Source organism: Numida meleagris, chromosome 12 (genome assembly GCF_002078875.1).
Source record: "Numida meleagris isolate 19003 breed g44 Domestic line chromosome 12, NumMel1.0, whole genome shotgun sequence".
Lineage (NCBI taxonomy): Eukaryota > Metazoa > Chordata > Aves > Galliformes > Numididae > Numida > Numida meleagris.
Window position 1 is genome coordinate 8594247 of NC_034420.1, and position 69485 is coordinate 8663731.

The window sequence follows — 69485 nt, forward strand, 5'->3', positions numbered from 1 at the left end:
GAAGAGCAGCAGGGGCTGCCCCTCGTACTGCCGGGTAGTGGAGCAGAATAGAGCAAGGTGCCCTGCCCGGACCCGGGGGTGCCGCACACAACGCCATAACTGCCCACAGCACGCACTGCTCGGGAGCAGTTCGCCACCGCGCCTTAAATACCCCCCCCGCGCGTCTCGCTGCTGTCACGTGACGGAGGAGGCCCGGCCGGCTGGCTTCCCATTGGCCAACGCAGAAGCGGGCAGCGATTGGTTGGCTTCGTCTCCCCCTCTCCTCCCTCCCGCCCTCCCCACGTGAGGGGGGCGAGTCACGCGATTTCCGGGAACCCGTCAGGAAGGGACATAAACAAAACAAACCCCAAAGCCGCATGGAGGGTCCGGGCCGGAGCGCGCGGGGCGGCGCCCCCTGCTGAGCCCCGGCCGCTCGGTGAGTGCGGGCCACGGGGGGCGGCGGGCGGCGGCTTCGCGGAACCTGGCCCCGGCCGGCAGCTGCGCGCCGAGGGGGGAGGGAGGGCAGCGCAAGAGGGCTCGGGGGAGCCCCGTGCCCGCCCGCCTGCCGCCCGGCCCGGCCCGGCCCGGCCCGGCCCGGCCCGGCCCTTTGCTGAAGGGAGCCGCGTTGTCTCGGCGGAGCGGAGGCGGTGTTTTGGGGGGTGTGCGCGCGGCGGGCAGGGGGCTCCGGCACACGGAAAAAGGGGTGTGTCTGCCCGGCGCCGGGAGCCGAGGAGCCGTGCCGGTGTCAAGCGGGCAGCCGCAGAGCCTGGCTCCCCATACCGGGGGGTGTGGCTGCGGGCCGGGGGTGCCCGTGTCCCTCTGGCCGGCTGCGGGAGGCGGCGCCCGCGGGGCTCCGAGCGGGGCTGCGCGGGGCGCGGGCTCGGTGCCGGCTGTCAGCGGCGGCGCGGGGCGGTGCGGTGAAAGGGAGCGCTGCCGCGAGTACCGGGGGGCGGCGGTGCATTCCTCGCTCCCCGGAGCGGCTCCGGCCGTGGGCTGCGGGACAGCTCGGCTTTCGCTGCCCGGCCTCGAGCAGCGGTTGCGGCAGAACCCGGCTGCCCCTCCGGGCTCGCGGCCGCCTCCCCTACGCCTTCACCTGTTGGAGCGCCCGGAGCGGGCCGCGGCTCTCCGCGCCTTCGGGACGGCGATGTCCGTCGGCGGGGGGAGGCGGGGCGGGACCCCCCTGCTCGGCCGCAGGCTTTATGTAACCGCCGAGAGTGTCACGGAGGTTCACCGCGGAGCGGCCCGACCCGGCTGCGGCCCCGGGACGGGGCTCTGCCTCTCGGGCTGAGGGCTGCGAGCCCCGGAGAGGGCAACCCCCAGCCCCTGCGAGGGCCGTAGGGCGGAGGCAGCCACCCGCGTTGGGCAAAGGGAGTGCTCCGCGCCCCGCCTGCCGCGCTGGGACCGAGGTGGGGAGGGGGTCGGCGGCGCCCCGCGGGGAGGCGGTGCGGGAGCGGCGCGGCCTGGAGGCGCGGGGCCGCAGCGGTCCCCTCGGAGCGGCGGAAGGGGGTTTGTTTACATGTTGCCTCAACCTAGCTTGAAAGGGCCGCTGGGCGGGTGAGCGGCGTGAGCGGCGGCCAATGGGAAAGTGAGTCCCGGAGGTGCTAGCCAATGAGTGGGCGGGGAGGGCGGGGCGGGACGGCGGCCGGGTTAGGCTGCGCTCGGCTCCGGGTGGTGGGGCGGCCATGTTGGCGGGGAGGTGTGTTAGTGGGTCAGGGGCGGGTGCGCGGCGGGGCCGGGGCCGTCCTGAGCGAGCAGCCGAACGCGGCGAGGTGCGCTGCGCTCCGCCTCCTGGAGTTCTTCGCTTCTGTGGGTTCCGCCGGTGCCCGGCGTTCTGTGTGGGCAGTGGCAGCCCGGAGCTCGGTGTCAGTCGGGCTGCGGATATGCACCCTCCTGCCCCATAAGCCGGTTCCTGCAGGCTCCTGTGGTCCGTTTATGAAACCCCCAGAGCCGTGGGTCCCCTTCTCCAGCGCTGCATTCCCCTACGCGAGCCTCGGGCCGGGCTCCATACCGACCCCGGACTTCATGCTCTTGTCCCCTGCCACTGTGCCTGGTGTCTCTCCATAGCCATGTCCGCAGCATTGCTCAGGGCAGCACCTTGTGGAGCTGCTCAGATATCAAAGATAGTTTAATGAGCCCAGTTCAATCTGTTGTGCTCCAATATAATCGCGTGTTCGTTTTCAGGCTTCCCTGCACGTCAGGCTGAACAGTGCCAATCTGTCAGTGACAGCAGCTGAAATATTGGTGGTTGAGAACAGCTTGTAGAAATCACTCAACAAAACAGAATCAGATTCTGGTAGAGTTAGCTTTCTAGCATCTTAAATTATTTTAAAGAAGGTGGGTTAATCTTTGACCTAGAGTCCCTTACCCAAGTAGCTTCTTAGTCACTGGCCTGTGGGGAGCATCAGTTATCATTCCGCATATGTTCTTGTAGGGACAATCACGGGCAGGCACTTAGAAACCGTGAGGTTTTACTGTTGGCACCACAAATGAGGAACTGGAGTTCTGTAGGGGAAATAGGTTAGAATCACTGAATGGAATTATAGAATCTTTAAGGCTGGAAAAGACCGTAGACTCATAGAATGTCCTGGATTGGAAGGGGCCCATAATGATCACCAAGTGCAACCCTTGGCTTCACACAGCACCACCCAAAATCCAAACCCTGTGTCTGAGGGCACTGTCCAAATGCTCCCTGAACTCCAGCAGCTCGGGGCAGTGCCTGCTGCCCTGGGCAGCCCATTCCATGCCCACCACCCTCTGGGGCAGAACCTTTCCCTCACCCCCACCTGCCCCGCCCCTGACACAGCTCCATGCTGTTCCCTTGGGCCCTGTTGCTGTCCCAGAGAGCAGAGCTCAGAGTTGCCATCCGCTCCCTGTGAGGAGCTGCAGCTGCCATGAGGCCTCCCCTCAGCCTGCTCTGCTCTGGGCTGAGCAAACCCAGGGACCTCAGCTGCCCCTCGTACGTCTAAGACCTCTAAGATCATAAAGTCGAACCATCAACCCAACACCACCATTGCTTTACCAGGAAAGATCTCTTGTAGAAATCAGTGCTCAGCAATAGTTCTTTTCAGAGCTCTCTCAGAGAGCTAATAAGCTGCTTTGTGGCCATTAGCTCACTTGAGCAAAAGAATTGCCCTGTGTTTGGTAGGAGTGTTACCTGCTGAGGAGAGGGATCTGTGGAGGCATCAAGCTGCTGAACATCTCACTGTGGTTTTCTAAATGCTGAGAGCTGCAGAAAAAAAAACCTTTCTGAAGCACAGAGGTTGGAAGTCCCTTCAGAATTAACAGGAATTAATTGGGAGTGACTTACGTGTCTGTGTTAAGTGGTTTGTGAAATCTAACTAAAGGATTATTTAAAATAAAAGTTTTTAAAATAAGTACTTGAAAGTTGGCATTGTCTTTAAAATTAAGCCAGAAAGTTTCTGGAAATCTTAGGTTTTAGGATTTAGCCCTGCAGTAATACATTCCCCCGTTATGTTATTATAAGAAAAGAATCCTCCTCCTGTTTTAGAACCTTTCTGCTGGTGTGTGACTGTTCTGGCTGATGGTGTTGCTGCCTGATTTCTGACTTGCCCTCGTGTGAGTTCAGCACTGAGGCAGTGGGCTCCTCTTGGCTGCCTTCCACGTGTGCTGTACTGACAACTCCTTTCCAACAGACGTGTAACAGTACCTAATTTTACGCTATCAAGAATGGACTGGATTATACCACTCTTTCCATCCTAAGATATTTTTTTTTTTGTCAGACTTTGTGAAGAAAAATAAACAACAACAGACTGTGGTATCAACCATCATGTAGGCATGTAGAATATTCCTGGAGACTGCAGGCTAAGTCATTGCCTGGCATTGCTTTTGTTTTCTGTTGTAGCTTTGACTCTACTCAGTTTCAGGGGAAATTTCTGGTTAAAAAAATATAGATAGAATGTTGGTTTTAATGAAGATTTTCTTGGGCAAGCAGCTCTCCTGATTCTACAGTGGAAATTTAATACAATGTAATGCATTTCATCTTTTAACTATGAAAGGTTTTTTAAATGAATTGAAGTACGTCTGTATAGTTCTGTCAAGTGTAACATGCTGCATTTCCCACTCTTGGCCCCAAGGTAATAATAAAATCTCAGTCTTTGTTCCAGAATGTACAGAAAAGCCACTGCTTCTAATAGAACATATTATTCTGGGCACAGCTGCTATAAAATATATAGATTCAACGCAGTTGCATGTGTGCTTTATTTTTAAATCACTTTTGCGCCTCTTGCATTGTGATCAGTTATTGGCGTTGCTTATTTGCTTATGCAGTCGTGCTGGTCTGGAATACCCCTCTGAAGCGAGGTGCCTGGGGTTGGCGTGGCAGGGTGCAGTAATCCGAGCAATGCAGTGCCATTCTTTTTGGTCGTTCAGCTCTGTGACCTGAGGTGCTGCATGTGTGATTGGAGCCCAGAGGGTCCATACTGCTTCGAGGTCCTGACGTCTGCTGTGGGAACGTAGAGCTGAAACATAACATGAAGGGACGATCAGTAGAGGAAGGGGAACGAAGACAGGGAAGCGGCAGTTTCCGGCCCTGAAGGGAAGAGGCTTTAACAGAAGTGAAACAATCTTTGTATCTTCAGTTCTTTTAGAAGGCAACACTTTATCAGACATGGGATCTGCGTGTCTTGGGCAGCTGTTGTTTGTCCTCTGGGATACAAGAGGCAAAAAACATAATGTCTGCGGTGCTAACGCTGTGTTTTAATGCAAAAATGTGACTGAGGAGGTGGCGGTGCTTTGCTGGGTGAGCAGGGAGTGATGCTGGGGCGGGCAGAAGCTGAGGACCTACAGACTGTCTTTAGTCAACTGCTACCAAAAAAAAAAAGCTCCAGAAAAAAAAAAAAACCCAAAAGCGACCCTGTGAGCAGCTTTGTGGTGGGCAGAAAAGGAAATGTGCTGGGTTCTGTGGCTTTTTTTTAAGTCTGGTTAACAATTGAAGATTAATGTAGAAATAAGGGGGAAAAAAACCCCAAGAATGTTAGACGGAAACAAAACTCAGAAAAATATGTTCTGCACTTGAAGGCTGCACTGAGCAGAGTATGTTCTGTAATAGGAAACAGATTGGCACTAACTGTGGAAGGAAAAAAAGTTTGAAGAGAAGCGGAGAACCTAGTGCACCTCTTTATAAAGCATCCAGATACAGCAAAAGGGGCATGGTATGTAATCATTCCTTTAACTTACGTAGCAGAGGTTGTGTGCCTTCTCTGAGACTGAGTTTGGCTCTGAATGTTTTTAGCCCAGCACTGACAGACTCTCATGACGTTCTTTTTATTGTTATTATTACTTGCATGAAAAATCTGCAACAAACAGCGCTGTATGATGCACAGCCACTGCCATGGAAAGTGGAATTGTTGGCGTAACGTGCTTGCAACAAGCATTTAGCTGCTGTGATAATGGGCACTGTGCAGTCAATAAAATGGTATAGCTGCGCTCTGTGTGCTTTTCAGATTGTGCAAAGTACGCATCTGAATTGAGACAGAAATAGCAACTTTGGTTATAGCGGCGGTGCAGATGATTCATACAGGTGGCTGGGGAAGACTTTCAGACTCATCAAGCTGTAAGGTGGCAATTGGGGCTCTTCTCTTCTAGGGGCTTCTCTGGAGATAGTGTGTAGTTGCTGAGGGTGTTTTCCTCATCTGGGGAAATGGCACATGCATGGTAAGTGCCGTCTGTCTCCTTAATGCTGCATGTTTCGAGTTTAGGTCCTGCTGTCTGCCAGCTTAAAGACGCTGCTTCATCCGTAATGGCCTGTAATGAGCCTGGCGTTACAGCTTTGAAGTTGAGGCTTCCCAGGCATCGTGGGACTTCTGTTAGGCTGTTCTGACCATGCGTTTCCAAACACTAAATAAAAATACGGAGGATTTTTATTAGGATTTGGCCTTAGATTAATCAATTATTAACTCTATAGAGCAATTTTGGGTTACTTATTGACTGCTTCTGGAGGTTTTATCCAAGCATGAACATTATATATATGCGTGCCTCCATCACTACTTGCAGCGCTGAGTTCCGCCGCAGCTGTGGGGCGGCCATGGGATTTAACCTGTGTCGCCCTGTGTCTGGGGGAGGCCAACGGAAGGTGTTAATGAACGTTGTCCTAAAGTAGAAATTCCTGCTGCATTTGTCTTCGGTAGGATTGCTGTTGAGCTCTGCTGCAGATCTTGTACTTCATTCAAATCTGTGTTCCTCGTAGGTAGCGTCACAACCTGCAGAGTTTCCATCGCAGGTGGTTCAGAGTTTGCAGCGGTGTTCCCTATCTGATATGCTCCTTTGACCTGGGAGAACGTAGGCTGTCGTTCTTACACAGCGCTGTGAGCTTGTAGCCGGATAGTTCAGGGAGAGTAAAAAGTATTTTCAACACTTAATGTTTGGAAATGACCCCAGATCTCCCTTGCCCTGACTCCTGGGAGCGTTTGTTGGTTGCTGAGATCTGTGTCAGTAACAGTTAAGTTTAATTTCCCTTTTGCAGCTGTGTATTAAGGACAGTGGAATTTCTGGAGGGACGCATTCTGACTGAAGCGTAACAGTAAGTGGTAATGACGAAGCAAACTTCTCCTTTCGTTCCCCCGTGTATCATGCAGTGGCAGAATGGATGGATGGTCTGCCACACAAATGCAGATGTCATGGCTGTGACTTGGTGCTGGCACCAGAGAGCATCAATCTGACGTGCTATTGAAAAGACATCGATCTGCAGCTCTCTGGAAAGAAAGAAGGATGCTGCTCATGTATTAAATCTGATATCTTTCTCACTTCTTTCTTTGCATATGGGGAAATAGTTTATTCATTTTAAAAAGCAGCTCCTTTCTCTTGCATTAGGCCAGGCTGCAAAGTGCATCTGTCATTCATGCCACCTTTGCAGCAGAGGAAGGACTCGTTTTGTGGCTGCGTAGCCTTTGCTGTGCAGAGGAAGACAGGGGTTGTTTAGGCACATTGTTCTGGGATGCAAGCTTAGCTTTTAAATGTCACTTCAAGATACGTAAAAGGAGTTCCCTGGAAGCCTTAAGGCAAAAGGAAAATTTGGTCAGAAGGAGCTGGCTCTTAATGGACACGGGACCCTACGCAGGAGCAGCGTGGCTTGGCAGCGGGAGCTTGGTTTTATTGAGAGCTGTAATTTGTGCATGACTGGACTTGCAGCTTTTGTTTTCTTCTTTGTACTCTGATATTTGAAAAGCAATATGTTTTGATGAGTAAAGATGTTTTTTGCACAGTATCTGATATAGTATGTGCTGCATTTAACAAAATAGCTGAGATACTATCTGAGAGCAGGAATAACCTCAGCCATGTGCTGGTGGGAGGAGGCGGCTCAGCAGTGTAGAACACTTTTACTTTGCTGTTTGCTTTTGCAAGTAAGCAGATAAACATAGCTGGAGCAGATTGCACTGAACTGACTTAGGAGCAATGTCTGGCGAAGAATTCTATTCAGAGAAACAAATGTATTTTCTGTTATCACTGTTAATGCTGAAAATCTATGCAGGCGTGATGGTTCTGTTTTTGGATTATGGTCCTCTGACAGTTTTTTTCTTAAAGGCATTTTACATTGGAGTAGGGATATCACAGGAAAGTAAGGCAGTAGGAAAACAGCCTCCATGAAAGCAATGTAGTTACATTAGATACTAATTTGATACCAAGGATTCTCTCTTCCTTCCTGTCCTTCCTTTCCATTCTTCCTTCCTTAATGCATTTTTCTCTCTACTTCCTGTTACTTGCTTGTTCTGTTGGGCAGTTGTCTCTTCCTTTCCTGTACTTCAGGACAGTGAGCGTGCTTGCTGTAATCCCTCTGCCACTAGATGCTGCTGTGTGAGTGATTGATAGAATCTTATCTGAAGTTGAATGGATTAAACTTTTAAGAAAAGGAGGAGTCTTCTTACTGGAGCAGTATTACTGCCTGTTCTGAAACTAATATTTTGAGATGTCTGTCTGAGACAATTTTAGACTTTATTGGCTCGGTTGTATTAGTCATAAAGGTTGTTAATCTCTTTTGTGTCCCCAGCAGTATGCTAGTCATTATTCCCAATTAGGCAGGCTTTTCTTTTCATACGTCTATAGAGCTTGTGGTCTAGGTAGTGAGGAAAAAAGGCAACAGAATGTAATTCCGGCAAGAAGATTTTTTTGCAGAATCTCTGTTCTGTCACACCTGTGCCCTTTCATTTGGTGAAAAATGGCAGGGGAGAAAACCACTGCATATTCAAGCATAAGGAATAATCACTGTTCAGAGAGAATTCTTGTCTTTAGTTCACTTGGGCAGTTTTTTAGGCCCTGTCTTGCTGGTGACGGAACACTTACCTACTTGGGGGTTTGCTCTGTTTATTCTACACAGAAAACTACAAATAGAAGAGCTCCATAAGAGTGAACTGAAGTTACCATAAGGAAAAATTTCATTACATGGATTGTGTAAACTCACTGAGACTGAGGTAAAGCTGGAAAGAAATCTACAAGTGAATAAAACAAGAAGTTTGGAATTGGATTTGGGGAATCTGGGCTTGGAAATGCCTCAGGTAAGTCTGGAATGTTATGATTGTATTTGCTTCTGTAAATAACATTGCTTTCTTATTAAAAAAAAAAAAAAAAAAAAAAAAGAGGAAAAAGCATAAGAGCAAATTTGACTGGCAACAACGGGGAGGAATTAGGAGATATTAAACAGTATGTAATATTTTAGTGTCCTGGTGGTGGAAGCTGTGGGGCTGCTCTCGGTGCTGTATTTGTTCACTCAGCAAGAATCAGCCAAGCTGTCTTCCGGATGGGGGTGGCTGCCTGGAGAAGTGCCCTTTCTTACTGCAGTCATTCCCGCAGCAGCACACTGAAGGACTTTCAGCAGTACAGTGTTTCTCCCTTTCCAACTCGCCTCAGGGCGAGTTTGTCTAGAAGAGAAATAGAGATCTGGAATGGAACGTAGCAGAGGCTTTGCTTCGTATCACCTGCGTGTCTAGTCATCCTGCATAGTGTTTGTTTGCAAAGTTCTGCTTTGTTCTTAGGTCTTGATTTAGTTACAATAATTTTGCTATTGTTACAGTCTCAGGTAGAAGCTTTACAAGTTCTAGTGGTTCTAAAACCGGCCAACACTGCGTTAGTACGCAGCGATTCGTACTGTGGTGAAGGCCTTGCAAGCGTGTAGTGCCTAATGATACTTCGTGTCTTGCAAGTGCTCACTCTCCTCTTCTGCACATGCTAACATATCCCTAAACTTGGCAAACACCTAAGATTTTCAAACCAACAAAACAGAATGCTCATCTGTAGGTAAAAACCTTCCAGATGCAAGTAAAGCACAAGTCCAGACACTTGGATAAAATGGCAGTACTTATGTTTTATTGAAGTAAAGAACATGCTTTTTTTGTGGTCTGCTTCAACATTCGCTATCAATTTTGTTGTAGCCCAGTGTGAGTGGAATGGACCCTCCTTTTGGGGATGCCTTTCGGAGCCATGTGTTTTCAGAACAGACTCTGATGAGCACAGATCTCTTGGCAAGCAGTTCAGATCCAGACTTCATGTACGAACTGGTAGGTCCGCTTTGTGTGCACATACCTCCTTCTCCTTGACTAACACCCTGAGTTCATGTAGTAATAAAGGGGTATTTGTTCAAGAATGCTGGGTGCTTATTCATTACTGCTTACTATGACTGGGAAAGAGCCTAACTGCTTGTTAAACCTGGTCATCTGCTTGTTAAAGCTGGTCATCAGGAGGGGCTTGACACAAAAGCGTCAAAGAGAGCTGTGCTAATGTTACACTGTGGTGATGGAGACTGTTCTTACAAACCATCTTTTCTTCAAGAGCAGTTATGGGCTACTTCACTCAAGTTGTGAATGCAGGGGAAGCAAAATAAAAGTTGGCTCACGAGCTGTTCACAGTAGCACTCATTTTTTTCCTGCATGGAAGGTGAAAGGTAGCTCACTATTGTTTGTTGATGGGCTTAGAATGAGGTTTTCCAGGCACTGGTAAACTTAAGCGATTTCTGTTATTCACGTAGCAAAGTTTGACCTAGATTAATGGAAGCTAGAACGTGTTGCCTGTGATGTTTTTCATATTCTAAGTGCATAGATATTGGTCCTATTCTAGTTTCTAATGGCCTAATTAATAGCAGAAAAAGAATCCAGGGGTATTTGACTTGTATCTCTAGCAACTTTTTCCCAAGGATGTGCTGCTGAAGCAGGGCAACTAGGCTCCAATCTGACCCTCAAAATAATTTTTTCGTTGGAAGTTGAGATATCTTCATGTGTTATCACTCTATTACTCTTCACTTGAATTAAACTTACCATGTAAATTTAAGTAGGGGACAGAGATGATTTGATACTACTTTTCTATCTTAATTTTAACTTGTCTTTTGATGCACAGGACAGAGAAATGGATTACCAGCAAAGCTCCAGAGACAACTTACTTTCAATGGAGGACTGCAAAGACCTTGAGAACTTAGAGTCTTTTACGGACATCCTGGACAAGGAAGCTGCTCTCACCTCAAAGTGGGAGCAGTGGGACACGTACTGTGAAGACTTAACTAAATACACTAAACTAACCAGCTGTGACATCTGGGGAACAAAAGAGGTGGATTATCTGGGCCTTGATGATTTTTCAAGCCCATACCAAGACGAAGAAGTGATAAGCAAAACACCGACTCTGGCTCAGCTTAACAGTGAGGACTCCCAGCCTGTTTCAGATTCGCTCTATTATCCCGATTCACTCTTTAGTGTAAAACAAAACCCTTTAAATTCTCTGTTACCTGGAAAAAAAATTGCAAGTAGAGCAGCAGCCCCAGTCTGTTCCTCCAAGAACGTTCAGGCTGAGGCACCTTTGTCGGACTATGTTCAAAAGGCAAGCAAACCTGCAGCACAGCCTGCTTCCAGTACACAAATCATGGTGAAGACCAATGTGTACAATAATGAAAAGGTGAACATTCATGTTGAATGTAAAGACTATGTTAAAAAGGCAAAAGTAAAAATCAATCCTTTACCGCAGAGCAGACCAGTGCTGAGCCAGGCGCATGCAGACGCAGCAAAGGAAAACACCTGTTACTGTGGTGCTGTAGCAAAGAGACAAGAAATAAAGGAGTCCCCACACAGTCACTGTACACCTCCTATTTTGCCTTTTAAAGAGACTCAAGAACTGCTCCTCAGGCCACCCCAGGAAACTCCAGGACTTGTTGTGGGGGAGAGCAGTCTTTCTGCCAGCACATCAGCGTCAGATTCATCACAGAAAAAAGAAGAGCACAACTATTCTCTTTTTGTAACAGACAGTTTGGGGGAACAGTCAGCCAAAGGAGACCCTGAAGAGGATGAGGAGGATGAGGAAGATATTGAAGATGAAGATCATGATGAAGGATTTGGCAGCGAGCACGAGCTGTCTGAAAACGATGATGAGGAAGAAGATTATGAGGATGATAAAGATGATGACATCAGTGATACTTTCTCAGAACCAGGTACCAGCAGTGTTGGGGTTTGTTAATGTTGAGGTCAATGAATTTGTCTGCCAAGAGGGAAAGAATGCGTTTGAATGCTTTGTAATTAGAGATGAACAACGCTTAAATTCTGAACATTCATCACAGATTTTATAAGTGCTTTTCACAATGTAATTAATGAAAACTACACAAGGCCTTTGTTTTCCCTGTTTTGGAAAAAAAAAAAAGCAAAGCATGAATGGTGGTCATACAACAAAAGTTATGATAGACAATACAGGAGAATGAGCTCATAGCCAAGGGGCATAGAGCAACTACCTGCAATTGTTACCTTCCTTTTCATGGTTTGATGATAGGATGTGCAGAGATTTCTGGGGCTTCAGCGGGCTGTGCTAAAGTTGTATCTCTTGATAGCTGGCACAAAATTATAGCCCGAGTGAAAGTGTTTCCTAATTACTTAAGTGCTTCTGTGGTAATAGAGCCATTTCTTGGTGGTTTTCAACAGTGATATTTAGTGAGTCTTCGAAGAATGTGGAATTCTTCTCTTCTGCGAGTAGAAATGGAGCATTAACAACAAAAATGAAAGCTAACCTTCATCTAGAAGGTAGCAAAGCGGCAGCATTTTATGAAAAGAAAATCTGCAGGGACTGTAACCAAGTATTAGCTTAATTGTAGAAAGTATTATTATATTCACATTTTATAAATGCTTTTTAGTGGAGCATAAGAATTAAGGTGTTCAGACGTTTGGCGATGAGTAACGTTGGGGGAAAAGAAAAACAGCAGAAATTCTCCCTTTTGAAAAGCAGCAGCTTCCCTAAAGCATGCTGTTGTTTGTCAGAAAGAACTCTCCGATTAAATTATTTTCTAAGTAGATTTCCTGAGCTGGCGTTAAACTTGTTAAGCATTATGCCCTTTATGTTACTTTTTTATGTACGCAGCACATATATATTAGCATTTTAAAATCTCTTCCTCCCTTCTTCTGAATTGAACTCTCTCTACTTGCTGAGGTTTGAGTAGCTATTAAAGCTGCGTGCTGATTGCTGTGCCACGCAGCGCTTTGCAGCCCACGGAGCCTTGTTGCACAGAATAGCTGGTAATCTTGAAAAGGAGATGTATGAAAATGCTGGGATTTCAGCTGGTGGAATTACATGAACCACTTGCTGTTTGTTCCAATCTTGATGACAAGCTCTCACCTTCTAAATAAAGCCACGTGGTGCATTGCAGAAACCAGAGAGCTTAGTTCTCACAAGTCCATGGAGCCATTCCCCTCGAGTACAGTGGTATTATAAGAAAGCATCAGCAGATGTTTTTGGTACAGTAGGACGTAATGCCTCCGAGTATTTTAATGATGTCGCTCACGTTCTTATGTTTTATCTTTGCAATAAAGGTGAATAGTGTGGAATAAGCTTCTAAAAAAGGGCATGGCTCTGGAATTCTTAACCTTCCGTGCTTTCATTGAAAGCAAAATCAGCTACTAAATTTAGAGTGAAGATAGGACAAAACCTTTGTATTTAGTGACCTTCTGATACGCGTATTTTATCCACAGTTAGCTTTGGTTTATTTTTTTTTGTTTTGGGAATGCATGATACACTTTCTTAAAGCATTGGAGTTAGTATTTTCTGAGGAAATACTTAGGTATAGTGAACTTCAGGGACGTGGGAATCGTAACTAAGAATGTTACTGCCTGGTGAAAATGCTTTTGTTATTATTGGGATACAGATTTAGCAGTTTTGGTCCTGTTAGGGCTAATTTAGTATGGGAATGATAAGCCCAGGCCTGCTTTAGAATGTAAACTTTGCTGTTACTGGTATTTTCCTTATCTAATTTAATAGAAATATATGTAAATGACTGCTTCTGCTATCGAGTAGTCAAGAGATTCCAGAAATGAGAGATGCAACAGCTGATTCCATTTTCAGAAGCACTAGGGAAGAGAAAACTGAAGGGAAATGTGCCTGTAGAGACTCGGAGATGGCATGGGGAGAAGGAGTTGTGCTGCGTGTTGGAGCTCTGCGCTGCCAGCTGGGGCTCCGTGAGCGGTCTGGTGGAAGGCACAATGGTTAAATAGTAAAGGGAAGAGGTTGTATGGCTTTGTTTTGGTGCAGTTCTTTTTGCATTTAATCTGGTACAGTGCAGAACTGGCAGTCCCGTTCTCTGTCTTTCTTCATTCAACCCTGGCGAATTTTAATCTAAAACCTCAGTAAGGGTTGTGAGCAGAGATTTTTAGGAGTGACTTGCTAAGGGCTTCAAAAGTAAATACAAGAATTGGTTCAGATTTCAGAGTGGCTCACCCAAGAACGTGAGACTGCAGTATGATGTTTGCTGGGAGGAGAATTCAGGGAGGATGGTTGGAGGGCAGAAAAGCTAAACATATTTGTTGCACTGCTGTGTGTTACAGAGTAGGGCAGGACATTGTGCACTGGACTGTTCCATGTAACTGTAAAATGATAGAAGGTCAATGTTAGACTTGCAAGGCAGGATGCATTAAGTCAACATAATTTAAATAGCCAACTTAATTATGGTTTGAATAAGCAAACAGGAAGTCTTGATTTTAACCTCGTTTTACATTTATACACATCAGCTCTTAAAGAGATTTGTTTTCATTGGTTGGCTTAAGTCTGCGTTATCACAAAGTTGGGCTGAAGTTATACCTGTCTATTTAATGAGTTACATTGCTTGACATGTTTTGTAGGTGGAAGGTAAGGAAGAGTATTTGGATATTGATGTCAAGGAGCATTTCAGTCAAAGGAAAGTACAACTAAAATATCTGTCGTACTTGAAACTATATTTAATGTAAATTGCCATCACTTTGGCTACACAACAAAAAGAGAAGTGTTTTATAAAACATATTTTATTGTTTGATTTTTCCTTTAAAACACTGTCCTGTCAATAAACCAGAGAATCAAGTTTAGAACTGGTTTCATCCTCTGTGTGCCACTCATGGTTGGGTTATGAGCTGAGGGAGAGTCAGACCAAAGCAAGAAAGTTTGTTTTTCTTCTTTCAGCTGCTTTCTCAAGTGCAAGCAGACTAATTGCATGGACTGTTTTAAAATAAAGAAAGCTTTTAAAAGAAAGAATGCATTCTTTGTGCTGCTGCTCAAAGATGGTGCAGAGCTGAAGCATATGGGCCCATATTAGCCCATATGGGCTAATGACACATACAGTCCAAGCAGTGCTTGGGTTTTTCTGAAGTTTCATCAGCGTATGTGATATTTGAAATGTATTATTTTTTAATTAGATGTGAAGTGTGATATAGCATTTTAGTACACAAGGTGATGCTGTATGTTTTTTCTTACCTTAGTACAGGTTGTATTTGTTTTCTAAAGCATAGGTAGGATTTTGAAAACTATATTTTGAATTTACATAGTTATGGTCTAAACATTTATGCAGTGGTGATAGTGTCATTAGTGTTTCCATATACTTTAAGAACAGTTTGTCATATCAAGTGCATTAGAAAACATCCCTAAAATCATGTGTAGCTTTATTGTGGATCATTTGACTCCATCCCACTGAAGACGTGAAGAAGATTGAACAGGTTGTGTCTTAAATCCCTTCCGTTTGGATGTTCTTTTCTGGTGGAATTGGGTCCATTCCCCATTCCTTCCTTCTAATAGAGATGGATAGTGTGATTTATTTCCCAAGGGTATTTAAGCTCAGGGTAGAGCAACAATCTTGCTTTATTTATTAGCCATTTGCTAATCCATCTTTATTTTTTTAATCCACTGCTATTTCTATGCTTTTGATTGGAGATTAATTAAAATGTGGAGGAGAGTTCGGATTTCTGCAAATTAATGGAGAACACTGTAAGTGGAGGAGCACTCTCCAGCAGCTGTTTCCTGTACTCTACAACAGTGGGATTGTGGGGAGAACAGCAGCAGAGCTCAAGGGGTCAAAGAACCCAACGGGGCTTTCCATGCATGAGTCATTTGTCTCCATTCAGCTGATGAAGCACCATCACTGACTTTTAAAGCAAATACCCAGTGGTTTTCAGCTGAGGCTGAAAACCAAGTAGAAGAGATAATGTGATACAGGCCATTGTCTATCAATTTGTGTTTAACACTTGGTCCACGGTTAAAAAGCTAGGAACTGTCTTATAAACCTTACATAAACAATGCAATGCGTTCTTTTAGGATATGAAAATGATTCTGTGGAGGATTTAAAAGAAACGACTGCAATAACCTCTCGAAAAAGAGGCAAGCGAAGATACTTCTGGGAGTACAGCGAGCAGCTAACGCCATCCCAGCAAGAAAGGATGCTGCGGCCGTCGGAGTGGGACCGGGATACATTACCAAGTAACATGTATCAGAAGAACGGTCTCCACCATGGTAAGAGTGGAGTCCTAGTTACAGCCCTAAGTCACAGTCTGTCACGCTGGCGCCATCAATAGCCAAACTTCCCTACCTGAAATTGCAATTCCACTCACAAGTTTTGACCAAGGAAATAAATCACTAAAACACTGCAAGCCTGTTGCTCAGTTAGCTGAGATCCGCGCTGTGTCCAAGGAAGGCACAGTGAACGTACAGTAATAAATTTCAATGTGGTTTCTTCCAGAGGAGGTGGATGAATTGAGAATTGTAACTTCCAAGGGCCTTCAGTGGAAACCCCAGGAGTTCAGGATTTTCTCAGTGTGGTACTGTAAACATCAGGAATGGGTCCCATGACTGATACTTGCCCCTGGCTGTTACACAATTTCAGTCTTGCTTTTGTTAAAGTAAGCTGCAAGTGGCCTGAGGTGCAAAGTTCAGGTTAACTGCAGTGTGAACTGAAGGACAGGCAGGCAACAACGTGAAGCTCTCTCTTTTTGTTCTTCCCTCCTTGTTTCTCCCACCCATGTCAGTGTGATGCAGTGGAGCAGTTACTTCTCTGTGAATAACCTATTTATTTAAAATACCTTCACGGGAACTCAGCCCGGTTGGTCTAATAACTGTTTTATTCCCATGACTTTCTGATTACCAACTTGCTCTACTTTAAACACAGCTAACATTACTGAGAACAAGCCACTGTTAGGAATAATATTTGTTTTCTTGTCACAGGACCTCTTTGGTAGGCTTGTTCCATTTGTTTGTGGCTCTGAAAGGAACAAAATTAAGCCAGCTTCCCTGATTGTAAGGTTCACATTCCCTTGCAACTGAAAATTATCTTTAACATTGCAGTTTAACTTCACATAAGTGGACAGATTTTTGTGTTTATTTTATAGATTTCTTTTTTTCTGGAAAGGAAACTTTTTCATGTGCTTGATTTTTTACTTGCTTATCTTGTAGTCAAATAACAATGCCTAAAGCCTCCATCACTGCTCACTGTTACGAAGGCTTATAGCTGCGTTTGTTATAAAATAACAGATAAACAGGACTTAAGGTTTCAGTCTCACTAGACACATGTAGGTGCAAGTGCCCTTTAACGATGCTAAATTATCAGCTCTCTGATTAAATAATTCCGGAGCAGGTTTTGTCAGTTTTATTATCATTTGCATGCAAGTATCTGTAACCACTGGCATTTTTAATAGAAATCTAGAAAAGGACACGGCAGTGGCAAAAGATCTTAATAAGGATTTTGTCTTGGATGCTTATTTCCTCCATGAAACCAGCCCTTAAATAGCTTCATATACATCTAAAAAGGGTTGCCTAGCCTTTACGTGGGTCATCAGTACCGAATCTCTAGAATCTCTCTTAATGCAGAACTTTCAGAATAAGATTATTTAGGAATTTAATCAGGTTTACTCTCCAAGAAAATACATTGGCTGAACATGTGAATTAGCAGGTTACCGATGGGGCAAAATGACTGGCTTTGAACTTGTGACGTACGTTTTTCAGCGCAGTTGTTTGCATACTGTCCATCACATCGAGTACATTTCTAGCCCAGCCAGCAGGATTTGCTCTTATCTGATCTGGATATAATACGAATTGTACAAAGCAGTTTGTCTGGAAATGCTCTTTCTATTGTGAAAGGCCACAGAGATCACATTATGCCAGACCATTCTCTGGTGACAAACAATGGAACTTAAACTGCACCAAAAATAATACATATTTAGGAATGCTTTTTCATAGGTTTGCGTGCATATTGTGTCACTTGCCATCCAATTTTCTGCGTATTCAAAACAGGTAAATACGCAGCGAAGAAGTCACGGAGGACTGATGTGGAAGACCTGACTCCCAATCCCAAAAAACTTCTACAGATTGGTAACGAGCTGCGGAAGCTGAATAAAGTGATCAGTGACCTGACGCCAGTCAGCGAACTTCCCTTAACTGCCAGACCAAGGTCAAGAAAAGAAAAGAACAAGCTGGCTTCCAGGTAACATATTAGTTAACACTCATTGGATGAGTAAATTTGCGTTACTACAGCTGTACAAGTAAGAGTAATTTTGGTCTCGAGATCCTGCTTTACTGTGGCAGTCCCTGTTGATGGGTTTATTACCCGTTTATCGAAAAGCAGGGCAGCTGGCACTGTGGAGATGTAGTTTACCTGTTCCCTAGCAGGTAATAATGTACTTCCACTGGCTGCTGTCTTACTTAGCTGCAGGGCAAATTATTGTTACAGTCGTAAAATCCACAATTGTAAGCAAATACAGGTAGTAGCACGCTTGAAGTGAAGATGAGTGAGTAGATACATGTCTGGGAGCATTGGTTGCTAAGTCAGCGTGGCTAACTGAATCAGATGCTCTTAGTATTCTGGAACATTTGTGAAAATGTTCTAATTCTTCCACTCTTCTTGCTATAGGGCTTGTAGACTAAAGAAGAAAGCCCAGTATGAAGCCAATAAAGTAAAACTCTGGGGTCTCAACACAGAATATGGTAAATACAACTCTTCACATGTTAGTTTTTCTTATGTTCTTAAGGCAAGTCTGTGTTAACAGTGTGTGGATAACTAAGCGTCTCTTGTTCCTGGGCAAATGTGGTGAGTGTCTAACCCAGGTTTTTTCTTTGCAGATAATTTGCTGTTTGTGATCAACTCCATTAAACAAGAAATTGTTAATCGAGTGCAGATGCCTAAAGATGACAGAGGAGTCAACATGGAACAAAGGTTGAACATACTTATTAAAGATACTCTTGGTAAGCAGAATATCTAACGTATTCCTCTATATGTGGAGAGGCATCATCTGTGGTATGTTAGATCACAAACAATTTCTGGAATAGAGAAAGGAAGCGCTTCCTCATTACAGCTGTCACCAAACCTTTGTTTGGTTGCTGACCACAGTGTTCATTCGTTGGCTTTGTGTCATTTCTAGGAATGTAAAATACGTATAATTAATGGTAACTTTACAGTGCATTTTCTTACCCTCTGTTTTCAGGACTTCCTGTAGCTGGACAGACGTCAGAATTTGTGAATCAAGTTTTAGAGAAGACTGCAGAAGGAGACCCCACAGGTGGCCTTGTAGGATTACGAATACCAATGTCAAAAGTTTAAGACACAACTTCACCTGTTCTCATTGGTCAGATTCTTCCTGTGTTGTCAAGTACTTCATTGTAAATTGGATTCTGGTCTGCATGTCAGTTTAGCATTATGTAAACACTTACAATTAGGTTCCATTATTTTTAAACAACAGTGTAGAAAAAAAAAAATCAAAGCATGGAATAAAATGCCTAGTAGCATTTTTGGAGCATAAACTAGATAGTTCTAAAGCTGCTTTAAGATTGCATACAGAGATGAGGGTTCTTTTCAAAGTTAAGTTCTAGGACCAGACTTACCACTTTTGTTTTAGAAGCAAAACCATATTTTTGCTAGTAAAATTTTTTTAGCATATGCCACACATAGTGGCAGGTTTATGCTCCAAGCAAAATAAGAGGAAGCATTTTTTGATAAAGCTGTCAATTTAGGGTTTTTCTGTTGTTGTTTTCGTATTCGTTCTTGTTTGTTGTTTTGAAATAATTGGATTTTCTTTGTTCTTAAAAACAGTAAGCTTTCTTTGCAACCATTAACTTGTACATAGCACACGTGGCTTCAGAGCTAGTGTGCCATATAAACTTTAATTTTCTGAGCTTAATATAGTATTTAAATGTCTGTGCAAGCAAGAGAAAAAAAGTATATTCTTTGTGCCTTGTATTTTGAGGGGAGAGCTATCAGTATAAGCTGGTAAAGTTTTGTATGAAGAAAACCCCGAGGGGAAAAAACCAAGATGTACAGATGGTGAGATTATAGGTTTTAATGTATTTGTTCCAGCTCTTAAAATTTTTGAATGTATATAGGAATATGTTGAAAATGTAGATATATGCCACAGAGTCTATGTATTGTATAAAAGATGGCTCTAGAAAACTCAATTTCGGTACTTTGGCCGGAAGAAAACATATACTTGCACATTAATGCGATTGTTTATTTTTGTACCAAAGACAAATGCAACTGATATGGCGAACTGCCAGTCTAAGTAAAGTTTTGCACAGCTTATATGATACTGTACTGAATGTAAAAACAAATGAAAAAAAAAAAAAAGAAAAAAAAATTACAAGGTCAGGGTTAGGGATCTTACTGAACTGTGAATTTTTTTTGTTTGGGTCCAATTATCTACAGAAGGAGCATTCATACATAACAATATTATTTTGCTGTTCTTGTAGTTCGCTTCCATGGTAGATAAGTTGGTGGCCGTCTCGGAGTCTTTAAATCTTTTTTCTCTGCACTTACTGTAGGAGATTTTAATATATTTGGATTTTAGTAAGCTATTGGTAAAATAGTTTTCAACTTTGAGAATTTAAAGAAATATTTAGCTTGTTGTAGTATACTTCCAACAAACAACCAAAATAAAATTATTTTTATTGTAATGTGTATATATGTAAAGAGAAAAAAGAGCTACAAATATCTAATTCCTTAGTTGCCACTTTTCCAGTTGATGTATTATTATGCATGTGATGTTTCCAAGGATCAGCACAGGCTTCAAACAAAACAAGACAAAAAAAAAAGTTTATAGACTTTTATATTTTTGTACAGGTATTTCAAAACTAGCTTCTTCAAACTTATGTGTGACTTATTCTTGTTAATTCAGTAGTTTCTACGATTGGGAAATATTAACACAGAGTTCTTATTTGCTCTTCTGCTAATAAGAGTTGGCTTTGTAGTCAGTGTTAACGTACAGATTAAAAGCTTTAGCCCTTGATGAAAGTCCTTTATCTCAAGGCAAGATCATTCTCTGGTTTCATGGACCCCCTTTTCCTCCCCGTTCTTTCTCTCCCTATTTAAAGATGACAGAACACTGTTTACTGAAAATAGAAATACCAAATATTTTCAAATGTAGCTGCTGAAAAAAATGCAAAAGTCCATGAAGGCTTTCTCCCCGCTCCCTTTGGGGAATCTCTCCACTTCATTTCTAGTTTGTCTATGTTTGTACTGTGATTCCTTTTTGTTTATATGTAGGTTATTTTTATATCCAAGCTTGTACTATAAAAAAAGTCTGTAATAGTGCAGTGAGAGTTGCAGATGAAGGTGGCAGTCCTGCCACATGCTGGTGAGCGTGCACACAGCTTACTTTGTATCTAAATATTTTGGAAGACTCAAAAGGGAGGAGGAGGCCAAAATACCACTACTGAGCTGTACAGAAAGTTTTTCCTTCACGAGACTGAACAAATACCCAGAGCAATTTAGGCAAAACTTTGTAAATCCACTTAAGATTTGCAAAATCGGAGCGGGCTTTGGGTGTTCTTGTTGCTCTCACGGTGAGGTGAGAGTCGGCTGCTGCTTTACACAGTGGGTCAGATGTATTCCTATTGTAAGCATTGCCAATGTTACACTTATTCCAGAGATGCATACTGCCCATAAAACCCCGACAAAGAATGTTTCTCGTGAAGATAAGGCCATGTCTGTGTGAGGATTTGCATACTGTCGTTCCCTTCTGATGAACGGTGTTAGCACACTGCTCCGATAGGAGAGCTCCTTACGCTCTATCAAAGCCATGTAGACGAGGCGGCGTTTCTAAACGTTAAGAGCAGTTTTGCAATCAGGTAAAAACTTCTGTGACAAATTGAACTGACAAGGTATCAAAAAGCCCCGCTGTACTGCTCAGAAGTCCTGAGCTTTACAAAGTCCTGAACTTTATAGCTCTTTATTTTTATCTGAAAACCAGAATATGATTTTGGTCTGGCATTTCAAAGTAGACTTTGAATCTTTAGTGAATTCCATACCCTTGCATTTCAGTGTTTTCTATGTATTATTTTAAGTTAAAGCTTTTGAATAGTTGAGCTTTTTAATGTTGACACTTTATTTTGTACCTATTTATATGTATGTATATCTTAGAAAAGCACTTTGTTTAAAAAGGAAAAAAAAAAAAAAAAAAAAAAAAAAAAGAAACTGCGTTTTATATGATTCCTGCCACTTGCTGCTAACTCTGGGCTGGTCAGAATGCTGCAGCGATACTTGATATAAATAAAACCTGGCAGTAAAATGTAGAGTACAGATAAGACCTTTTGCTGGTTTAACTTTATCATAAAGGTGACATAGGCAAGCTGTGCAGCTTTACATTTTAACCAGGGGACTCTGTGGCATTTAAACCGTCTAGAAATGGTTGTACTTTAATGCCAGTAACAATCTGCTTCCTCTAGTGTCATTACAATATATACATTTAGTGTATACTTATCACAAACAAAATCTTTTAAGGGTATAAAAACCAACAAATGTACATGTTCTGTTTTTTGGCAATTGTGGCATGCGTTTTTGGGTGATCTTTAGAGAAGACCATTTTCTAAAGATTTTCAGTGTTCATACATGGTATGTGGATCTTAATGAAGTCCTGGATTTTTTGTTTGTTTGTTTTTGAGTGTAGGCATTGTGAATATTCACTTTTAATCCTATATCCAAAAACAATTATACATCTTTGATTTAATACAAACAGAAGTTCTTCCTTTTTCTGATACACTGGATTCTCTAGGATTTGTTTCCATATTAAAAGCATGCTGTTATAACTGCTCTTGCTCAAATCTCGTCAGTCTGAACTTAGGTGCCACACTTTCTGACTCGATGGACTGCTTGTTCTACTGTACCATGTATGATTCTTGTCCTTTCCTACTTCCTTCATGAGAGATTATGATGTGGCTTTATATTGTGCCTTACTTGTACATCTAGGACTAAATGTTTTTCATTACCCTTGAACTCTGCAAACCTAACCCCTCCAAAAGTGAATCCGAACTGGTAAAAGCATCCCGAAGAGAGTTTGGATAGATCTATTTTTGTTTCTCTCGGTAGCGGTCGTTTTCTATTTATATGGATGACCAGATTTTGAATGGCCTTGCAGAATGTGGGGGTGATCACGAAGGGCATTTTTGAGCCCTAAACCCCTTTTTGCTAACACTTCTTTTATGGTTTATTGAACACGTTTACTGATATTTGGTGAGTTCTTTTCTTGGATGAGAGAGACTTATTAATAATACTATTAGGTGTGGGTGGGCTGGATTTTCTTACGTGCCAGCTGAAGCATGATTTCATGAAGTTGCATTGCTGCAAAGTTGATGTGAGAGTCGGGCTCAGCTGTCTTCAGTCCCTGATCCTTTCTACATAGCAGACCCTTTGCCACTGTTAAAAAAAAAAAAAAAAAAAAAAAAAAAAAAAAAAAAAGCTGGGGAAAAAAAAGTTAAAACCAGAAAAATCTAAAATCTAAATGGATGAAGGGTCTTATAGCTAACCTAAAAGCAACCAGACACCTGGTGTCATTTTTTCCCCCTCCACCCAATATTTATCTGGTATTTGCCTTCGTTAATAAAACAGCTTATTCACAAAATACAAAGAATGGATGTGCTTTTTTTCATAAATCATTTAAATATAGCTATTTTTTAAAGCTGCAAAAGGCTTTATCAGGAAAATTTTAAAGGGTTGTATATAAGTTGCCTTTAACAGAAATAGCAAATGCAATTCTGTTCCTCTAACTTGCTTGCTAGTCTTCCTGAAATTCTGTTGAGGCGTAAGCAGTTGTGTACCATGAATGTTAGGGTCTGTATTTGGCCTTGAGACCTGAATTTCAAGAATGCATCTAATCATTATTATTTTGAAGTTGGAGGCTTCAGTTGGAATTACCTAGTTAAGTGTGCTGCTAGATGTGATCTTGGCTTATTGACACAGCCTTGCACAGAGCTGAAATCTATTTTGTTTACCCCAGGGATTGTGTGAAGTACATTTCAGTTACTGCTTTGGTGACTGATTCTTTTTGTAACTGTATTAAGGGCATTAGTATGTTAGAAAACACCACTCTTGAATATCTCCCAATACAAATTGGGATTCTTAAATGTCATTAATGAAAGATGGCACTTTTAGGCTTTTTGCAATATGCAAAAGTATCTCTATCTTTCTCTGATTTACGTTTCACAACATGCCATGTTTTTCCCCAGTGCTTCTCGCGTGTAGGACAGGCGTGTGTGCGCACTGAATTACAGTCCTCAGCCTCTTACACTTCCGTGGACTTCCACAAGAGAAATGCTGACGATGCATTTATTGTCTTTCTAATGAGCAGTGGAGCTGAAAGTGGAACCAGAACTATCTTAAGCCACACTGCTTATTGGTAAAATGAAAGGCTTTTTGGATAACGCCAGTGTTCCAGGGTTTTCTTACGTATCTGGAGAAGTCAAATTTGGGTGTTATCCAGCTACAGCAAGGAAAATTTCTGCGTTGGATTTAGTATTGACAAAAGCACAATCTACCCGAGGAAGGCCTTTAGATTAAGAACAGACCCCAGGAGTAGCACTTAATTGTACTGATCTTTCTTATTGTGCATTCTCGTTTGAGTCAGCTGTCCCTCAGCACATCTGCAAAACTTCAGTGCTCAGTATCCATGGTCGGGCAAACCCGAAGGCTGATGGCACGTGGGGGGAAAAGGCATTTCAAGCAGAACATGGCCTACTCCATCATCAGCTTCCAACTGGAGCTCAGAGAAACTCCATGACAGTTTTGTCTCTGTTAGAAAATGAATTTTCCTGTTAAAAGCATGATCTGTTCAGAGTTGCGATGTTCAATGTCGGTTTATAGCTGTGCAGTTTTTTGGTTGTTTTTTTTTTTTTCGAAAAGAGGCACAATTCCACGATTGACTTTGTTTACTGTCCCCCTCGATCCCTCGCACTTCTATTCAGACGCAAATTTCATCAATGTACGCAACATCCTTTGTAATTTAAAATAAAAATTGTGGAGGAAACACTGTCTCAAATCATTGCGTGTGTTTGTGGGGGGGCGAGGGAGGGAGGGGCCGGGCCCTGGGGCCTTTTCCTTTTCCACGCTGGAGGACTGGAGGACCCCGCGCGTCCCCCATCCGCGGCGGGAGGGCCGGGGGGCGCTGCGCGGTGCCAGCAGGGGGCGCTCGAGCCCCCGGCGCTCCATTCCCAAGATGGCGGCGGCGGCCGGCTCCGTGCCGGTGCGGGTCTGCCACCAGGAGATCGTCAAGTTCGACCTGGAGATCAAGGCGGCCGTGCAGGTAGCGCCGCCCGCGGAACCCTCCCCGATGCGGCGGAGCCCTTCGGCGGGGGCTGCGGGGCGCCCGCGGCCCGGCCCTGTCCGCCACGTAGGGTGTCGGGCCGCGCTGACCGGGCCGTTGTCTTCCAGGACATCCGGGACTGCCCGGGGCCGCTGAGCGCCCTCACGGAGCTCAACGCTGCGGTGAAGGAGAAATTCCGGCACCTGCGCGGCCGCATCCAGGTGGGGTTGCGCTGCCTTGAGCAAACCCGGGCTGCCCGCGGCGCGGTGCGGCTCCTAGCTCCCCGCTGGGCGCTACCGCTTCGCACCTTTCCCTTCGAGCTGCAGGTGGCAGCGGCCCGTCTGATTTTCCCGTTTCCGCTTTTTGTCCAAGGAGCTGGAGCAGATGGCGAGGGAACAAGATAAAGAGTCAGAGAAACAAGCCTTGTTGCAGGAAGTGGAGAACCATAAAAAGCAAATGCTCAGGTAGGCCGGGTGGGTAGTGCTGCTTACAGGTCCCCAGTCCCCAGTCCTCGGAGGCACCTACTTTCTGGGAAGTCTTTCAGATCCTGCTTTGCAAATCTGGTCAGTGGCACAGTGCTGCTTTGCCCAAGACCAAGAGTGGATCCTGGCACAGGTTGCCCAGAGGTGGTGGTGCCCCATCCCTGCAGACACCCACAGTCAGGCTGGAGGGGCTGTGAGCACCTGATGGAGCTGTGGGTGTCCCTGTTCACTGCAGGGGGTTGGGCCAGATGGCCTTTAAGGGTCCCTTCCAATTCAAATGATTCTATGATCAGGGACAGTAAGGGGAGGGCTCCATCTCCTCCCTGTCTCCAGGCTCCCTGAGCAAGTCTGTCCTGTCAAGTGACAGCTGTAGCTGGGTGGCCTGAAAGTGAGTTTTTTTGACAGCTAGCAAAATGTTTTTCTTCCCCTTGCTCCATAAATGATAGAGAAGAAATGAAAGAACGGTGTATTGTTAGTCTGTGGTATAATACAGAGAAAGTCCATGTACGTATGTGGAGTTTACTTATGGTGACTGCTTTGTGAAAATGGTTTCAGCTTACCAGGTGTTGCCATCACCCTACAGTATTGTACTCTTGTGATTTCAGCAATCAGGCAGCTTGGAGAAAGGCAAATCTGGCTTGCAAAATTGCTATCGACAACTCTGAGAAAGATCAACTGCTGCAGGGAAGAGACTCCTTAAGACAAAGGTATTAAAGTGTCGCCTTGAATGATGCGAGACTTAAACAGTGTGTGCTGTACTCACTAGTACAAATGGAAATGATGTAATGTTCTTGAAATTACTGTATCGTACATAGAACATAGCTTTTATTTCAAAGGAGTGTCATTGTGTACTGTGGAGGGTTAAGCTGCTAAGAATTGTGGCAATTCCAATTTTTTTTTTAGTGTTGGCTTGTCAAAGCAGAAATGGCGTTGTGATGGACTTCATACTTTTTGTGACGATCTTTTGTATTAATTCCAGTCGGGGTCATAAACGAGTAGTGGATCACTGTGCAAGTTCTTTTCCTTTGTAGAAGTGGATATAAGTTCTTATAACTTCTGAATTGAGAAGTTGGCGAATTTGGTATTGTGGAACAGCAAGGAGGATACGTAAGATAATGAAGTAGTAGTTTATATCTGTGTTTCCACGCCGCCTCATGAAGTTGTGCCATTGTAGGTGAATAACTGCTACATTGTGAGCTCTGTGAGACTCTGAGCTGCAGTTGTTAAGGCTTACGACTTCAATATTTGGTGTTTTTTCTTTGGTAGTTCAGCGAAGGTCATCTCCAGTTCTCATGCAGTAAAGCCTGGTTGTATCTTTTGTACGCAAAGTACAGCCATACATTCCTGCTGTACCAAAGACGCAGTTTTACCCCTTAGTGTTTTGTTTTCTTCTTTTCCTTTTTCAGGAAGACTACAAAGGAAAGTCTGGCAGAGAGTGCAAGTAACATCACAGAGAGTCTGATGAGCATCAGCAGGATGATGTCGCAGCAAGTCCAGCAGAGTGAGGAGACTGTGCAGACCCTAGGTACAGATGCACTTGGGGTTTTGGGTGTGGGTTGGGAACCTTACAGCTGTTGTGATGTATAGTGGAAATAGAGTTGCTGTAGGAGAACTTGCTGTGATGGTAATTCAGGGGTTGTCCAGCAGAACTCCTCTAACATTTGAATGGAAATGGAAAATTATAGTGTACACTGCTTGAAGTTTTTCTGCTGGAGTTTTTGTTTAATGTTCACGGATAACAAGGAAGAGGGGGGCAGGATGAGGAGCTCGTTTTAGTTTTATATAGAAGCAATTGTAAAAGCAGTGTGAGTTCACACAGTGTTAACAGTGTGTATGCTGTTATTCTGTGCTGCTGTCTTCACATGCATTTGGGATCAGAGAAAAGAAGAGCACAGGCACAAGTCCATGCAGTCTGGCTAGGAAGACTGTTTTCACCCCTTCTCCAGCTGGGATGACTAAGAGACAAGGCGGTCGAGGTCACTTGTTGAGTCAGCAGTACATCAGGGACTGTGAAACCAAGATTTTGCTCAGTTATTTGGTTTAGGTTTCTAAGAGGATAAATCAAGTGACCTCTCAAAATTGGTGATTCATGAACCATTTGGATCGCTGTTGCCTGGGCCTCTTACTGGCTGTGCTGTTGGGCAGAAGAGAGAACGTGTAAAGGCTGGGATAAATGCCACAATTTTTGCCCTCCTTTGGGGGTTTTCTGGCCCCATCTGAGGGTGGCAGCTGGGCACAGTTTGTTCATGCAAAAGTAGCGTGTTTCTTCTCCCATTAAAAAGACAGTTTGGCGCACACTTTGTCACCCTGTTTCTGACTGAACAGCACTTGGAGTTCATCAAGGGAAAGATCATTTACAAAACCCAGCTGCAGATTCTGAATCAGCAGTAACAATTTCCTTTTTTCCTGGGCAAGTCTTATGCTAGCATGTAGTGAATGCATGTGGCTGGGAAGCTTTGCTTTGTCATCAGTGATGAGAAGCAACAGGTTTTCTGTTTTCACTTAGACAAAATGTCTCTTTGAGATGGGATGTAATGGTTTGCAAAATACTGCAGAAGTGCTTCCACTATGCTTGTTTTGATGAACCAGACAGCACAGGTGAAGTTTGACCTTTCTTGAATCAATCAGTTTGGTGTGGAATGACATACCAGCACTCGCTCTGTATACAATCTGTTATGGAAGAAAAAGGGAACTCCTGGACTTTTGCTTTCTGTCCTTCAGTAATTTGAAAGAAGGAAGGCTGCTGTGTCTCAGGGATTTGCTTGGTCGGTTGGCTCTTCTCACAGGGAAAACAAAGCTGGAAAGGACCGATGTTCCATCTTGCTGTTTTGGCATACTCTCAAATTCTACCTTTAATCAAGACTAATGAATTTCCTTTTTTCTGTAGTTGATTTTCTCTTTTTGAGTAGAAAAAACAAACAGAAAGAACTGTTGTCAAAAAGGACAACCATAAAAAATGTTTAAATTTTTCAAACAGGATAACGAAGGAGCTCGCGCTGTTCCATGCTGCTTTTTCACTCTCTCTAACCCCATTTGATTCATGCTGATTTAGTGCTCTGGCTTGGGCAAAAAGTTTTGCTTGCCCATTGGATATGTTCACATACTGCCCTGTGCTGCTGCTGCTAGAACTGATGCTGATTGTGATGGCCATTCCTTTCTCTTAAATCAGTGGTTCTGTTCTTATTTCGCTCTCCTCCCAGAGAGCGTTCAGGTAGCACCGACTTTGTTCATAAAACTAGATTTGATCTGTAACCTAACAATTAAAGATTGAGTAGTGGGACCTAGGGCCTTTAAGCTGTTCATTACTTTTATTTTGCTTTATGCCTTTCCCTCTCAGATCAGGACTACTGATTTGTGGAAGCTTCTGCAATAACACAGTGTGCATTTGTCTTAGCCACGAGTTTGACCCAGGAGGATCTCATGGACAGTACCCGTATTGCCAAAAGCTGCATGCTTACATCCTGAGGCAGGTACTTTTGAAACGCAACCACCTGAATCTTGTTCTTTTTTTTTTATTGTTCATTTCAGCCAATTCTTCACGAACCATCCTGGAAGCAAATGAAGAATTTAAGTCCATGTCTGGGACGATTCAGTTGGGGCGAAAGCTGATAACAAAGTACAACCGCAGGGAGCTGACAGACAAGCTGCTCATCTTCCTCGCCCTTGCCTTATTCCTGGCCACTGTGCTTTATATTTTGAAAAAAAGACTCTTCCCGTTCTTGTAAAATTCCAAAGCTAAACTGGACTGTTATGAAAGATCAGAAAGGGATAGTGTGATACTGTTGGGCTTATTATAAAAGGGATATTGCAATAGCTGAAAGAGCAGTAGAGCAGGCGTGACTTCATGCTGTCCCTACGGAGCTCACAATCTGTTTAAGAAGAGCTGAAAAGATCCCAAGTTGGGAAGGCAGATCCAGGTGTGGAGAGAAGAAGCTCTGATCTGCCTGTGGGTTTGGGTGACCAGAGAGACCCTGGAGGAGCTATGCACTCAGAGGTGCTGGTTTTACCTCATCCCTTCTTCATTTTGCCATGAAATTTACTTCTGTCCTTGGCTCGAAGTGGAAGCCACGTTGGTACCCAAGTGCAAGGTGCTGAGAATGAGAGGAAGCATGGAAGAGAGAAACACACATACATTCCATTAATAAACTATTTATTGTATCCATGTAAGCTGGGTTTTGTTTAAAAACAAGGTCGGATGGATTGAAAGAGCCCAAGTAACTTCCAGTGTAGAAGTGCTGCCTAACACTTGCAGCAGTGGGTGCTTCTGGAGTGGTTTGTCCAGGAGCGTAGCACGCGTGCTTTGTTCTCTGGTGTTGGAGGACTGACCAAAGCAAACGTGGAAGCCTCATTACTCTTAACTCATGCCATGTTTGAGAATTACATGGTTAAGCTGCTGAAATTGAAAACCTTTTTTTGCTTTTCTTTATGAAATTCCACGTAATCTAGATTTGCGAAGCACAGACAAGTTCTGCATTTGAACATTTCTCTGAAAGTTGATCTTTTCTCAGTAAAGTCTTCTGCCGTGCCTGCCTTTCCTAGCTCTTGTGATCTCGTACTGGGAGTTGATTTGATGCAATAACGTTAAGTGCTAACGTGCCGCTCTTTGTAGCACCTTGAAGTACCAAAAATGCACTGCAACGTCCTTAAAACTGCTGTCACCTTCCCCTAATGAAGCAGGGAAGGACAGGAGAAGCTGTAATTTATTATTTAGGTGAAAATCAAGGCCTCTGCCTGGAGAGTCAGAATGTCTGAGCCTTTCTTCCTACTGTAGTAAAAGCGATTTGGAAACCTTTGCACTAAGCCTGGTACATCCCATAGAGGGCAGTGCTGCGCGTTTCCTGGTTCTGTTAGTCCTGTGGTAGCCAGGCTAGCCGCAATGCATGTGGCTCTTCCTCTTGTTTATCCATCCTATTTCGTGGCAGCCTTCCTAATAGCCTCACCTGAAACGCAGGAGTACACAGAGATTGCAATAAAGTGAAAACGTCCACGTTACAATTTGGGTAGGACAAATTACTCTCTTCAAGGGAAGATCTGCTACAGAAAGTCAACATATTTGGGCATTTTAGTAACAGTGAAAGCCTTGCTTTGTAACAAGTCTGATGAACAGACTGCTAACCAAGGAAAGCACTGTGTCATCCACGGGTTGGGGCTGCAATGGAGCAATTTCATCCAGTGTTGCACTCACTCGTAGTGCCTCCAGCATCAGGCTGCAGCCTTCTCAGCCCCGTGTCCCTCTGCGCAGGTGTGCAAAAACATCTGTGTGCAGTGTGGCCTTTGTCCTCCAGCTGTGGAAAGTCTTTAAATAAAGCATAATTTTGATTATAAATGCATCTCAGGTAACTTGCTGTGCAGTAGGTCCTATTTTCCAGATGAGCAGTGCATTTTTAGGCAACCTTAGAGCTGTCAGAATTCTCTTTTTTTGGGCTACTTTCTGCTTCCAGTCCAGCTGTAGCAATGCTGTTTTATTTTTCCCAGCCAGCTCGGAGAAAAGCAGCCCCATCTCTGTGAGATGCACTACCTGCAGGTGGTCAGGCCCCAACTGCCTCCATGTTTCCTCCCTCCTGTGGATGCAATGTAAAAATAGGTCGCTGCTAATCTCTGAGATACTGGGACGCTAAGCAGATGCTGGAGCTGTGCTGTAAGCAGGGATGCAGTGTGACTGCATGCAGGAAGTTTCACTTGGTTTATCTCTGCTATATGCTCCCATCAGAATATACATGGACCTTAGAAATAAAGAAGCAGCCTTCTCATGGTGCTGAGACCTTGAGTGCATTGTTCTTAAGGGGTGGTCGTCATGACCAAGCATTGCAAAGGAGCAGTTTTGGGGAACTGAGTGTTTTAGTAAACACCCTGTTCTTTTCTTTGCATTACTGAAATTTTAGCTTTCAGACCTTGACTTGCTGGAACCCACTGAGAACAAAAAACTAACTGCTAAGGACCTTCCCTGTGACATTCGTTTTCTGTCATATCCAGATATCATTAGAAAAAATCCAGTCCTTTTGTAAATATAACTATCTTCCCTGTATAAATTGACTTTAAATTTCCAGTCCAAAGAGACAAGCAAAATAAGTGAAAAAAAGACAAAGACTTTTGGGGGAGAGAAGGAGAAACATTCCCAAGGACCCAGGGGTAATTTGGCAGCTCTTGGTACTTGACCTGTGCCTTCCATAGGGAGCCAGGGGCATCCAGGCTCCTGCTGGGCCACAGGCCTGGAAACAAAGGGAGTGGAGGTAGTGAGGTAAATGCAATTTCTGCTTTGGGGGAAGACAGGTGGTTGGGGAAGCACCCCCAGTGGTGCCTCAGCATGCACCTGGGCTTGGTGCTGCAATCAGACCACTTTGCCCACAGCTGGGGATACTCTGACATCATCCCTCCATGCTGCAGCATGGCATCCAGCTACAGACCTCTCTCCTGGCCTGAAGGTAGGTGTCTGTGCCTTGGTTTTATTGAAGAACGGAGTGGGAGTGGAGGTGTGGGGGAGGAGGTGGTGGTGCCTGTTGCCTACTGCTTGCGATGCTGGTTCAGTAACTGTGGAAAGTTAGCCTTGTGCGGTTCTCCTGTGTTTGAGGAAGGGTTCTATTTGTATCTCCAGCCTTTTGGGCAGTGGATGGTCTTGGTGGCCAGTGGATGATGTGTTTCAGGGCCTTGCTGCCCCTGGTTGTGTTGTGGAAGGTAAAAGCTGGCATCGCAGCAATTTATTTGGGAGATAATAGTGTTGCCTATGGCACTTGACCCTGCAAGCTTGCCCTGCAAAGCATGGCAGAAGCTGTGGGGATGAGGACAGCCTCCCTTCCCAAAGTGTGTCTGGGGAGCACGGGTTGGAGCTCTGCTGAAACAGGAGGTGGTGGGGGAGCTCTGGAGTAAGAAAAGAAAAGGGTTCGGGGCCGTGGTTTCTTTGGAAGATGCCATGTGGGCACAGACACCTCAGCTCACCTCCAGTCCCATTTAAGAGGCGTTAATTCTGGTGTCAGATGAGCTGGTGCTCAGGTGTATTGCTAATACGTGAAGGTGCTGATGTGATAGCACTGATCCCAATGGTTCACATGTAAGTCAAAGCCCACAGGAGTACAGGAATGTTCCTGGTGCTCTCTGGACCATACCTGTCCCCCAGGCAGCGTGTACCAGATGCGGTGGCTGTAAACTTGATGGCAGGTTTCATTGTCAAAGCAGTCACAGTTTAAAAAAGCTTTTCCAAGAATAATGCTTCCTTAAAACAAAGATCGTGTAACAGAAATAAGCTTAAAAAGGGAGTGAAATCCCCCTGCCCTGCAGTATGGGGGCTGAGACAGGCAGCTGGCAACAATCAGACAGCTGTGGGTTAATGAGCACCTCATCGGCTGAGCCTTATTAACCATGCAGCCTCCAGCCCAGCTGGGCAGAAGGGGCTGGAGCCTTTTGGAGGATAACAGTGGTTGGTTGTGGTGCTGCAGCAATAGAGGATGGGGCAGTTCTGGTGGTTTGGCGGGTTTAGAAGTTACTTGGTGAAAAAGTTTGCTGGTTTGTGAGTTTAATTACAGAATTAACCATATGCATGTTGAAAAAGTACTAATAAAGGAGTTACAGGCAGACGGTGGTAGTGGTTAAACGTGAACCCGAGGGAAATGAATGCAAATGGTTCTGACACACAGTGTAACTGTGCTGGGAAGGCTTATTTGATGCGTAAGTCTTTGACACTGGCTATAGTGTCAGCAAATATAGGAACGTTGCAAGATAACTCTCTGTGGGAAGATAAACGAGGAACCAAATCTTTTTTTTCCCCTTTCTAAGAATTATGGTGAAATGCAGCGTGTATTTGAACTTTTCCAAATGCTTTCCGCATAACTGGCTTTACCAAAATGGAAGGGTGAATTCATAGCTTGGAAGTTTCTAAAAATGTCTCTGCCAAATGTGTGCGGCTGCTATCACATGCCAAGTGGTCCAGAGCGAGCCAGGCTGGAATCTCTGGGGGCTGAGAATATCCAGGGGGCATGTGCATGCTTGTCTGCGAGTATGCTGGGCTCTTCTTTTGAAGGGGGGAAAAAGTCAGCGAAACGTGTTTGTAACGGTGTGATCCCACCAGACGGGAAATGTAAGCAAATATTTTAAAGAGATGCGGTGCCTTTGTGATTTCTGCCAGGTGAGCAGAGCCCTTCGCAGAACCAGGGCCTGAGTGCTTGCTGTGCCTCTGCTCCTCGGAGGTGGGGGAAGAGCTCCCCAAGCAAGCAGCAGATGCTGTGCCCGTGTCCGGCAGCTTCTGAAGATTTCCAGGGAGGAGGCTCTGGGAGCCCTCAGGGCAGCCTGCTCACTGCTCCATCACCTGCCCAGTGAAGGAATGTGTGCTGGTGTTGAGAGGAACCTCGTGTTCTCTTTTGCGCCCGTTGCCTCTTGTCCTAGCACTGGGCACCACTGAGCAGAGCCCGGCGCTGTGCTCTCTGCACCTTCCTTTGGGTATTCCTGTTTGTTGATGGGATCCCTCTGGCCCTTCTGTTCTTGACGCTGAGGAGTCTCGTCTCTTTCCACCTATGTTCAGTCCTAATTTGTGGTACAGAGTATGGTATTTTTTGCAGGAGCTGAAAAACAAGTTCAGCATAAGAGGTGGAAAAAACCTGCGTTCATACTTTGCATTGTGGTATAACTGGCACTTTTCTAATGCAGCAGTTCATGATATCATTGATTTTTTTTTCTCAGTCGTGTACGTTTTAAGGCATGCTTATTGAGGAGTAATGGGGTCTGTTGGTGATAGTGTTGTCTTTCCAAGACTTGACTGCTACTGGACTTATTGTGATCTATAAGGAATTAAGGAGGATGATTGAACCTAAAATGTTCACAGGTGCTGAAGGCAGACCTCCCATGTTTCTTTCTGATAGACTTTTTCTAGTTGCCCAGCACACTCTGAATAACCAAGCTTATGTGATACATCCACTGAGTTAACAGTTCCCAAGCTGCTGGGCAAGCAGCTATGGAAGGATATGCAAAAAGTCTCTTTGATTTATGCACTTTTTTTGCTACTGTAATAAAGTTATTTATTTCTATATCTCGTGAGAGGTAACCTGTCCTTCAGTTCTTCCTATTTCTTCTTGTTGGCGACCTACTGAGTTCTTTAGAGGATGCGTATTCCTACATCTCCATTGTAACTTCAGTGATGCTGCAGCTCTTGGTAGGCTCCTTCCTTACGTGTTAATTGTGGTACTGCGTACACATGGCTTTCATGCAGCATGCGGCCGGGGCCTTCTGCTGCGTGGTGGCAGAACTCTGCCAAAGAGCAGGTCATCATAGGAAGGGCAGATACCCGAGTCCTTTCCTGTCTGTAAATATTCATACTTCGCAAAACAGCAGAGCATCCAGCACCTGCCTCCCAGCCAGGGTACTCCATGGGCTGGGGCTACTGGTCTCGCCCATGTGAGCAGTGTTAGGAGCGAGCTCCCAGCTCCAGGCACCACACGGTCATTACAAAAAAAACCCAGATTCTACAAAAGCATATATATGGCCTTCACAGTTGCAAATGAAAGTGTTGCATATGAACCCCACGGAATGTTTCATAAAAAGCAGCTTTTACTTGCCCCTGGTTTGGGGTTTGCTCTCAATATTATAATTTTAGTCTGACGATGTAAATGATGAATGCCTAAATCATAACCTTGCAGCGTTTGGGATTGCCAGCTGTTTTTGGCCTGGCTGCATCTTCAACCACTGACTGCTCCCATTGATTCCGTGTGAGCAAGAATTTCCTGACCCCTCTGTGTTTGGGTGGCACCGAGGAAAAGGGGCACGCTTCCATCGTGGGCATCGGTGCGGCCATAAGGCACAATGCAATGCTGCTGGGTGTATGTCTACCGTGAGCCTCCGATGCCGAAGTGAATCAGGAGGTTTACGCAGCCGTGCTCAGACCTCCTCATCCGTCTGCTCGAGCTTCTTTTTATTTTTAAGCTCTGTAAGCGAAGCCGCTCCGATGTTATCGCTTCTGACCTTGGTGTGGTGCTGGGGCTGAGCCGCGCTCCCGCAACACGCGCTGCCCCGCGCTCGGTGTCGCTTTCTGCATGAAAGGAAAATGGCACTCGGCCGCTGCGAGCCTGGCCTGGTGATAGCGCTGCGTGCGTCCCTGCGCGCCGCGATAAGCGCCCAAAGGGCAGGCAGGGAGAACGTCTGCTCGGGGATCAGCGCACACCCGGCCCTATAGATAGAACCACATATATATAGAACAACATGAAAGCTTGATGCTTTCTTCTTTTCAACAGTGTGATGGCCGCGTATCGCCAGCGGGGACGCTTTCGGACCTGACCCCTCCGGGGCTCTGGGCTCCGTGTACCCGCGGTTCTTTGCTTGTGTTGTCTCAATGGGAACAGAGATCTGAAACTGAAACCCACGGCCGCTGCGGAGCGTGGCTGCGTAGTCCTGATAAACAAGGCGCGGAGCAGAGAGCCACGTTGGTTTCTCTTTATCTTCAGAAAGGACAGCGGGGTAAAACGTTTCTGTTTGTGTTATTGGCTTTTTGTAGGTGTCACCCAGCTCCCAAGCAGTCGTCGCTGCTGCTGATCTGAGATAACTCTGTCAGAGGCATCTAGGTGCTGACATTATTGCTAGCTAGTCTGAAACGGAGATAAGATTTTCTATATTGAGTAAGTCTATTGATCCAGTTGGCCTCCCATCCTGTGCCTGATAATAGCACATGCTTGGTGCTTCCAGGAGAAGAGCCTTCCTTTAGTCCCAGTCTGTACTCTGATACAGCGCTGTACACTTGGGCTTAAACAAATGGAGAATTCCTTTCCGAGCTGTGTTCTTCAAAGCAGTCGTCTTCTGCTTCTTTTCATTTGGATATAACATTGCAAATGCTGTTAAGATCATAACGTTAGTCAGGTTTGTTTAAATGTCAGAGATGATATCTGAAAATAGCTGAAGGAAAAGTGCAAGTAGCTTAATGCGCGGAGCGAAAGCCAGCGACTCCGGCCATCACTTAGTGGCTGGTTTGTGCCAGTGGTCTGTCTGCTAATTCAAAACCAACAAAAAAAAAAAGAAAAGGGGGAGAGTAAAGTTGTCTTTATTTGCCAATTCATTTAAGATAGTTTTGCCTTTGCACCAGTACCTTGGGCAATAACAGGCTTGGGCCCAGACTTAGCTCCTGATCTTCCACCGACCTAACTGTAAGCAACTTTGTGTAGACAGTGAGACAATACTCACAATGAAAGAGGGCAAGTGGGAATTTGCTTTCTCTCATTACTGCAAATTAATTCATTTGCAGTAAAGATGTGTGTGGATGTTCAAGTTTACGTATCTCAGTGAGAGCGTCTGGTCTTATCACCTTGTCAAATGTGCATTAAATGACGTCTGCTAGAGGAGTCCGCCGATGATGGCAAGCTTTAAGAGACATTGCCAGGAAAGTGGAATGACTGAAACAAACAGTAAATATAGACTGCTCCTTTCCAGGAGACGAAAAAAAAAGAACAACAGAAACCTCCTATGTTAATTAATAAACTCTAATTAAAGACTTTGATTCTATCTCCGCAAGAGAGGAATAGCAGAGCTATTTTTGTGGCTTGAAGCCAATGTGTGCAGTCCTTTCCACACTGACCTGTGATGATGAGTAAGGCACTGGAGTCAGTGACAGTTTAGCAGAAACCACACACGTATTGTCAATGAACAATCCCAATCTTACAAAATGGGAGAAGTCCCCCAGGTGTGTGGAGCTGCCCCGTGTCTCACCGGGCTCGTGCACACCTCTGTCTGGCTGCAGTCTGCTCCAGAAATGTGCTCATCAGCCCCAGGTGCTGCTGGTGACAAATAACATTGCTTTGCCTTTGCACACTGGGACATACGATGTGGTGTTTCAATTCAAGATCAATTATTTTTAACTGAAGAATGATAGCCCTGTGTCTAAATTATCTTGGGGCTTAATTCGCATCAGTTAAACCTTTTCAGAGGCTTATTAAAATTCCTTAAGTGTGTCCAACTTATCAGCAGTTGAGTGTCGATGGCATTATACAAATGTTGCAATGGGAAATAACTTAGGTTTTGTTTGACTGTATGAATCTCATATATATATATATTGTGCCTGTGGCTATTAATACTACTTAGTACTTACACGACTCCTTTCATCTGGTGATCAGAGGGCATTACCCAGGGAAGTGAGCACTGTGATTCCCTTTCTAAATATGGCTTTGTCTCATACTGGGGTTTAACATCTCCCACCAGATCCAGCCAGACCTGGCTCCTATCTGTCCTGATGGGTTTGAACAAGGCCACATCTCTTTGTGATGGAGTCACACTGGGCACTGCGGTTCTCTGTGTGCGGGCACAGGGCAATGGTGTGGTCCTAGAATCATAGCATCATTAAGGTTGGAGAAGACCTCTAGTATCACCAAGCCCAACTCATCCCACCATGCCCACTGACCACATCCCTCAGTGCAACATCCCCACCGTTCTTGAACACCTCCGGGCAAGGTGACCACCCCACCTCCCTGGGCAGGCTGTACCAGTGCATCACCACTCTTTCTGAGAAGAAATTCTTCCTAATATCCAACCCAAACCTCCACTGGTGCAACTTAAGACCGTTCCCTCTCATCCTATTACTGTTACCTGGGAGCAGAGGCCAACTCCCTCCTCCCTTCAGGCAGTTGTAGAGAGCGATAAAGTCTCCCCGAGCCTCCTCTTCTCCAGATTGAACAATCCCAGTTCCCCCAGCCGCACCCCATCAGACTTGTGCTCCAGACCCTTAACAGCTCCGTTACCATTCTCTGGACACAATCCAGAGTCTCAGTGTCTTTCTTGTAGTGAGAGACCCAAAACTGAACATGGTACAGGAGGTGCAGTCTCACTGGTGCCAAATACAGTGCAATGTCCTGTGCCGAGGCACCTGCTGCACAGAAAAGGTGGATGGATCCAGTGGTACTGGTCTGTGCCAAAGGCAGTGGCAGCAGTTGCTGGTCTGTTTTTGGAAGCAAAGGGAAGTTGGAAAGGTTCAGGTGGGGAGAAGGACGTGTGGCTGTTTCCACAGGGTGACGTGTGCTGGGAGGAAATGTGGGGAAGCGCCAAGATATCTCATTAGAGCGTGGTGTTGGCATCCTGATACTGAGAGGGGATGAAAAAGGGAGGGACAGGATCAGAAAGCTCAGTATTCCCATGCTGATCACCACTGATAGCAAAGGAGGATGAACCCTCGTTATCAGTCTAAGGCACTGCTGTCTGCATCTGGTGCAGCTGCTGGAGCTTGGGTTGTTATGTCCATGTGTGTATAAATGTCCAGTCTGAAGAGCTTGGGTTCGTATCTGATGCATTTTTCCTTCTCTCTACACCCTCCCCTCATCCCTGCAGTGTCAGTACCCAGTTCCTATTCTTCTTGGGCAGTTGAGGAGGTTTGGATTTACACATATCTGTATTTGCTTCATATGGAGCTTCTGTACCAGCCCAGGCTTTGACCAAGTGATCGTTTATTGCAGAAACCACTAGGTAGCACTGTGAAATAACGTTCTGCCCAGCCCTGCACCGCTTCAGTGCTCACCTACCCGGCTCTGCCTCAACCAAACAAAGCGAGCCCAAGTTCTTCAATGTTTGAGTTAAATACAACAGAGTTAAGGGCCCTTTTAAATCTTTCTCATGTTGGGTTCACAGTCATATCTGGGAGAAACCAGCCATGGTACGTGTTGCTGCCTATGCTCTTGGATGTTCAGGGCACTGTGCAGCAATCACATCAGCATGCATCTGTTGGTGAGGGAGGGCTGAGGTTCACCCTGATGCAAACCCAGCAATGCATTGCACTTTACTGTGCTTCCAAGTGACTGTTGGCACTGAAACTCTGCAACACAGATGCTGCAAACACTTCCAAAATGATTAATCCTTGTGCTATGGCAGGGACAGCTGCATATTTTAACTGAGATGTACTACACTCAGATTTATCGCACTTTACTCCCATAATGGTCGTTTTTGCTCTCATCAAATGTGTCCATTGGAATATAATTTTCTAATTACATACAATTTATGAAAAAAAGTCTAATATAATTTGCAGTTGGATGCTCAAAACCATTTTGAGCTAAACTGAGTTTCTTCTATCCCAAAGAGACTGATGAATTCCTGGAGATTTCTGATTTCCTTTAGAATACACCACACAGGAGAGTGTATCATCTTGATATAGAAGTGGTATTCTCCCAAAGTAAGAGTTGGATAAAAGTTGTTGTTTTTTTTTATTTATTATGACCTGTTTTTATTGAGATTTATTTAGTTAATCCGGTGTATTTCTCTGATATATTAATCCCTAGATTACTCTAAATTAGAAAAAATGTTTGTTTCATCATATTAGCGAGTTAACTTCCTGTGCTTTGTTCAACACAACTGTATCATAGCTTTGCTGTATAGTGGCTTATGTACCCTTCCTATATTGACATACCCAGCAGCTAACTGTAACGTGTGTGGCTGCATCAGAACCATAGTGCTGCATTCTACGAAACTGGCACTGATTGCAGTGAGGAGAGGAGCAGGATGAAGGGGTTGGGCATTGCGGGCTGAGCACTTGGCATGCACATGAGCACAGAACCACCAGCACTGCTGCTGTCTGTGGGGCAGGGGTTGTAGTCGGACACTGGAAAACTTGAGCGTGGGCATTAGCTGAGGAGCTGAAAACGAGGGCTGGGAAATTCTTTTCCCTGTATCTGCTCTGGCAGCGCCTGCTGGAAGGATTTTTCCATCTGCAGAATAATTGCGTTTGCAAAAGTAGTTTTTGAGCGGGGCACAACGCGGGGCTGTCAGGAAAATAATGCACTGACCAAAAAGGGCAAAGTGTTCCTACCAGACGCTTCCATTTTGTGTGAGCCAAAGGCACCCCAGTGCGAGCTGAAACAAATGTCCTTCTGCCCTGACCAGGACCTCAGTAGGTCCATGCTTTCACCTTCGTATACATTTGTCCTCCCCGGCGTGCAGGAACCAACACTGCTGCGTCACCCAGGCTCCAGCTGCGCCTGCTGGCGGTTGCTCTGCCTTATCTGGTTACGTCCGTAACATCTGCAAGTAAGTTATGTGGTTATTGTCATCCCCCTGAGGATTTATGGTGACCTCCTGGGGACCCCAATCGTTGGATCAATACGCTTCTGACACCTGTAGATCAACATAAACTTGACCCTTGGTCTTGACGAATCTATCACCACGATACCCTTCTTTTCAATCGTCCCCATGGCTGCGAGCAGAGGGGCTGGAGCTGAGCGGAAGCGCCGGTGGTGGCCGGGCAGCCCCACGCTGGGCTCAAGGTCAGGAGTCAAAGCAATACAGGATATGGGGCGTAGCGTTCTGGGGAGGGCTGCTATGGGGTGCAGCCAGCTCCCTGCTGAGGCTCCCCACAGCCCTACAGGCATCCTGCAGCCTGGCTGTAAAGCACCGCGTTGGGTGGAAGCTTTGCTCCCCTTCCAGGGGGCTCACTGATAAGATGAGCTGCGCTGCTTTAAAAAGCTGCTCGTTGCTCTCATCCTATCTTTAGCTCAGTTCACCAGAAAGCGTTTTCTCCTTTGAAAAGTCTGTTCCTCTTTGTGCGAGGCTTTCTTGCACTCCCCCAATCCCATCTATTTTTCCATCCATGTAGCTTGCAAGCTAATCCCTGCTCTGTGGGTTCCTGCCTGTGTCCTTGCAGCCTGCCTGCATTCAGAGGGCTAAGGAGGACTTCCTTCCCACCTGGACCGCCTGCCACTGCTCACGATGCCGCGTGTGAGAACTCCTGACTACCTCAAGGTTCTGCACCAAGTGGGTGTCAGGGCTGGAACTTAAATAAGGCCTTCCCATGTTCAAGATCTCACCATCTCTGAGCTTAGGGAAAAATGCAAAACCATAAGAAGTGCATACTGCAACAGTAACAAGCATCAATAAGGAGCTTCCTGCTGAGCAGCCATCACAGCTAATCTAAGAGCATAAAATGAATTCCTGTGGCCCTCGCTGTTTTTCTCAACTAATTTTGAAAGTGGGTGGCCTGCTGGTGCCCTGCTTGATACAATGGGAATGCTCTTGAGACGTTTGAAGAGGGTGACGCTCTTCAACTGGCGCACAAAATGCTGCAAAATCTATTATTTCACCTAAATTTGTTGTTCTTGTTTGTTTTGTTTTTTAAGCTGAACTAACAAGATGGTGTAAGTGGGAACTAATTGCTTGAATGGCCTCTCCAGTGCCAGACACCTGTACCTCAGTCTAAACTTGACTCCTGTCATTTATGCTCTCTAAGTGTGTCCCGTTGACTTCTGGATGAAAGGGCTGAGTAGAGCTAATGAGTGCCAATGGCTTGATTTTGGCTGCAGTTGGGAACAGCTGCACGCAGGGAAGGAACCTGCCCAGAAAATGAAAGGAATGGCCATCTGGGAGGCGGGGGGAGGAGGAGATAGGAGGCATTTCCTTCTGCTCTGCAGTTAATCAGGCTCTCTGCCTTTTGAGACACATCTTGGAGGGCCAGCTTGGCTTTCCTGGAAAAGAACCTTCGCATCTATTATTTTTGCTTTTGTAGAGAGGGTGCATTACTGCTGGAAGCAAATAAGTGCCTGACTTTAGCAAAAAAAAAAAAAAAAAGCAAAAACCCTCTTCTATTTTGGTCAAACATTAAGATTTGAGTGGATCTACCCCTCATTTTCTATGTGAAACAAGTTGAGCATAATGGTATTGACTCTCACCAGAGGGACTGTGCATCTCTGTGCTGCAAAGCTGGAAGAGGGTCCCGAACTTATGCTTGGATCTGAATTACATGACATTTAGAAACATGTTGTATGCAGCCTATGCTTTGGTAGCTCATGTACTCTATATTTGAATTTAAGGCCAAAAACTATGATGGTCTAGCTTGGTGTTTTCCTCCTTATGATTTCTTATCCTTTCCCTGTTTGAGTAAATAAAATGATATGACATCTCCTACCCAGTACTGCTGTCCTTGCAACAAGCCCCTTGCAACTCCTGCCATGACCAAGAGGTCACTAAGCGTGATGCCCTGAAGAAGAAATGTTGTGTATCATGGAGTGTAGAGTCAGAGAGAAACCAAAGTTCCTGTACAACAGAGTTCAAAACAACAGGGCTGCTGAACAATGAGGGGAGCTCAAGGTGCGTAAAAAAAGAGGGAAAAAAAAACAAAACCCAACCACTTCTACTTTCCCTGTGGAACGCAGAATGAGGTGGGCATCTGAAGTGGGTTCTCTTGTTCAGAAATGTTCACTCAGCTGCTGGTTCAGGATCTTTGAAGTGAAAACTTGGGATTTTTGTCCATAATCTGAGTGCTTGGAGTCAAACCATTCTGTCTCAATGCCCCGTTTCAGCAATGTGTGAAGTGGGGGTCTCAGCAGTTTGTATGGAGCGCGGTGCCCAGCTGAGTAACACTGGTGTGTGTGCCGATTTAAAATGCTAAGTTAAAAGAATTGAAGAGGTACTGATGTTTATCTTCTAACGGGTCCTGAAATAAGTGCTTGGAAGCTGTAGCTGCCTGGTTCTGTGGGTGCCCCTATGCACAACAGGTGGCTGCTGCAGCACAGGTTGATTTCAGCACGCGTGATCTGGATGTGCACGGCCAACAGGCGTCTGTCATCTCCTGTGGTGACCTTGTACCACCTGTCCATCCCATGCAAGGCCAGCAATTAAAATGTAAGGTAATGAAGACAGCAAGGCATGAAAGGGCTTTTCACAGGCTGATCAAAGGGGCAGAGCGTGGTGTTTTCACAACCAGAATATTGAGACTAATAGGAAGAGAAATGTGGCTGGGAAAGAAAGAAAAGCAAGCCAGGTGTTTGGAAATGAACCCACAGCTATTCCTGCTTCTGCTGGGCATAGCTCTCCTGTACTACTACTTCATTCTGTGAGGAGAAACATCAATTGCTCATTTCCATCTTGTTACCTGGGGAATAGTCCTCGTGTGCGCAAAAATGAAATGCGGCCATGTTGGTGCCAAGGGCTGAGTAGGGAAGTTTGGTTTCTGATGCCTCATTATATAGGAAGTCATTGAGGTGTAAGTTCTCAAGGAGAAATACCAATGGGCTCTGGGTTGGTGTCCTGGGCCCGGCACTCTCGTGAGTTTTTTGTGCATCATCTCAAAGGAGGAATTAGCCCAAGGTCCCAGACAGGCGCGTGAGCGGTGGCTGAGAGATACCGCAGAACATCTCTTTTAATAGCAGCAGTTCCGCTTTGGTGTTTTAAGAACTACGGTTGAGTAACGTGAATTTTTGGCATTGCTTTTAGAAGGGCTGTCCGCAAAGATGTCGGTGCAGAACCCGAGTTCTTTGTGTCTGTAGTGGTGATAGCACGCGGCTCTCACAGTGGCTGCTGGAGCGCGGGGCACGGATTGCTCACTGGGTATGTAACTGGAAAGAGAAACTCAGATATACACCGTACCCCAAAGCAATTCCCCCCTGACCCTCACAACTAGAAATAAATAGCAGGATACAAGAGCCTCAGCATGCGAGGGTGCCAGCAATGCGGCCGGGTGTCAGCGTGTCCGTCTGCTTCTCCTGTGAGCCCTCGCGCTGTCCGCGCCGGGATGGGAATCTTCAGTGGGATTAGCCATGTCCGTAAAGTGAAGTGTGTGTAATTGCGGGGTGGGTCTGGACGTGTCTCTGTGGGTATGCGGCGGGCAGGAAGCAGCAGCTGACACTGCACAATGCGTAAAGCGGTACACGAAACCTCAAGTCAACCGAGATTTATATTTTCCTTCCCAGAAATAGCATAAATCATCCCACTGATCTCGTTAGGACTGACTTGCTGAAGCCAGGCGGTACAAATTTGCTCTAATTTTTTTTGGTATTTAAAAATATGAAAAACTTTCTTCTTTGACTGAAAGTCTTTTATTTTTCTTTTTTTTCCCCCCCCTTGGTGGCCTGTTTTTTAGCGGCTCCCCTCGATGACAGACAGCCAGCGCTGCATGCATGTTTGTGCGCTGTACCTCCACCGGCTGCAGGGACTGCTCTGAAAGCAGCTTTTATTCCTCACAGACAGGCAGGAGGACAACAGCCCTGGCCAGGAAGATGGGATTTGGGGGCAATTTCTAGGAGCCGGCACTGGGGCTTCCTCAAAGCTTATGCTGGAGGACAGTGCAATCTATTTAGGAAACATCTGCCACGCTGAAATAAACGGTGATATATTCCTGCAGCAACAGAGTGCGCTGAATTGTATTCCCAACCTGCGGAGCACAGAAAATATTTCTGAGAGGAGATGTTTTCAACTGTGAAACAACCAGATTTGTTGGTTCTAGGAACAGAGCTCGAAAATACCCTTTTAAAATTGTTTGTTTCTTAAGAAGCAATAGAGTGGTTCATAGAACTAGAAATGCTTGACAAACTTGCTTTTCTTTGCCTACTTGGGTCTGCCAGCTCCTGCCCTTACCCACGCTACAGTAGCATCATTCATGTTTGTTTCTCCTGCAGCCTTGCCATCTCCACAAATAGCCAGTCAGCTCCAGAATGTCTCCCCAGGACCAATAAATGCAATCCAAACCCAAACTTTGGCCACTATGAGCTTCTGCCCCCGCACAAGTTTGGACAACTTCTTTTTGCAGCACATCAAGCCACGCAAGCACTGAGCAACCTCTGCAGATCCCGTGGGTGGATCCAGTGCTAGCGCAGCTCCTGCTCGTGTCCGTGTAGGTGCAGGGTCTGCACCGACCCACTGCAAATGCAATGTCCCCTCTGTAACGGAGCTGGGAGAGCTGTGCTCGTCTCCTGCCTTGCAGAGCTGTGTTTTAGCCATTAGCCCCTGCTGCCTGCTTGACACCAAGCAAATGTTATTTTAAGCAGGGGTGACTTAACAAACGTTTTATAGGCTTGGTGGAGCCGGCGCATCAGTTGCAGCGCACACAGAGCTGCATTAAGAATGTCCTGCTTTGCTCTTCTGAATTCTCATCTCTCTTCCTGGGCTTCTGTCATCTTTTCCTTTTGCTCGTATTCAGGGAACAGTTTATTTTTTGTCTCATTTTGCTTCTTAGTGTATTCCTCCAGACACCATTTACACAGCTTGTATGTGATCTGCAGTTCCAGCAACTCCTTTAAGCAAAGACAGGGAAACTCGCCTGTTTTCTACTGATAGGCTGAGGTAAAGCTTTACTAAAATAATAAGTCAAGGTGCTCTGAGAGAGGGGAAAAAACACTGAAATTCCCTTTAGCGTGGGAGCAGGAAGAGGTTAGGGAAGGCCTCTGGCTGATGGCATGCTCTGAGAGACCTTGTCTCTAAATGGAGCATTGTGCCCAGCCGATGCTCTGGAAGAGGCAGGGCGTTAAGTGGCTGCAGGAGACAGGCAACGATTCGCACCCAACCCGTTCCGCATCGCTTTGCTAAGCCTTGCTGATTAACTTCCACAGACACGCTGCCTGTGCTCGTTCTTTTGTTAAGAGAAATCCCCAATTCCTTCTCTCCCCGCATCAAAATGCAGCACGCAGTAGGCGCTGCACTAAGTAACCCCCAGCCAGGAGGTAGAACCAGACTGAAAGCTGCACCTCGCCCTCTGGACACAACAAGGAATCACATCTTAAAGGTGTTGATTCTCCTTAATAATCCCCATTAACGAGAAATCACTTACTGCTGATACTGATCTAAACTGTTGTCAGTGAGATGAATTAGGAGCTGGGCTGGGGTTGTTTTTCTGTTGTTTTCCTGCCGGGCTTCTCCAGAACGCTTGGGCTTATTGTTGCCCGGACCAAACGTTGTTTTCCAGCTCCACAAAGCATGCTATGCAAAAATTCCCCGAGTTTAAGGAATAAAGTTCTGGCCACGGATGCACTCTAGGGGCTATGTGGACATTATTTAGAAATTACCTCGATTTCCACAAAATTGCTCAAGACCAGGGATTTGCTATCAGTCCCTTACAGCTGGCGTGTTTATCCATTATTTACCTTGTTCCCTTACCAAGGGTGTGAGTTCTGGATAGTTTGTATAAACCCACCGTACACCATTTGTCTGGAAAAAGAGTGGTGCAGTGCTGCACTTGCTCCTGTTACCTTCAGGTGGAGTGGGGGCACCGAATTCTTCTAAATGAAGCTGGTGCCTGACTGTGCCATCCAGAAAAGCTGAGGAAAGGGCACTGAGATCAGATCCAAGTGCAAACCTTATTAAAACCTCTTTCCTCCTCTCCTTAGCTTGCCCCCACACACTGAGAGGAACTCCAATTTCGGTCTCCCTGGGGAAGAGCTGCTACGCTGTGCTTTCCTCTGGAACGATGCTTTCTAAGCACAGTCTTTTCCATACTTCACTGTAGACTTGAAGCCCTTGGGGCTCGGAGACCCATGTCAGGTTGGACACATTCAGGTTTTCTAAGCAACAGAGAGGGCTGGACTTGAGAGAGCGTGCCATGGTGTGTGTGACAGCCTCAGTGCTACCAAAGTCCTGGGGAAACCTCTCACCGCCCGACCCCCCTGGCTCTGGGGCTGCTGGGGTGAGGCAGAGCCAGCAGCAGCCACGTGCATGGGCATGTGAGGCCAGTGAGCCCCCACGTGCTGGGCATTCATTCCTAATGGGGGTTCATTCTATCACGCTTCTCCCAAGCCCAGCTAATGGAAGGTCTCCTATCTGTTCTTCTTGATGTGGCTGTCGGAGCAGGGCTGAGCACTGCTCTTGGCTTCAGCCAGCTGTGGTTGTGTCCTCTGTCTAAATCGCAGCCTCCAATGCTCTGGCTGCTGCTCCAAGCCCCTGGCCTTGTCCTGCCATGCATCTGCTCGTGATGCAATCCTAGCAGGGATGGGGAAGTGTGAGGAGGAGGGGAGTGTGTGAGCAGCCCAGGGCTGGGGTTACATCCGTCCCGCTCAGGAATGAACACAGTTCTGGCAATTGGACCCGAAGCCAGTGCCCAGAACAGAGAACATTGGGCCTTGTCCCACTGACAGCTGGAGTCCCTGATAGCCAGAGCTCTGAGATATTCCTGGAGAAAATAAATGTGAAGAAGTGAACATGTGAGGAGGGGAAAGGATGTTTGGAGTATGTGGAAGTGAGATGGATGCTGTGTTGTTGTGCTGAGTTACTTTTGTTCCTGGACTCTCGCAGCAGTCCATCCTGGTAGATCCCTTAATAAAGGGCTAGGGCCATGCTCTGAATGTAGCAATTCATATTTTAGGCAATCTTGATGCTTTCCCTCATGTTAACTCAGGACTTGTCCTCATCTCTTGGGGTCTTGCTGTCAGCTCTGATCCTGGCCAAGCTCAGCAGCAGCAGCAGCATGGTCTGACTGTGAATGGTGCCAGCAGGGCAATAGCATTGTGCACACTTTGCAGATAAGGCAAACTGAGGCACAGAGTTGCCTGTGCCCCACGGCACCCAACTGTGGCAGAGCTCAGGCCCTGCTCTTTCCCAGGGGCTATTGGGAAGATAGGCACCCTCGGCTCAAATAGAGCAGAATGTCTCCTGTCTAACCTGCTCTCTCTCTCTCTACCACCTGCTGGGTTCTGCGAGTCCTTCTGCCACAAAAAGCGCATAGGAGGAAGGCAGAAGTTAGCGTGCAGCCGGTAGTCCTGGGGCAGGAGAGGTTTTGTGTCGAAGCAGCCTTTGCTTCTTGGGCTGTCCCCACACACGGAGGTGAGCAGCTGTGAGTCTGTGCTCTGGTCCCCTTTGGTGTCACAAACCTGGCCTCCTCTGCCCGGAGGCAGATGCCTACAGGGTGAGAAAGGGCCACCCCTAGCACAGCCCCCAGCCATCAGCATCTGCGCTCCACGCAGCGTTAGGGGCTTTGGGAACAGCACCCAGGATCCCTCCTTCCATTAGCAGAGATAGGAAGGAGATGGGAGCCCCTTATCTGTGCGATCCTACCCGGGGGTGTGTGCGGTTGGTCCCTTCGGGAAGGAGGGGCAGAGGCTGCAGAAGGCTCCGTTCACCCGCAGTCTCTCATCCCTGTCCCAGGGCCACAGCCACCCTGTCTCCATCCCTGTTTACTGATGGGACCGATACGGCCAAGACAGGAGAGGTTGCAGGTTCCTCTAATCGCCTTATCGCTGGGCCGGACAATCTCAGACACTCAGAGGATGTTTTGACTGCGCTGAATTACAATGTTTGTTGTTTCTCACTCCCAATAATTGACATTTAATAGCGACTACTGTAAAAGCGGACGAGGGGCTGGGGCTGAGCCAGAAGAGAGGCGGGAGCCAGGAAGGGGGGAGCCCCGCTCACCTCCCCCCGAGCGCTCTGGGGACGGGGGGGTGCTCTGTCCCTTAGCCCCGTGGGGACACAACGCAGTGGGAGCGCGGGCAGAACCCGACCCGATGGTTTATGGCTCGGAGCGTTGCTGCCCTGGTATTGCCTTTCCGTGCCAGCAAGAAATCCTCCCCCCCCACCCCCAGCCCAAAGTGCCCGGGGGCGGTGAGTGGGGCTCCCCTCCTCCCAGAGCCCCCCAACAACGCGGCTGGCCCGGCCCTTCCCGCGATGGAACCGGGGGAGGGGGTACAAGGCACGGCGGTCCTGCCTGGGCTGGAGGGGGTGGGGATTTGAGAGCAGCTTTTAAATTGCTTTTGAAAATACATTAACGCACGCACCAAAACGGGAATCGCTGCAATTACCGAAGGGGTACAGGAAGGGAGAGGAAGGGAAAAGTAAAATAAAATAAATAAAAAGGTGACCGGGGGCGGCAGTGGGAGCCCCGGGGGCCCTCGGCTGCCCAATGAAGGCCAGGGACGCGCAAGGTGAAGCCACTCTCTTTAATGACAACTCGCTGATCTCCGTCAGCTCGTACAGCAAAGGGAAACACGTCCGAACGGGCGGCGGGGCGAGGAGCGGACAGTGCATCTGAATCCTAACTCACGTCTTAGTGCATAACCCTACAGGGAGCGGGCGGGGCGGGTCGGAGCGCCCGGTCCTCGGCGGGGCCGTCCCCGTCCTGCGCTGGGAGCAGCGACCGCGGGGCGCGGCGGCCGGGCCGGGCAGGCGGGGGTGGGATGGGGTGGGGGGGAACCGGACGGGAAGTGCAAAATTAAACGTGGTTCTCAATAATAATTAGGATAAGATTTTAAAAAAGAAAAGAAATAATAATAATAATGAGTTGTAGGGTTTGGCTCGCTGTTGTTCAGGAACAAGTCAAGCGAAATGACCGACTGTTTGGTAGGAAGGAAGGGAGAGGGGAATGACCGGGCCGAACACCGTGCCCCAGAGCCCCGGGGAGCTCCCCACGGTCCCGCACCGAGCTGCCCTCGCCCCGCAGCCCGGCGATGTCCCTGCCCCCCGTACAGCCCCGGGGCTCGCCGCTCTCCGAGCCGGGACCGCCCTACCACGCTCGGATCCCGTGCAACGTGGAGATGCCCGCGTTCCCCTGCGGGATGGGCGGCTGCACCGAATTCAAGTCCCCCACGCTGAAGTTCATGAAGTTGTTGCCGGCCGCCGAGGGCTGCACGGGCTGCACGGCCGGGTAGCTGCAGTTGTAGTTGGCGTTGCAGGCGGGGCTGTTGTAGTTTGGGTACGCGGGGTAGGCGTTGTAGCTATAGGGGTTAATGCTGACATTGTAGGGCGAGCTGTAGGGAGAAGACTCCCCCAGGCAGGGCTTCCCGTCCCGCACCAGCACCGGCACCGCTATCCGCCGGGGGGGCGGGATCCCCACCATCTCCAGGGTCTGGTCCTGTCTCTGCCTTTTGCATTTGTACCTTCTATTCTGGAACCAAATTTTCACTTGAGTAGAGGTGAGCTTTAGGACATTCGCCAGATGGTCTCTCTCGGGGGCCGAGAGGTATTTCTGCTGCTTGAACCTTCTCTCCAGTTCGTAGACTTGGGCTTGAGAAAAGAGAACACGGGGTTTCCTCCTCTTCCTCTGTCTGGGCCGCTCGGGATCCTCCAGCTCTCTCTTCTCTTGCTCCAGGCTCTTGTGCAGGGAACACAGCTCTGCAGCAAAATACACGGACAAAGGAAAAAGAGGGAGAGCAAAATATAAAAAAAAAGGGCAAAGTGATGTTACTACCCCGTGTGCACCACGAGCAATCCCCGCGGCACCGCTCATTCGCATCCATGCAGGGTCTGCGGGGCTGCAGCACCAGCTCCATGCATGGCTTCCAAGCACTTCGTCAGCAGTTTGCAGTCATTGTTGTTATTGTTGTTGTTGTCATTATTAATTTTGCTTAGGTTTTTTTTTAGGGTTTTGTTTGCTTTTGTTTGTTGTAAGCAAGGCTCCGTGCATCCCTTTTAGCTCCGCCACAACTTGGCCTTGTCTCCTACTTGGATTTGTCTCATATTTGGGTTTGTCTCGTATTTGGATTTATCTCATATTTATGTCCCTTTATATTGAATCCCACCCCACAGAGGTATGCTCGCTGTGCTCGTTAGAAAAAGATTCGCCGCCTCATTGCTCTCCGGCCGCGGCCGAGGCCTCGCGTCCCCCCGCACCCTCCCCCGTCCCGTGTCTCAGCCCCAGCCCCGCTCCGGGGGGACCCTGGGGGTCTCTCCCCATCGTGGCACCTCGGAAGGCCTTAGAGTGCCCTTCCTGAGCTCCCGCTCGCCTCGGGTCCTTGGGCCGGGCTGCAGAGGGCCGAGCGCGGTGCCACAGCCCCGGGCTGCGGTTTTACCTTTCTTGTCCGCCTTGGAGTCCTTGGCCGCGTCCATCTCCCCGTAGCTCTTCACGTAGAAGGGGCCGGGGAAGGCGGCGGGCGGCTTGGCCGGGGGCGGCTCGGGCAGCTCGGGCAGGGCGGGAGGCTCGGAACCGTACGTCTCCTGCTTGAAGGTGGCCAGCATGCAGGAGGGCGAAGAGAGCTCCATGGGGGCCAGGCCGCTCTGCTGCTGCTGCTCCAGGTTCAAAATATCCTTGACCGAGAAGGGAGTCGTCGTCACAGGGCTAGGAAACATTGCGGAGGAGAGCGGGGCAGCGGCCGCAGCCCGGGGTCATGGAAGGGGAGGAGAGGAGCGGGCGGCCCGGAGCGCTGCTGCAGCGTGGGCTGCCGGGGGGGGCACATAGCATCCCGCGGGAGCCGGCCCTGTGCGCTGCGAGCAGGTAGGAGCGGACCATAAGGGACGGGAAGGAGGGACTAGGCAGTTTTTGGGTGACTTTAGCTTTCTATTGGCCAACATTGCGGTGATGGTATGAGAGATGCAAAGTTCCATGTCACCTAATATAGTAATACATCGCAAAAACATCCCCACTCATTTAAAGGGGCGGCACTGTATTTATCCAGCTTTCCCCGCTCAGTTTGTTGATCCATTTAAAAAAAAAAAAAAAAAAACACTCCCGACTGGCCTGATGTGTACAGAGCCCCTATCTGATGCCATCTATCATACAGTCAGATTAAATAAACAGGCCGGGAGGAAACCATCAACCAAATATGTGCTGATTTCATTTTTCTTTAGGAAGGAACGGAGTTTTCGTTTTTAGTGTTCTGCAATATCCGATCGCAGGAACGAGAAAACGGGAGTTCGCTGCGCTGCGAGCGCGTTCGAGGGGAAACCCGTGCTTAAAGGTTACGCAGACACTGCGGTGCAGCACCACTGCAAAGCCCCGCGACGCAGCGACCCTGGGCAGCCCTGGGGAGGGGGGGGGGCGGAATGGGGTTGTTTTTTCCGCCCTTGTTTGTGAAACTTTCAAACCAAACCAAGCCCTGCGAGGGCTGCTCCACCGCTGCCCGACGGCGTTCGGGGCATCGAGGGGTCCTGGGGACAAGGCAGCATGGCTCCCGGCCCGGCCTGGGTGCGTTCGGGGGGGGCCCTGTGTCCCGCGCAGGTCCCGCCGAGCCTCGGTCCGCACACTCAGGACAGCAAGACTCGGTGACCGCACGCACGCCGAGTCGCTAAAGGGAACCGTAGCGGTAAACCCGCGGGATGAGGAGGGGCGGTCCGGCGCTTTCTGGCTTAGGGGTGAGAGGAAAAAAAAAAAAAAAAAAATCCCCTTGAGCGACTCGTTCGGTGCGGCTCCGGGAGGCGGCGGGAGCTGGGGCCGGGCAGCGAGCGGAGAGGCCCCGCGGATGCGGTGAGCTGGTGCGTCCCGGGCGGGTCCTGCCCGGAGGTGCGGGACACGGGGGCAGGTTTGTAGGTGAGGGGCAGTTTGCAGGGTTGGTCCCCGGGCTCCAGCCGGGCCCTGCCGCAAAGCTTCCTCCTCCCGCAGATGGGAATGTATGCTCCGAGGCGGGAGAAAGCCGAGCACCTGTCTGCAGCTGCCCTATGCCTCGAGCTGCTGCTTTTTCCCTCTCCTCCGGAGAGATTTTGTGCCTCTGCACTTTCGAGTCTCGCTCGGGGGCAATGAGCCAAGGGTTCTTTTGCGGGAGATGCTGTGATTTTGGGGCCGGGGCTGCAGCAGCGCTCGCCATCTCCCTGCAGCCTCCTGCTGCCGCCCCGGGAGCGGTTCTTTGTGAAGCAGATCCGGATCTCGCGCTGACAGTCGGAGCGATTAGCGTGCGGGGAGGCCTGAAATATGGCTATTTAATGAGGGAAGGCGGCGGCCGACCCGCTCCGTGCGGCTGCGCTGCCCGAGAACGTCCCTGGGAAACCGGGACCGAGGGGGCCGGCGGCTCGGAGGGGACTTTTCTCGGCTGCAGGAAAAGGGCTGAGGAGCCCGGGGAGAGCGGAGGCAGCTTCCCAGAGCCCCCCGTGTGCTGGGTCGGCGGAGCACTGCCCTACTGCCTTTCGGAACTCGTTGCCTTTCTTTCACTACTCTACTATACCTAAGCTAATCGAGATAGCTTAGGAAAATGCTAAAATAACGAAGTGAGCGCGATCTCCCCTAAATCCCAGCCCGACGGCAGTAGGCCCTCCCGCTTTAAGGGCAGCTCCTTAGGGACGAGAGAAATCCGAGTGCGCGGGGCCGCCGGGAGACACAACGCCGATCCCGGCTGCATTGGCGGAGCAATCAGGGCGGGGAGAAAGGCGCTGCCCGCCCGGGGAGCCCGGAGAAGAGCGGCCCCGGCCCGCAGCGCATCCCCGTCGGGGCGGCCGCGGGGACACCGGCAGGAGAGCGGCCGGCGAACGGCTGCTGATGGAGCACTGAAGGGTTTCCTCCAGCCCCCAGTCACACGGCCGCTCCCAATCGATGTGGGCCCGGCTGCAGAGGGTGGAAGTGATTAATTGAACGATAAGCCGGAGCTATCATTTGGAATGTCATTAATGCGTCGGGGAGACATTCATTGGAGACAGACAGCGTTATCTCCGCTTTATCTTTAACAATGCATCACTTTTAATACTGCAGTTTAGAAACAAATGGGGGCTTTAGCCTTAGCCCTTCTCCGCGTGTTTATATTTTTGGAAGAATCACAACTAGTGGGAGTCCCGGGCTCGGTCCCCTGATAAATGAACATTAGCACTTTTTAGAACTACTGTATCAACAAAAAGAGCTGCAGGGCCGCAATAATTGGTGAAAAAGCAAACACTCCGCAAAGAGAGGCCAGGTCTGCTCTGTGTCCGGCTGATTGATGAATAAGTCACTGACACGTTGCAACTCACGGACTTTCCGGGTCGGGGCTCAGCACCCATTCCCCCGCCTCCTTCCCCCTTCCCCGCTGCTCTCCTGCTCACGCCGGGCTCCGGGCGCTAATGCGGGCGCTTCAGCCCGACGTGCTGCGGCTCTCTGCCCGTTCAGCCCCGAGCCCGACCCCCGCACCCACGACCCCCTCTCAGGCTGGGGCTGACTTCCACACGCCCTGCCGCTTCTCTCCAGGACTGCTAAATGAAATTCGTTTAACGTATATATTTAGAGAACTTTTCTCGCTGAAAACAAACAAGAAAACAACAACAACAAAAAGCCACAGGAAGCTCCGCAGAGCACATCCTCCCTCCCCCTGAGCTTTCGACACCTCGGACTGTTTAGAGAGAGAGAAAAGGGGCCTTTTGGAAAAGTTTTCCTCTTACTGCCACCCGGGTAAGGTGTCCAGGGCCCCCTCCCGCCCTAATTCCCGGCTATCTCCCGAGGACTCTGTTTATACCTCGCCGGTAAACGCGGGGTTTTAAAACCTTGTCACTAATTGAGTGCTAACACTTCAGGTGCTATAGATTTGTTAAGAGCCAGTAGTCCAGAAATAGCCTATTAGGGTTTCCTTGCGCGAGCTGGTGCCAATCTCCCCGTTCCCATAGTGGGAGCTCGGCATCCCCGCGGCTCCCCGGGGCTGGGAGAGCTCTGCTTTCACCCCTCTGAGCTCCTGCGGAGGAAAACGCCCTTGGAGCTGTCCAGGCGCTTCTCCCTGCTGCAGCCGCAATCCCCTCCTTCCTTTGCTGTGGTTCTTTTGGGCCTTTCTTGCTGGAACCGAGCGAGCTCCCAGCGCCCATTTCCTGCGGGGAGAGCATCCTCCCGCCCCCAGCGCCTCACCTCGGGGATTGCGCCGGGAAAGGAGATTTCGGACCTTCCGAGCAGGGCAGAGCGCGGCCGGGAAGCACCCGCTTAGGTCTTCTCCCTTATTGCGGGGCGATTTCTGCCAAGCGCGGAATAAAACCGCTGCGTGATGTTTTGGTTGTAGAGACCACTCTGATTTTTAGGGAGAAACGCCTGGGAGACGGGTGACGGCTGCTCTCCCATCTCGGTCGGTGACTCGGGACGGTGACCGGGGCAGGGTGACTAGGGCAGCAGTTGTGGGCTTTCCCTGCTGCCCTCGCTGGGCTCCGTGCCTGGAATCCGGCAATTAGGCTGGCTGCTGCTCCGCGCCGCTGGAGGTGGGTTTCCTCCCCCTCGGCTGAAGCGCAGGCTGCGAGCCGCTCAGCTAAACGAAATGCTCGAATTTTACCTTCCCTGCAGCTTTTCTGCCCGTGCCGGGTTTGCTGGTGGGAGAGCAATACGGGACTTCCCTCCCGTCCCAGCGCCCGAGGGCTGCCGCAGCGATAGCGCTTCGGTGTCGCCTCCGGTACGCACCGTTTACCTGTGCTCGAGTAAAACCTTTTTAATGGAGTGAGTTAATTACCCAAGCGCTCGTTCGTTAAGTTTCCAAGGGGAGCACGACGCGGTACAGTTCTATTAGGGACAGAAAAACTAAAAGAGGAGACTTTCACGTTTAGCAAACACAACAACGGCTCGACACGCGAATCCTGTAGCCAGGGTACAGTGGTGTCAGTTGATGGGCAAAGTCGTTTTAAAAACGATTTTTTCCGGACACAACGAGCCCTGGGTTGGTTCGAAGGACAAAGCTGTAACGGTGACGGGTGCCCGGTCCCAGCCCCGACCCCCGGTACCGGGCGGGTAGAAGCCGCCGCGGGGATCTTAGGGCGTCCGCAGCTTCCTCCTGCCCGTGCAAATCCGATCCATTCTGTGATGTCACCCCGTGGGGCTGCAGCGGGACCCGGCTCCCACGCCTCCCCGGGCCGGGGCTGCCCTTGGCCCTGCAGGCGGGGGTACGGCTCGGGGTGGGGGCACGTTTAACGTGAGATTGTGTTGGGACTTTATTTGTCCTAAAAGGCATTCCCACTTCCCTCCCGCTGTGGCAGCTCCACGGGGCTCCCAGCAGCCCGCACCCCGGGGAGAGCCCCTTCCAGCGCCGAGCCGGGGAGGGGGGAGGACGAAGCCGGTCGAGTTACAGGGCCCTGACCCCTACCTCCGCTCCGGCGTCTCCCGGCGATGTCCCTTCGGCTCCTGCCAGGGCCCAGCTCGTGACCCACAACTGGAGAGGCATGAAATCGGCTGCTGAGAGGGCAGGGACGGGGGGTCGGGGGCTTCGCTCTCCCTCCGCTTCCCCGCTCCACGTCCCGCACTCACCACACCGCGGCGGGGCTGCCCCGGGGGAGGCACGGGCGGGCCGGGGCTGCCGCTGCCCCGCGAAATCCCCCACTCGCCCTCGAAGCTCATGACCAGCTCATAATCAATTTAAAAATAATAACCAAAACGAAATAAAACCCCGCTAACAAGCGACGGTAGGACCCGCTTTCATTTTTTGCTTTCCGTTCATCTTGCATTTTTACCGCTGTTTTCTTTTTAGTTTGCGTTCCCTCCTTTTCCCACCCTTGAATTGGGGAAACGGAGGCTCCGGGCAAACGCGCTCCGTGCGGGAGGGCCGCACCTGCTGCTCGCAGCCCCGCGGGGAACCTCGGCCCCGGCCCCGGCTGCGGCTCCGCACCGCTCGGGGACTCCGCAGCGGAGCGTCCCGGCTCTGCCCGCCCCGCCCCGAGCCCTGCGGCTCCGGCTCCGTGTCCTCTCACGGAGGGAGAAAGGCTGAGAAGTGGCCGGAGAAAATACGGGAAAGTGGGAAATAAACACTCGGGAAAGAGATTCTACCTGCCCGATGAGTGTGCAGTTCACCGAAAATACGGTGTATTTACGACAAGAGAACGAGAGAAAGAAACGAAAATCTTGTGAAAGCTCTTTGGATTTTTAATTTGTTTCCCCTGGGTAACGTTTCCGGGTTTCTCGCATCTCGAAAAGTTTCTTTTTAAATTTCAAATGAAAGCCGCATCCGCAAAAGCAGACCCGCAGTTTTGATGCGGTCCCCGCGTTCCTTGCCGGCCCGTTTTGCGGCACGGAGAGGAGAGCCCCGCTGAGCTCAGCCCTTCCCCGCAGGGACACGGGGACAGAAGGGAGGAGAGGAGCTGGGGTGGGGTGGGGGGGGATGCTGCTCCAGCCCGGGCACCGCCCGCGCTCTGTTGAGCAATTAAAGAACGGGGAAAAGAAAAACAATCAAAATTAAGTCAGTGAAATGTGAATTTATTTTGTGGACGGAGTTTATTTCTTAAAGAAATTGGAGAGTATTGTTTTTGGCAGTTGGTTTTTCTTACGGTTCTGTGTGCTTTCCTCCCGGCTTTCTGGTTTTGAGGCGGGGTGGAGGGATGTGGCCGCGCTGCTTTTGGGAAGGGGGATCCGACGGGAAGGGCGAATCCCGTGGGGTGCTCCCCTCAGTGTCAGTGTTGTAACCCGGGCCCGCGGCGCCCGCTGTGGCTGTGCCGGGTTAGCGCTGTGCTCCGGCCCCGTGCAGCCCCGGGGCAGCACCTGCTGCGGGCAGAGGACGGGGGAGCTCCGTGGGGCGGGAGCTGGGGGACAGCAGCGGGACCCCCGTGCAGGCCGCGTCCTCAGCCCTCTGGGGCAGCAAGCTTGGGAAAAAATCTCAGGGCTGGCAGTGCAGCCTTTTGGGGCATCGTTGTGCTAAATATTAGAGCCAGAGGCAGAAAACATCCCTTCCTCCCTTCCTCTGCTTTCTTTTTTTTTGTTGTTTTTAGTCCCTGACCCATTGCAGTTTTAATACGCAGCCCCGATCAGAGCTCAAGAGGATATTTCCTCCTCCAGCGTTTCTCTGGGCAAAGAGGCACCAGCAGATTTTTTCCGTAATGATGAAAACATCTGGCCGTCCCCGAGCTGTCAGGCTCCGCATTGCTGCTTCCCAGATGCCGCCTGCCCCAGTGCAGCCCCTCTGTGCCCGGGGCACCCACATGGGCCCTGCACTCCGACCTCCCGCTGCGGCCCGGGGACACCCGACACTGCATGGGGGGACCCAAACCTCTGCAGTTCTCTCCATGGGTCTTTGGGTTCGGAAGTGCAGTTCTCCACCCCCCACCCCCCCCCACCCAAGAGGACAGGGGAAAAAAATTCAATCCCTAAGCGTTTTCTGAGTATTTTCCCTTCACTGTGTCCAGAAGTTGTTTCCACCGCTGCCCCCATGCGTGGCGGTGAATCCTAAGAGAAATAAGGAAATAGTAAGTGCTTCAATATCTGGATTATGAGGATCATTCACGTGCTTGGAGTATCATAACAGACTGGAGGCCCAAACTGTGGATTCTGCTGCACGTTGTCATTTACATCGCAGTCACGGAACTGAACTGGCACTGGAAAATGAACAAAGGTGCATCCAAGTGGAATGGCTGAAAAAAAATAAATACTTTCTTAGGCCACAAGAAAACACTCTGAAAGATGCATTTGGCTCCAAGCGGGCAGAGCAGCCTGAGCCCTATCTAGAATGACTCTTAGAATTTCAGTATTTAAAAAGGAAAGGGGGGATGTCCTATGTTTAAAAATATGACTTTACTTAGTCCCAAAGAAGAATAAACAAAGCAAAGGCAAAAATCTAAATGCCTCTAGAGAAAAAAATGTGTTTAACCGCATTTCTAAACTATCCTTTTCCTTCTCCATCCCCGCTTTTTAAAAAATGGACAAATAACAGTCACACTCAGAACCATTGTGTCCTATTCCAGCCTCTCTGTCTTTGCTCTCATTGATGCCAAAGTCCATAAAATAACAATAATATTTACAAAATATGAACCTGATCCAGTAGTTCACATTCGGGCAGAGCTTTGCACTTAAGGTGATGGAAGCTGCTGCAGACGGCGGAGCGGAAAATCACCACGTATCTCCCGTCCTGGGAACTTCAGATTTCGGCACGGATGGGAAAGCTCTGCAGGGCTGAGCCTCGGCTGTGTCAGTGCTGAGCTGTAGGGGTTCTGCAGAAGGAGGCACCATGGGTGTAGCTCCGTGGAAGAGATCCAATGGAAGCAGTGAAGATCTGCTTGCTGAGCCCAATCTTTCCTTTTCTTGTCCCCACCATGTTTATTCTCAGGGACTTGTTAGCATTAGCTGGACTAAGGCTCCAGTAGGGTAACGTGTCCTGCTGCACAGACTTCTGTTCTACAGTTTGATGTGAGTAAATGACGTTGGCTCCATGTACTATTTTTGTGATAAGCCCCAGAAGCTCTGGAGTAAATCTGCATTTTTAAATTGGCCTTTTACTGGGTTGGTTGCTGGACTCGCTCTGAACCATTTTTATACGAATAACACAAGAGCAAAAAAGAAGAAAAGCAGTCATTGTGCAAGCTGCAAAGTCAGGCGCTCAGCACATGGGATGTGATCCTCTACTGTGTACATCCATAGTCAGGAATGGCTTTACTTTAGTTTTGCTTTCTTTTCTTTTTTTCCCCCTATGGCCTCCGCCTCCCGAATTGAGCAGGATGAGCAGCGCTGGTGCAGCAAGCTGCCATTCAATATTTAGTTTTATGCTTCCTGTTGAGCATGCGGCCCCAGGCTTTGCTCCACAGCAAGCTGTTAGGCCCTGGAGACAGAGCTTTTCATTGCATCTTTCATTTCAGGGGTGTCTGAGGGCTTTGGTACGAGGGGTTCCGCCTTCCCATCCCACGTGTGGGAGGAAATCGTCGAGGAGCATTACCCCTATTGCTCAGAGAGTGCGGGGTGCAGAGTTTGAGGTTAAAAGCACCCATTCATCTGGGGCAGTCCGAGGTAGATGCACTGTGACTTTGGGTATTTTGGATGCTAAAAGATGGTAGAATCTTTAAAACATGTAAAAGCAGAAAGGAACTGCAATTTACCTCCCCTGAGGTTTCCCAGTGCATGGGCGGTTGTCATATGGTCTCCACTGATAGAAGGTACTCAGCATGCAGAAATAATGGAAATATGGGATGAGTCCTTCGAGGTTCTGTCCAGAAGTGGCCACCGGGTTGTCACACTGCTGTCCTTCACTCTGTGGCCCACAGAGTGGGACCCACAGCCCTACTGGGAGCTGCTGTGCTGGGAGGCCTGGTGGCAATGGGTGCAGTCGGGGAGCAGATGCTGGGCTTCCTCGGGACCTCACAAGAAGAGAATAACTTGGGGCATGAAATCAGAAGAAGCCCAAAGCAGAGCAGAGTGTAACACAGCCCACAGCCCCTGAGGGCACTGAGGGCAGATGTTGTGGGGCTGTCCATCCACAGGGATAAAGTGCTGCCTCCAGATGATGGGCTTGGAAAGCCTGTGTGCATGAAAAGACACCAGGCTGAAAAATGGGGCTTTAGGGAAGTGCCCTGAACTGACTGTTTGCAAAACTGTCCTCTGACATGGGGAGACCCCGTTTTGGTTTGTGCGTTTGTGTTAGAAAATCTACCATGGGCAGGTGCTGCTGGGATGTGCACGTGCCCGATGTGCCGACACTGGCATTGTTCTAAAGCTAGAAGCACTGAGCTCCTTGCTTACTTTCTTTTTGTTCACTTTGTTTTGTAAAAGTTACATCTATCCAGCCACACTTCTTGGAGTGAACAGTCCGTCTGTAGAAACGTGAGCATCCTGCCCACTGCATTTCCAGGGAACGCTATCTCTGTCTGCTTTGTCTCACCTCTATCGTGTTTTGGACACCCCATCCTCAGTGTGGCTTTCTTTCTATCAGCTGTGGCGTGCGTTTTTGTGATGGGAAAGGCTATCCTTAGGAGCAGGAGCTGTTACCTCATCAGGAAGATGTTAGGTGGATCCGGCTTTTGATCACTTTGTTAGCTCGGACTTGATTTGACTGCTGTGGCAATTGCATGGCCAGTACAGCGACGCGTCCTGTCAGACCCATCCCGCTCTCCTCTCTGTCGTCGAAGCCCCGAGATAAGCAGCAGTGAGATGTCTGTCTGGGGGTGGAACCAGCAATTTCTGGTCTAATCCACGCTGGGCTACAGCACAAGTTTCTACCAAGGATCTCAGAGCAGCATGGTTTATACAGCGCGTACTTGTGGGTAAATTTAGAGTTGACAACTCCCTTCCACCATTGCAGAACTCAAGGACATTCCTATCAGGTGGCAACTGGCTGGGGGAGTATTTATAATCCATTTGCTGACTGGAATTAATACGAACCTGTCATCCCTTTTACCACTTGGGAAACCACATAACCAAGGGTCGGCAATGCCAATGGCTGTTGGTGATCTGTTTGGCAAGAGCTGAACACGTTGTTCCTGACTGCCAAATGGATTTCAGCCTCCACAGAAAGTTGTCACCAAGACGAAGCGCTGTCTGGGTCCTCTTTCCTCAGAGCTCTGCCAACCTGGGGAAATGGGAGATGGGACACAGTGGCAGGTGGCAGGCTGGCCAGGACAAGGCATGGATGGAGGGCCGAGGAGCTGACGGCTGTCTGCGGGGCGAGCACAGAGCTTCTTTCCTCTCCTAATGCTGAGCAGCATCTCATGCTTGTGACTGACTTCAGCAGGTAGTGCTCTGTTCTCTGTGTTCGCATGCCCACATGCTCAAGTCTAGGATGCATCTAGATGTGACTGTGCCTATTTATCCAAGAGCAAGGTATGCTGCAGCTCATGCAGTGGGCACTTGGCAGTGCCGGGCTGGCTGCTTGCTGCCTGACTCAGCTTTGCATAGAACCGTAGGATCATTAAGGTTAGAAAAGACCTCTAAGATCATCAGGTCCAACTACCAACCCATCCCCACCATGCCCACTGACCACGTCCCTTGGTGACACATCTCCACGGTTCTTGAGCACCTCCAGGGATGGTGACTGCACCACCTCCCTGGGCAGCCTGTGCCAATGTCCGACCACTCTTTCTGAGAAGAATTTTCTCCAAGTTTTTCTTAACTTTTCCATCTCTCTGCAGAACTGCTGCAGGCCGTGTGACATCCAGCACCCACAGACACCCTGCCCTATGCCTCCTGGTTATGTGTCAAGAACTCAGCTCCAGCCTGGCAGCTGGATAAGCTAATTGTGCTAGTCTTCTTGTCTCAAACAAATGAAACCAGTTTACAGTTGGACTTGATTATCTTAGTATTCTTTTCCAACCTTAACAATTCTATGATTCTATGAAACCAAAACAGCACAGCTAGCTAACCTCTCCAGAAGCTCCACATCCATCCCTTCTTTGCTGTCCTCTTCCATCTTCTTTATTTCCTTCTTTATCAGCTTGAACCATCACTCTCAGTCAGGCTTTCTCTGCCAGTTTTACACAAATTGCACGTACCCAAGGTGCGCCCACAGCACAGAGGTGTGTGGGCTGTGAACAGCCAAATTCCCACAAGCTTCTGCTCAACAGCCGATGCTGGGATGGAGCTATTGTTTTCTGGGGAGAAAAGAGAGGTGTAACTCCAGCTTTCCTGACAAGTAACATCCCTTGGCCCAGCAGCTGCATAACCCAGTATTGGCATTTGTGATCCAGCACCCGCAGCACATACCCTGCTCTTTGCTTGGCCTCCGCAGACGTGCACAGTGGATGATGGTGGAAGGGGAAGAGCCATTGCTGGGTATCAGAATATCACAAAATCCCAATGCCAAATACTTTGCAACTTTTTTTTTTTTTTTTTTTTTTTCAGACTTTCTGGCAGGCATTTCCTTTAGATTTCAGGCTGGTTTATAAAATGGTCTTTTTCCAAAAGAAAAAATGAAGCAAAATTTAGGTGGAAATTCTGGACTGCTTTCTGCGCTGTTGGAAATGAAGCAATGTAAGTGGATGGTTTTTAAATTTTTCCTCAGGGCTCCTGCTTTAGTAGATCTAATAAATGGAAACAAAAGCTGAGACCGCTACAGCTGGAAGGAATTTTTAAAAAAGTAACAAATTTCTGCAGGATTTTAATGCTTGTTTTTGCACTTCACTCTGTTACAAAAGCTCATAGACTCCCTCTGTGCCTCCCCCCACTCATACAATGACCTCTTCTCCTGGAAGTACTGGTTAGCCACATCTTATCTCCAAGCAAGAAAAATTGAGATATTTTTAATCCGTTTATAACATATTCTAAGTCTCTCCTCCCACATTTGAGACCCAGGGAGATGAGGCCATGAAGGAAAAGGCCGATTTGGTGAGAGCTTCCTGAGCGGTCTGAGGAGGATTTTGCATCCTATGGTTTCAGATGAAAGATCCTGGAAGTTTTAAATGGAGCTTCAGCCTGGTGTGATGGAGTGAGTTTAGGGCAAAGCACGAGAGAAGTGACAGTGGTTAACAGACAGAATTTACCACCCAGCCCGAGGCTGCGTGGAAAGGGACTCGAACCTTTCTCGTTTGACATATTGCATGCACGTAGAACGGTACCGTGACCCACAACTTGCTTCACACCACATCTTTTCAGTATCTGAATTTAACTTCAAGCCCACGTACATTTCGGAAGAGAACTATATCCTGCATCTGTAAATCACATGAACTGCTGGAAACTGGCACAAGTTTGTCCCCAAACAGAAACCAGAGAAAAGGCTCCACTCCAGAAAATCTGTTGCCAGATGGTAATTTTGAGCAGAAGGAAAAGAAGAAAATGTTAAATACTGCTCTGCTTTGAAGAGTGGTTTCCTAAATGCAGCTTAGTGCACAGTAACGCTGTCGGTTGTTCTTTCCAAAGGAGTGTCAAGAGGTGGATGTCTATCATTTATCAATGTATTCACCGGAACGAATGTGAAAGACACATTTAATGCTCCAGGCTCTTACGTTTTTCTGTCTCATGTCTCCTTGCCTCCCCTATGACTGCACCAAGCACGGTGCAGTGCTGTCCCACACGCTGCTGACCATCCACGGCTGCTGTTATCCATTTGCTTTCCTTCAGGCACTTATTTCTTCCAGTGTTTTTCCTGGAATCAAAGCGAAGCAGCTAGGCCTAGAATTGCCCAGTTCCTCCCATCCCCTGCTTTGACAGGAGACGCTGCCTTCGCCCTTTGCCCGTCCGCTGGTATCTCACCTGTCCCTCACAAGTTCACTAATGGCCAAGATAACTGCGCTCTGAGCATCCCCGGATAAAATTCCCCGGGGGACAGCCGAGCAGGAAACATCACTCTTATCTCCCCAGTTCCCAGCTTATTCTGTCCCCACTTAAAATTAAGCTCCTGCTGCTGTCACTGCTATGCGCTCACCGCCGGCGCTTTCGCTGAGGAGAGCAGAAATAGGCAGCGAGCGCTCGGGCATCACCCGGGACCGCCGCTCGGCTGCGGAGCGTCCCTGTCCCGCACGTCACGGGGCTGCGGTGCCGCCGCGGCGGAGCCGTGCTGGGGGCGGGGGGCTCCGCTCGGGGAAACGCGGGGCGCGGCCGCCGCCAAGCGGGGTGCGGGGGTAGTGCGGGCTGCGCTCCGCATCCCCGAGCTTCAGCCCTCCGGGGAGCTCCTTGGCGGCGGCCGGTGTTCAGGTGCCCGCAGAGTCACTGCCGGTGCGGGGGCTGCGCGGTGCCCCCTGCCGCGGCCGTGGGCCGCTCTGCGGTTCTCTCACCGAACGACGAGCAAATCCCGTGGTTTTGATCTGTCGGGATTATTATTATTATTATTTGTATTAAAAAATGCCACCTGAGGCAGAATTGACGACACAAACGGTCTGAGTGTTGCTTTCCAGCAAATAGCCTTCTTAGCATTGAATTTCTTTTACTAAAAAGGCTCTGGAAAGGATCACTTACAACGTAATTAAAGTTAATATCAGGTTTCAATGTTTCAGAGCCCACCAGCCGTATCTTTGTTGTTCTAGATGAACACTTCTCCTTTTACCGACCTCCCCCTTCTCTGCTGTTATCTGCGAAACCCAGATACTGGCATCCGAAAGCTGAGTTGTTCTCTAGGAAAAGTGACGAGTCCCAATTAGGAGTGTCATCAAACAGAGTGAGAACCCGAAGCAAACACCTCCACGAGCTCAGGGCCCCCCCTCTGTTCTGGCCACATCTAATACTGGCTATGCAGAGGGATGCAGGGGCCGTCTTGTGGTTGCTGCTGTGGTTTCAGCTGCATCCTTTGCCATCCCAAATGCTCTAAAACTGCGGGAAGGAATGTGGAAGGTCTGGCACTTGGGGGACACCACAGCGGGAAAAAATAGGGGTAGGTCTTCTCCCCCTGCCTTCTGGGGCCACGCTGCCGCCGTTGTGCAGCTGATTGCCCCTGGTTTCCTCCCCGTCCCAGATGCGCAGGCGGTCAGAGAAGGGCCGCAGGGAGGAATAAAATCGCGCATCTAGAGTCCTGCAAGCCGCTCAGCCGAAGCCCGGTGCTGATGCTGGGTTTTGTGGCTGTACCGAGGGCCGTGACCCCGTCCCCATTCCGAGCCCGCAGCTTGCTCTGCCCCTGCTCGCCTCGTGCCGAGCTGCCGTGCCCGCTCCCGCTGCAAGGTGGTGCTGCGGAACAGCGCAACGCGGCGCTGCGCGGCCGCTCGGGAGCACGGCCCTGCCAGCAGCGGGAACGGGGGAGGGGGGGGGGGTTGGTTTGGGGGGCACACCCACGGTTCCCCTTCTCTAGCCCAATACTTTGTGCTTTTTTGGGGCGGACGGACCGTTGCCGGTGGCTTAAGCTGATGGAACGAGCTCCTGCCCTTTGGGAGGTGGAGGTGTGCGGTGCATGGGGCCGGTTTTTCTCCAGGAGTGGTGACCATCTGCAACCACAGCAAAATCCTTTGGGCGTCTTAAACTGGTGTGCTGTGGTTGACCAGAGGATGTAGGTCGGAGCCCTAAGTACAGCCCTCGCGCTGCAGCTGTTCTTGGTTTTGCCGTACCTGCACGCGTTCCCTTGCTCTGTTATACAACATTGATTCGGCTCTCAGAAACTGAGACTTTGCCATGTAAAATATCTTGAAATTCATCAGAATAGACGTGGGAATTCAGAAAAGGAATCACAGGAAGGAACTATTATCTAAATGAGGCTCTCTCATATATCAAATGCATTTAGAAAATGAAGTAAGTGTATAGAAGCCCATTCTGCATGTAAAAGTGATGTATTCGAGGCTGTTTTTAAGTAGTTTTTTTGCTGATCAGAGTTTTCAAGCCTGTAGTACGAGCAGAACGCATCCTGAAATACTTTTTCACAGCTAGAAGAGGAAAATTAATCTCTCCTGCTTCTCAAGCCATCAGCTAGAACCTGAATGGCAAAGTACTTCAATTGAACTAATTGAATAGATCAGAATGAGTGATGCTGATTGCTTTTTTTCCATACTTGCAGTAAAAGTTATTTTCATTAAAAGCTCGTTGAGCTTTTTGGCAGGTTCTGCTTGCGGCTTCCACCTTCTCAGCAGTGTGACTTTCCTGCACGGTGTTATCACACACAATTTGTGTATTTTTCTATAAAGCACAAAGAATTCCAAGGCATTACGGTATGGGTTTGATCCTGCTTCTAATGTCATTTGAAATGCGTGTAGGTGAAACAAAAAAATAAGATTTACTAAGTTAGTGTTTACTGACAATGAGTACCCACCAGCTGTCTATATATACCCCAGCAGGTTGCTTTTATGCTGACACTTGCTTTGTTAATGGCATTGGCCTTGACTGAGCATAATGTCTTCTTTTCTATTCTCATCCTCCTGACATTTGTTCTTAAAGCACGTGGCCCTGAGAGTTGCTGTGAGGGCTTTGGCCCTTTATCCTCAATCCGCTTTCAAATGCTGGCTGGAGTTTCCCCAGCACAGGCACATGAAGGGGACACAGCCCTGCCTTGGGGCTTTGGGCACTGCTCACAGAATGAGCCCACCATCAATTTGCAAACCTGGGTGTCCTGCTTGGCCTCCAGGAGCTGCTCAAGAAGGCCACCAGACCAACCTGGTGTCCCAGCCCTGTGTGGATGTCTCGGGTAACCCAGCTCCTGACACCTCTATGTTGGCCACAAACGCCTTCTATCTCTCCCTAGCTGTTGCTGTTGCTGTGTGAACTGGAGCAAGTCACTTCTCCCTGCTCCCTCCATCCTTTGCTGTGGCTATTTTGAGAGTCACCTCCTCGGTCCGTGGACTCTCCTGTACCATGTACTTAGCTGGATCTGAGGAGTCATAGCATCGTGCTGCCCAGACCCATTGCCGAAGCAGCAGGTCCAGCAGGTCCGACCTGACGCGCACGTGCGCTGCAAGCTCCGGCTGCGCGCAGAGCCCAGGACTCATGCTGACAACTGAGTGGGTTGCTGCGAGAAGTGGGGTTGGGACACCAGGAAATCGGTGTGAGGGTGCAGGAACAGCAGGGAATATGGTGGCAATGGACGAGAAGTCATCAGTGGTTTGGCTTTCCCCTCCCTCCCTGGACCTTCACACCCCTCTGCTCTGGGGCAGGTTTGCAGGCACCGGGGCAGCGTTCCTTCTGCGCTACACAGTGCGTGCAGGCGTAGCCTCATTAGCAGCTCATTAGCAGCACTCTCTCCTTTTTCTATTGCATTTTTTATCCTTCTTCACCCATCTACATGCGGTGAGCTCCCGGCAGAGTCTACAGCAGAGCGGAGGTGAAGTCTCTGAGTAATTTCTGTGCTCAGCAGCCTGCTCAGCAGTGAGCGGAGGCAAGATTACGCCCTGCTTTCTGCCGTCAGCTCCATTGCCTTGAAACTCCTTCAAGAGGAAATTGCGGTGCCACTCGGGGTTCCCATTTGCCTTGGGTTCTTTCCATATCTTCACTGTTCCTTCCTTTTCTTTTTCTTTATCTATCTATCTACTTATTTATTTATTTATGGCCATTTTTATTCGTTTTGTTTGTTTGTTTTGTGTTTCCCTCTGTTACTTCTTCAGTTTTCTCCTCTCCTTTCTCCTCCTTTCTCTCTCTCTCTCTCCCCCTTGCTGCTGGATATTATGAGCAGTGACAGCAGCCGCTGGGAGCTGGAATCCAAGCAGATAACAGCACAGCCATGAGAATCCGTCTGCTCAGCTACAATTAGCCCTGCTGATATCTTTCACCTGGACAGAGCTGCCTTATCATCGCTACTTCTTGGAAAATGAAGGGTCACAGATACTGATCGCAGATAGCACGACTCTGGCATTTCCCTCTGGTTTTCATGTTGCTGGAATCCCTTTTTGGCTCCCTTCTCCCTATGATTAGTTTTGCATCTCTCTTGTTCAGCTGTGCTGCTGTCAGATGGAAAGCAGGCACCGCCGCTTTCCAAAGGGTATATGGCTGAAACAGAAACCCGGGGTACATTTACCTGATGTGAGCAACAGCACACGTCCATGGATCCCGCGTGTTTCTGAAGTTCAAAGCCAGAAATAAAATAACGCGTCAGTGCCCTGGGGCCTCTTTATGGTGAGCTGCTGCCCTGACTTTGGAAACTCCGGAGCAGGGCACGAGCCAGAGCTCGCTGTGCTGGTGGAGTGCTGGGCTGAGCCCCCGCCCCGCTCCTGGCTGCCTGCACAGCTCCTGACCAGCACTGTGAAGATATTGGCAAATGCTTCCACCACATTTTTTTTTTTTTCCACCTTGGATGAGTTTTGGGAGTGGTTTCTTGTGTCTGGAGGCAGCGTGGTTGTCCTTTGTGGCCTTTGTTTTGGTGGCAGGTCCATCCCTCCGATAAAAAGGCGATGCCTTGCTTTGTTCTGATATTTTTCTTTCTATTGGCATTATACGTACTGCTCTGTAGCAGGAATCACAGAATCTTAGACTCGTCTGAGTTGGAAGGGACCCTTAAAGGCCACATAATCCAAGCCCACTGCAGTGAGCAGGGACACCCACAGCTCCATCAGGTGCTCAGAGCCCCCCAGCCTGACCGTGGGTGTCTGCAGGGATGGAGCACCCACCACCTCTGGGCAACCTGTGCCAGCGCCTCACCACCCTTATTGTAAAAAACTTCTTTCTTATATCCAGTCTAAATCTGTTCAGCCTGAAGAAGAAAAGGGTCCGGGGAGACCTGAGAGTGGCCTGTCAGTACCTAAAGGGGGCTGTAAGAAAGAAGGGCACAGACTGTTTAGCAGGGTCTGTTGCGATAGGACAAGGGGAAATGCTATCAAACTAAAAGAGGGATTTCCCCCCAATTTGGTTGGGCTCCTAGTCCTTCTTAGCTGTATCCATATGAGCACCAGTGGTGCTGCAGCCTCAGTTGGAGCTGTTGTGCTGTGACTGCCAGGAGCAGTGTTCCAGCGAACTGCACGCTCTGTGAGCGGGTGACACTGCTTCCACAGCTCCTGCGGGCTCAGCAGCACACATCCAGCTCAAATGCACCATGTGACTGTGTTCTAGTCAGCTGGAGCACACTGTGTGGAGCCAACTTTGTGCTTCTGCAGTGACTTTGGCTTGTTGTGAGACAGCGATCGAAGGATTTCTGCCAATATGAGATAACATGGAGGGACACCAGCACGTGTCATAGAGTCATAGAATCATAGAATGGCCTGGGTTGAAAAGGACCTCAAAAATCATCGAGTTTCAACCCCCCTGCTGAGTGCAGGGTTGCCAACCACCAGGCCAGGCTGCCCAGAGCCACGTCCAGCCTGGCCTTGAATGCCTCCAGGGACGGGGCATCCACAACCTCCCTGGGCAACCTGTTCCAGTGCGTCACCACCCTCTGAGTGAAAAACTTCCTCCTAATATCTAACCTAAGCCTCCCCTGTCTCATTTTAAAACCATTCCCCCTTGTCCTACCGCTACCCACCCTCATAAACCATCGTTCCCCCTCCTGTTTATACGCTCCCTTCAAGTACTGGAAGGCCAATGTGTCGCGCCATGCAGTCCCATGGAGGTCCCTAACACCAGACCTGCAGTGTTTCTGCTGGAAAAGCACAGGGAGATGGAGGAGCTGCTGCATTCCAGCAGTGCCTTGCATGCAGAGCTGTGCCTCTTCCCTTGCTGGGCACGCACGGTGCCTGCTGAAGATGAGCCGCCCCATGGGACAGTCTCTTCCTGCTGATGTTCCTCCAAAGCAAACCTTCCCTTGGTTTATAATAGCCCAACGAGTTTTACGGCTCCTGAAGAATAAGTTCAGTCCTTGTCTTGTCCTTGGGAGAACTGCAAAGATCTGAAAATACTGACAACTTTCTTTCAAAGACAAGGATGAGTGTTGCTCTGGAGTTTCTTTATCCTATGGGGCTTTGACTTTCCATTACAGCCCCTGCCCTTTCTGTGCTGCCTAAGCCTTATGCTGGTAGAAAATGTGATCCTCCTATTACCTGCCCACCCACCCTT

General features: G+C 48.3%; 3 protein-coding genes across 6 annotated transcripts; 2 read left to right on the forward strand and 1 right to left on the reverse strand.

Annotated features, from left to right (window-relative positions):
* Nucleotides 259-24458, forward strand: CREBRF (CREB3 regulatory factor). 3 transcript variants are annotated; one of them, XM_021410449.1, is made up of 10 exons: nt 283-415; nt 5048-5150; nt 8309-8486; nt 9360-9485; nt 10318-11395; nt 15499-15693; nt 17467-17656; nt 18083-18156; nt 18292-18414; nt 18654-24458. In XM_021410449.1, exons 3-10 carry the CDS (start codon nt 8478-8480, stop codon nt 18767-18769), a joined length of 1911 nt encoding a protein of 636 aa, XP_021266124.1. In that variant the 5' UTR covers nt 283-415; nt 5048-5150; nt 8309-8477; the 3' UTR covers nt 18770-24458. The 3 variants fall into 3 exon arrangements, with proteins under 3 accessions (XP_021266123.1, XP_021266125.1, XP_021266124.1); XM_021410448.1 differs by lacking the exon at nt 5048-5150 and having other exon boundaries at nt 259-415; XM_021410450.1 differs by lacking the exons at nt 5048-5150; nt 18083-18156; nt 18654-24458 and having other exon boundaries at nt 259-415; nt 18292-18404.
* BNIP1 (BCL2 interacting protein 1) lies at nt 24576-29743 on the forward strand. Its single transcript, XM_021410453.1, has 6 exons — nt 24576-24734; nt 24863-24955; nt 25107-25198; nt 25822-25923; nt 26623-26741; nt 28745-29743. Exons 1-6 carry the CDS (start codon nt 24648-24650, stop codon nt 28939-28941), a joined length of 690 nt encoding a protein of 229 aa, XP_021266128.1. The 5' UTR covers nt 24576-24647; the 3' UTR covers nt 28942-29743.
* Nucleotides 47892-56055, reverse strand: NKX2-5 (NK2 homeobox 5). Of its 2 annotated transcripts, XM_021410953.1 has the most exons (3): nt 50635-56055; nt 49723-49957; nt 47892-49560 (listed from the first exon to the last, which is right to left on the reverse strand). In XM_021410953.1, the coding sequence occupies exons 1-3, from the start codon at nt 50909-50911 to the stop codon at nt 49350-49352; spliced, it is 723 nt and encodes a 240-aa protein (XP_021266628.1). In that variant the 5' UTR covers nt 50912-56055; the 3' UTR covers nt 47892-49349. The 2 variants fall into 2 exon arrangements, with proteins under 2 accessions (XP_021266628.1, XP_021266626.1); XM_021410951.1 differs by having other exon boundaries at nt 47901-49957; nt 50635-56047.

Excerpts from the sequence above, each read along its gene's own strand:
- CREBRF (XM_021410448.1), top strand. Across the intron at positions 11,396-15,498 it reads TGATACTTTCTCAGAACCAG|GATATGAAAATGATTCTGTG; the intron begins GTACCAGCAGTG and ends GCGTTCTTTTAG. Across the intron at positions 18,415-18,653 it reads ACTTATTAAAGATACTCTTG|GACTTCCTGTAGCTGGACAG; the intron begins GTAAGCAGAATA and ends CTCTGTTTTCAG.
- BNIP1 (XM_021410453.1), top strand. The coding sequence starts at position 24,648 with ATGGCGGCGGCGGCCGGCTCCGTGCCGGTGCGGGTCTGCCACCAGGAG. Across the intron at positions 24,735-24,862 it reads AGATCAAGGCGGCCGTGCAG|GACATCCGGGACTGCCCGGG; the intron begins GTAGCGCCGCCC and ends GTTGTCTTCCAG. Across the intron at positions 24,956-25,106 it reads ACCTGCGCGGCCGCATCCAG|GAGCTGGAGCAGATGGCGAG; the intron begins GTGGGGTTGCGC and ends TTTTTGTCCAAG.
- NKX2-5 (XM_021410951.1), bottom strand. The coding sequence starts at position 50,911 with ATGTTTCCTAGCCCTGTGACGACGACTCCCTTCTCGGTCAAGGATATT. Across the intron at positions 49,958-50,634 it reads CTCCAAGGCGGACAAGAAAG|AGCTGTGTTCCCTGCACAAG; the intron begins GTAAAACCGCAG and ends ATTTTGCTGCAG.